The following is a 60948-nucleotide window of genomic DNA, read 5'->3' on the forward strand; positions in this document are numbered from 1 at the left end:
CCATCTGACCCTTGCAAGCCTTGTGAGCAGGCTTCTCCCTAAGGTGTGCACATGCGTGCATGCACCTGGGTTACTCTCTTCCTACATTTGAATAGGTCTTGACATCTTTAGAGATCCCTGGTAAGAGAATTCCACAAACAGAAGCAAGGACCGAAAAGGTGGTGGTCTTAACATTACTAGATTTAACTTCTCTGAAAGAGGAAATAAGGACCAGGGCCTCCTATCCAAACTGATCTTAACTGACAATTTAGATCCCCACTCATCTTGACTGAGCTCCTGTGGGCAGAGGAACCCCTTCCTTAGGCACACGCGATCCTGGGTATGTGGGGCTAAGGGTCCACAGACAGAAAGAGGCTCTACCTGTTCAGAGCAACAAGTTATTCAGAGTAAGAAACCAGGCCAGATGTATGGTCCATTGGCACCTCAGGTCACCTGATCCCTGCTAAGCTGAAAGGTGTAGGACACCTGCTGGATAGGGATGTGCAAACCTTTGGCTGGCTTGGAGCCAGTTTGGGGTTCTAACAGGTTTTTCTTAATTTATAAACTTACTGCCAAATCTGCCAGCCTCTAGAGGAGGACAGAGGAAAGAGGATGGGTGGTGGTGGCTCCCCCCTGGCAGCCCAGAGAGACTGGATGTAGGGGGCTGGGGTAAGGAGGAAGCCAGAGGTGGAAAGAGGGAGGAGGATGGGTGGTGGCTCCCCGCCTCCCTCAGCAGTCCAGAGGGACCGGAGGTAGGGCAAAAAAAGGTCACAAAATTTTCCCCAGGCCCCCAGAATTAGTTATTTCTGGGGGCCTGGGGAAATTTAAAAAAATTGATTTTTTGTGTGTGTGTGTGTGTGTGTGTGTGTGTGTGTGATGTGCGCACACTGCCTTGATAGTGCTGCCCAGAACGAAAGTCTTTCTGCTCACTGGTGATAAAAATTAGAGGGAATACTGGTTGTGAGGAGCACCACTCCTCACATTCTTTGCAAAACTTGCAGGAAGCAAAGGGAGAGGAGAGAAGAGTGCTGGCAGATTCCCTGTTTCACTTTCAAAGCTTGCAAGGGTCAGTTTGGAAAGGGGGCTGGCCTTCACCACAAGCATGGGGCAAGGTAGCCCCCTTGCTGGGGGCACTCCAATACCTTGGGCTGCCCCTGGATGGAATGTTTCTGCCCCAGCCAAATACAGACACGATATGTTCCTGAGCCAACTGACTGCCCAGAAGCCAATGTTCTGTTCTTTAAATCCATGTCCTTAAAAAAAAAGTTGTTCTAGTCAGAACTGTCTACTTTCTAGTAAGAAGCTGTCTACTTTCCTTTCACTACCCCTACAACTGGACTAAATTTGGTTCAAATCGGTTAGGCAGTTCACAAGTTAGCCCAGTTGTACTTCAAATGTTCATGTGTCTGCCATCTTGAATTGGGTTGGATTACACCATCAGATGCCATTGAGGCATCCCTATGTGTCCCTAGAGCTGCATCAAATTTGGTTCAAATCACTGAGGTGGTTCACACGTTAGCCCACTTGCGCCTCAAACATTTGTGCATCTGCCATCTTGAAATGGGGTGGATGACATCATCACAAACTACTCTGTTGAAGTGTCTGTACAACTGTACCTGATTTGGTTCATATTGGTCCAGTCATTGTGAAGTTGATGGGACACACACACGGACACACAGACAGACGGACACACAGATGGACAGACACATGGAATGCCGGGTGATCCCATAAGCCTACTGGAAGATAGGCTAAAAATGCATTTCAGTTTCAGAAACCAAGGGCAGGTTTATTTGAGAGTCATAGTTAAAGCAATCAACTTCTGAGCATGTGTTAAGAGTGGTCACTGGCTTTGCTTAACAAATTCCAAAATAGTCACCTATACTACATAATAGATCCTTAATTTTAATAACAAAAAGAGTAAGAATGTCAGGGCAAAGGAACTCTGTTGACAGTACAATCGCGATTGCAAGGTGGGGAAAATGCATGAAGCTATTTTCGAACGTTGGCAGTATCAGCAGTGATGATTTGCTTGAGAAGAAGAATTTGAACTTGCTGTGCAAAGCAGCAGGATGCAGCCCTCCCAGCCAAGATCACTTCTCTTGTCTCAGATGAATGTTTCCCTTCTACTTGACATGGCAGACTAGGGTACTTACTCACAAGATTTCACTATGGCCAACTGAATTTTCAATTCAGATTCATTGTAATACTTTGGAACCAAATCAGCTGCATTCTTATGTTATTTTCCTGCTTTCTGTTGGAGATACAGCTCCACTAGCAGCATCGACTCTTGGCACCTGCTATCCTATTGGCCACTAGGGGCATTGGGAGTAGAGATAGTAAGCCAGGGCCTTCCCCTTTGTCCCCCCCCCCCTTTGATTAGTAGACTTACTCTAAGTCCTCTTCATACCTACATGTTGCTTTTTACTCTTCCTTCCTTCCTTGTTCTGTTCCCACACTTTGAAGACATAAAGCTCAGCACCAATGGCTTTCTCTCTAAATATGTAACTTGCCCAATAAAGCTTTACAAGTATTTGGACCTTAAATGTCTGTCTCAAGATACTCTTAATGGGCTTGGTTCTTCTCACATCGGCTTGCTCTGTATACTTGGGATCATTGAAATCCCTTCCCTACAACATGCTCACATCAGTCTGTGTCCTGTAATTGCACAAAATACTGCAATACTAATAAGTGCAAACTGGAGCTATGGATTGATGTCTCTTGCCTGGGAAAAAGGAAGCAAGTTAAGACTCCATTGGTACGTATACCTGAAGTGTCTCTGGCCCACCATATTCAGATAACTAGGAGAGGAAAGCAGACAAGGATATCATCTATATGCTTGTGCCTGGATCTGCTGAAAGTTTGGCTGTTCTGTTGTTCCCTTCCCCTATGTTCAGGGAAACAAGATTCATTCTCCATCTGCAGGACATGTTCTTTTGTTGAGTTCAGTATCTTATAATGCTGTTTTTCTTCCTGCTCCCCTATGCTCCTCTTCTTTACACCATGTCTATGGTTTATTTATACTGTGAGTTGTTATAATTAGTGATTGACATCCAGATTTAACGAAGCATGTATGCAGTATGCTGTGTTCCAAACTAAAGCAGTGTGGATACTCGCACAGGGATGTGATTTTTGCTAATCTCCCCTTCCCTCTGATGTATTCTCTGCTGCACAAAAACATGTCCCTGAGAAGGCCAGAGAGACATATTTTCAGATAGTTCAGAGCGCTTTAGAAGGGAAGGTTGACACAAATCACTCACACCCCTGACACACACACAGGCACCCACATTGCTTTCATCTGGGACACAGCGCACTGCACATGCACTTCCTTTGCTGCACACAGGGGCTTAGCAAGATTGGAGTGGGCCCAGAGACAAGATTTTAACATGGACCCCCCTCTATTGTAATAGAACATCTTCCTAAATTATTTTTTAAAATGTGGACGATGCAAGTCATTTAATGGTGCTAGAGAAAGACATGCTGTTCTGGTAGCTCCAGGTCTTAACACTCACATCTGTTTCGGAAGATGAATACAACTGAAGGAAGCCCGGGCGGGTGCACAGCAGGGGGAGTGACTTGCTTCTGGGGGGCCCCCCAAGGCAGTGGGCCCCCAGACAACTGTCTCTCCTTGCCCTATTATAGTTACACCCCTGGCTGCATACATGCTTTGTTACTCTGGGTGTCAGCCTGTATGTATGTATGTTTATTTTATTTTATTTTTATTTTTTTATTTATTTGATTTCTATACTGCCCTTCCAAAAAATGGCTCAGGGTGGTTTACACAGAGAATAAATAAATAAGATGGCTCCCTGTCCCCAAAGGGCTCACATTCTAAAACAAAACAGAAGATAGACACCAGCAACAGTCACTGGAAGTACTGTGCTGGGGATGGATAGGGCCAGTTACTCTCCCCCTGCTAAATAAAGAGAATCACCACATTAAAAGGTACCTCTTTGCAAAGTTAGCAGGGGTTATGTTTGTATGTATGTTTGTTTGTTTTTTTAATTATCTGGATGGGGTCACACTCCCCTTGAAAGAGCAAGAGTGCAGCTTGGGAGTCCTGCTGGACTTGGCTCTACTTTTGGTTGTTCAGGTGGAGACAGTGGCCAGAGGTGCTTTTGCACAGCTTTGGCTAGTGTACCAGCTGCATCCCTTTCTCAAGAAGGCAGATTGGGCCGCAGATTGGGCTTCAAGGACATATTTTTGATGACACAGAGAGCTTCTGAGGGAACGGGAGATGGTTGAAATCATTCCACACACAAACTAGCACCACGGCAGCATTAATCTGGAACTCTTCTGAAGCACTAGTGCTTCTCCCATTGCACTGCTGCTTTGTTAGTCAGGATTCAGCTATCTATATATTTAATGCGCTAAGACATACCTGTGGCTAATCCCATGTGTGGCAGCTCTCGCAAGATTTCACGACTGAGGGGAGGGGGAGAGGAAGGCAAGCGGCCATTGGCTGGTGAAAGGAAACTGCAGCACCTGCCAGGAGGAAGTGCTGAGTGGCGAGAGGAAGTGATGCCTGGTGAGAGGAAGCAGTGGCCAGGCTGACTCCTGGGGAAAGCACCGCCCAGTGAGAGGAAGCAGCGGCCGGCGGGTGGCGAGAGGAAGCACCACCTGATGAGAGGAGGCGGCAGCCAAGCCGGCCACCAAAGCACCGTACAGTGAGAGGAAGCGGCCAGCCAGTTGCCGAGAGGAAGAGGCTGCTGGGGCTGAAGTGGGCGGGGGGGTGGGGGAGAGAATGGCTGAAGGGATGGGGCAGAGGAGACAGGGAGAACTAGGGGAGCAGATGCTCTGTGCCAGGTCAGCTAGTTATTATTATTTCACCTAAGAAGGGTATTATGGCAGTTCACATACAAATGAATAAAAACAAGAAGGCAATTAAAAACAATTTAGGTCAATGACAACAAGCAGAAAAATCAGCTTGCCCAGGGGCCTAGCAAGGTTAGAGTGGGCCCTGGGACAAAATATGAAGATGAGTCCCTTCTCCCACCTTATTACTATTATTTTACATCCCACTCTTCCTCCAAGGAGCCCAGAGTAGTGTACCTACCGTAGTTACATGGCTTCTTCCAAGGAGCCCAGAGCAGTGGACATGGTCAACCTCACAACAAACCTGTGATGTAGGTTAGGCAGAGAGGAAAGTGACTGTCCCAGAGTCACCAAGCATGTTCTGTGGCTGAATGGGGGATTTGAACTTGGGTCTCCCTAGTCCTAGTCCATAACCACTACACCATACTAGCTCCCTCTTCTTCAGAGAGGTGCAAGGGGGAGAGCAAAGAGCATGCTTTCACCCAGCTGGTGGACCCCCCTCCCCATTTGTACCCCCTTGTTCAATTGTTGCTTTGCCCCTGAGGTTGCCAACTGTAGAAGCAATCTGACATGGCCTTTCTAACCACTACCTGATTTGCTTCCTACCTGAGATTATGAATTATTTAGAATAATTCTTAGCAAAACATCTCATCCAGGAGGCGTCATGAAACTCTTTGTATAATCCCTTGTATAAATGAATGTCTTCTGTGTTCACGCCATTGGTGCTTTATGGAATGTGGATGCCAGTGAAGTGGCCCTTGAAATGTACAAGGTTCATTGTTGATCAGTGTGTTCAGTTCAGTCCAACCATTTCTTTCATTTCTTTTACACATCCTTGATAATTTGATTAAAGCTGGTAAACAGCATGAAGCATCTGATCTGTAAAAAGGTTAAGGAAGAGTACATGCCTAAATATGTCCTTAATTTTCATCTACGTCAGTTACTCAAGCTGTTCTAATGAAAATATTTATAATGCATTCTGTAAAAATTTAATCCTATCTCTTTCCTGATGGATGAAGAACTCATGGTTCCAAAAAGGTAGACAGCAACTTTCTCTGTTAGTTCCATTTAGCACAGGTCCATGGAAGGCACATTCACTCTGATGATATAAACGAGGCTAAATCTGGACTGTAGATCTTCCCATGTTTCTTGGCTGGTTATATTATCCTCTGTTTACCTTCAGGAACCTTTCTTAACTTTTGGCTGCTTTTGGATATCACACCATACCAGAGGTGAACTCACTGCCAGTTTGCACCAGTGGTGTCTGTGGTTCCCAGACCCAACTGCAGTTCCAATTTTGCACCCAAACCTGGGAATGAACCCTCAGTTTATAGTGAGTTCTACTCACCCAAAAGAGAGTCTGCTCCCTCCTCCATTATGCCTGGATTGGGATTTCATCCTAAACCGGAGGTAAGGGAGGAAGCTCCTCCTGCGGGCTGCCAGCCCATTGGCTGACATGGGTTGTTCCCCCTGGGTTGGAGGAAGCCCACACAGCCAGTCCCACCCACTTCGGATTCTGATAGTTGGGGGTGGGGGGCGGGATGGAGGCAAGCTGTGGTTCTGTCGGACCCGTGGTTTGCCATTCTGTCTGAAGGCGGCCATAGACTATGGTGGCTTTCCCCCAGTGAATCAGAAGATAAACTTCCATTTTTAAAAGCTGGTGGTAAACATAGCCTTTTTCTGATTTGACTAATTGTGGTCCTGATGTTGAGGACACTGAATATCCACAAGATTCTAATTTCTGATGTGGAGTATAACAAATTCAGAAGCCCACCAGGGCTAGAACCAGGAACCCTTGGCTCTGTACAGATGAGTCATTAGGCTACATCTTTTGATTGTCAGGTTCTGAGCTTGCCCCTGGGTGGCCATTGGATCCTCATAAACAGGAAGGACTAAACAAGCTTCCTGTTTGGACAGTAACCTTATCTGTGGCAATTGTCTCCCAGCTCTGGCTTCTGACTCTCACTTGTCCTATGACACCTTGCCCCATCCTGACTATAACTTAGCCTCAGTTCCAGGATCTTGACCATGAGATATGCGAGCTGTTTTGTAAATTTGTCACAAAAATGCTGAGGCTGATCTTACATGCAGCCTAACCCAGGCTAGGGACACCCGGCCCAGGTTAGGCTGTGCATGAGAACCACCAGGATTGGGCCCGATCCAGGTGAGGCAGGACCACCTAGCCCTGCTTTCAAACCCACCTGTTAGCCAAGGTTAAGGGAGCAAATGCCTATCTCCTGGGGGAATCTTCTAATGCACTGCATGTGTAGCATGGTGCATTGTGGGCTTCATGGAGGTTGGGACGAGTCTCAGCCTCAGATCAATCTGCCTTCCTCTGTGATGCACTGTCTGCTTAAAGCAGAAGTTAAGTGTGCTCACTTTATATGTTTGATATAGAGGGAAAGAAGGAATTCTTTTCTCAAGTGGCCTTCCCAAATTGTCAAAGATTCATGAAGGCACATGGTTGCCATCTTAGACAGCACTTTAACTGTTGGTGGAGGTTAGTGTTGTTTACATCAAATGCTAATTTTCATGTGAAATTAACTTCTGATTATAAATGTAGGAAATACTGGAAGAGTCATAGCAGGGGTCATAGAATAGAGACAGGTAGAACAGCTAGGGAGACCCTTACTCACAATCTTTACTCCCAATGCCCCTAGTGGTCATTAGGATATTTGGTACCGGGGCGGAGCCACCATTGGGTGAACGGGTTCAAAGAACCCGGGCTGCCATCGATCAGGGTCCGCAAGTGTGGCACTAGACACACCTCCTGCATCTGATGTCAGATGTGGGGGCATTATTTCAGTCCCAAATGGGGCCAACGCAGTGAGGCCGATCGATCTCCCTCCCAAACAGGGCTGCATGGCCCCATTTAGCAGAGACATTGGCCCGCGCTGCATCTAACTCACGCTGCCCAATGCAATGCGGGCTGATATCCCTTCCAAACGGGCCATGCGGCCTCATTTGGGAGGGAGACCACATCCCCCACATCTGATGTCAGATGCCAGCCTCCCTCTGCTCCCAGTTGGTGCAAAAGGTCTATGGACTGGGACTCTAACAGATTTCTCTATACTAATCCTTTCTTCTGGATTGTTTTATTATGGCAAGTTTGGGATCTGGCCCACCTTTATTAGATTCTTAGCTAATACAGACACAACATTCCTAATTTGATGTTTGCCATGTGTCAGGCCTGATTGGAGAGACACAATCCTGTTTCTCTCCCTTTCCTCCAGGTACTAGATAATTAGTCCATGCGATTTAATCACTTTTATAAACATTGCTGCAAACTACTAGCAGCAAAGGTAGCATGACCCCACACCAGAAGGCACAATGCAAGAAAAACAGACAATTATATTGGAGGAAAGGGCCACGACCTTATTGAAATACTAAAACTGACTAAGAATGGATGACTCCACCCCCATGCAGTACAGGCCTAACTTAGGTCTGGGGTTAGACAATCATGTCCTTCCCCATAACCTTGTGGGCAACACACCTGGCTTGGAGCATCCCATCAGTCTGCCACTAATTTTTGCTCCATTCAGCCTACCATATAGGGCTAAAAATGCTTTCATGGTCTTCATTCCCTTCCCAGATGCTCAGCCTTTGACGTTTGAAGCCCCTCAAGCAGGTAAGAGTATCAGTCGTAGCCCCTGAGCTGCAAAGCCTCTAAAGACCAATTGACTGCTTCTCCTTTTCAAAACCAGCCCAAGGTTGCTCACCAATCAAAACTTCTACACCTATTCCCAGCCTGCCCTGCACCTGCTCTCAAGCAAGCTAACTACAAACAGAAGAGCAGGTGGAAAAAAAATCTCAACTTGGCCAATATGTTGGGAAGCAAAGAATTCCTACTGGGCTCCCAAAAGGATGAAAGCTGCCACAAAAATGCCTGCCATTACAGCTATAGCATTTGCCTCTTCAGAGGAACACGGCAGGGGGTGGGGAGGTGAGTAATGAGCCCTGGTGGGGCTTTCGGCACACCTTCAGATGCTCTACTCATGCAGAAGGTGCCTTAACATAATGTTTGAATAGGGCTAGTGTTTTTCAAACATTCTACCTGCAAGACCAGTGTCCACATTCACATCTTTTTTTGGAAAACCTGTACATTACAGCGGTTTCTGAGGCATCTCTAGGGCACAAGTCATCTGTCTTTTCCTTTTCCTTTACTTTTTTGTGTCATTCATATGTTCTTCTCACTTCTAAAGAACCCATTGGTATATCATATTAATTCTGTTTGGTGTTTGACATGCAGTAGAAATTAGTATTACCTAGTATTTGATAGTTGACATGTATAGCATTTTTATACCTTTATAAAATTTATTGATATAACACGCAATACTATAATATCTAACAGCATTTTGATATTGGCCACCTTCTGATGTAGCATGAATCCTCAGGTAGATGAACCTGTGTTTAATCTGTGAGCCTGTGAATCATCCTGCAGATGATCACTGAGCTGCAGTCCTGCAGCCTCCGTCTTGTGGAAAGAGAGGCCCCTCCCTCTTCCTGGTCTGCTGCGGCCACATCCCAGGAAGCTCCATTGCACTTGCATCACCGGACTGTGGGCAAAGTGTCAGGATGTCAGTAGAGTGGCAACCACTGGCCATGATCTTCAAGGGGATGTGCCCAAAGCAATCGTGCTCCGCTAACCCAGGCTTCCTGATTGTGTATTGTGCCGTGGCAACACACGAGGAGACCCCTGGCTGGGAGGCTGCAAGCAGCCTTCTGGGCTCGGGGGTCTCTCCAGCATGCCCCCCACTCACACGGGGCACCCTGGAACTTCTGGGGGCTGCATAGCCCCCGATCCCCAAAGCCCCCGCTGGCTCCGTGATCATCTGCGCAGAATCCCCTCCAGCAGGTCTTACTGATTGTGAGACCCGCCTCAATGTCACCTTCTAACCTGAGTTGCAGCAGCGAAATGTACTACAAACTGAAGGTACAGTTTGGGGATGGAAAACTTGGGTCAGTTTGCTGACAAAACTGTGGTTTTACACATTCAGATGGCCACCAAATCTGGCTTGTTCACCTCCGGTTTGGCTTTATGTGCAAAGGCGGCCATAGTATTGGGTAGATAACAGTTTGTGAGACATCATATTTGAAGCCTGCCAAGATCAATCTAATTGAAAGATGCTATTTGCATTAAAAGTTTTGAGATAAACATTTCACATTCAAAATGCAAATTCAAATGTTGCTCTTAAATTTCTCACTCAACAATTATGAACAGCAAAACTGGAAAGCTTTGAATATTTGCAACTATTTGTTTCAGTGCTTGGTGTTATATTGTGCCAGTGTTATACTGTGGAGTCAAGCTTCAAGGCCAACTCAACTGCCTGCCTGGTGGGTTCCACATTCATAATCTGAATTGCATTAAGACCTAGCTGCCTTAGAATATTTGGGGCAAGATGTATTGAATGTTCTTTAAGCAACTATTTAGAGAATGGTCAAGCCAGAAGAAATATGTTATTGGACTTATGCTCTAAATGGGCTGCCTTTGAAAGTGGTTTGAAAACTATTGACATGTGGCGGCCACATGTGATAAAGTATCTGTACACTAGGTCCATGTGAGCCCACCAAGTCTTTCTGTGGACTCCTCCTTAGTAGTGTGGTGGAGCAGCTGTGTTGGCAGCTTCATCCTTATTTAACTATCAAGCAATTTGTCTGCCCCCAACATTGTATTACTAAAGCGAACAGGAGCTTTGCATGGTAGGTGTACAAAAATAATGGGCATCAGCAGCATGGTTGTTTAAGAGCATTCTGGTTCACCCAGGTCCAGAATGCCACCAAGGTAACCTCACCCAAATCCTTGTTGGGCTTATCTTACCTCCATGGTGGCACACACTGAAGTCATTCACACAATTGAAAACTGTGTTCTACCCAGGTTTGGGAGCTGTATGTGCTCCCAATTCTCGATTGTATGGAGGCAAGGTAAGAAGAAAACCTGGGTAAAAGTGACTGTGTGGAAGCAAAGTTGGAAGAAAAGCTACCCAGGTTTTCCTCCTGCCTTGCTTCCACACAACCAAAACCTGGGAGCACACACAGCTCCCAAACCTGGATAGAACACAGTTTTTGATTGTGTGAATTATCTCAATGGGGCTATTCCCACAATCAACAGAGAACTGGCTAAGGGAGCTTAGCCTAATTGCGGTTGATCGTGGGAACCACCGGGCTCACAGGTGATCCCGGTGATCCCAAGGTGGCTAGCCCGCCTAGAACACCCTCCCTTCAAATGAGGTTAACAGAGTGAGCACTCCATTAACCTCATTTCTTTGCTTGTGTGGCACCTTGGCGTGCGGTGACACACAAGTAGACCCCCAACTGGGAGGCTGCAAGCACCCTCCCAGGCTTGGGGGGTCTCTCCAGGATGCCCTGCGTCCTCAAGCGGGGCATCCTGGAACCTCCGGGGGCCACGTGACCCCCGATCCCCACAGCCCCTGCCGGCTTTGTGACGGAGCTGGCAGCCATGTGGGTGGCCAATTTGGCTGCCCAGCTACAAGTGGCTGCTTGTCTGAGGGGAGAGCAGGCTAAACCTGCTCTCCCCGCAGAACTCCGTCAGGCTTTCGCACGTGTTGTGTGAAGCGCCTCAATGTCTTTGAGGAGGTTCATAGTTGGGCAAAATATGTTTAAGATGTCTCTCAAACTCAAAGCAAAATCCATCCAAAGTGACGTACTTTTATTTATTTCAGTGGAAGAGTAAAGCCAGTGTTTAAATCTCTACCACTGAAAACAATGGGCCTTAGAAGTACTTAATTTTGGCTGGACCAAAATTCCTCATCTGTCAAAGTAGCTTGCACCTGACTGAGGCGTGGGGATAGGTAGTGGGATAACATTTCATGTCTGCTCGCTGATTGTCAAATAGCAGGCATATTTCCAAATGTTCATGGTCCAAATGTTCCAGGAGAACACCTGTACACTTTCACTGTTTTATGTCTGCTGTATGAAAGCAGGTCTGTTCAACATCCAAACAGGTAAAATGAAGGATTGTCTTGCTGCCTGTTTGAAAGGCAGTAGGTAGAAAGCTGACACAAAGCAGGCATCCTGCTGCACCTGATGTGTGTCTGCTTCATGTCTGTAGTCCTCATACTTTTAGTTTAGGCATGCTTTGGGATCTGCTTTCCTTTTATGGCGGGGAGGGAACTGAGAGGACTGTAAGGGCAATGTCATCATTGAAGTCGTAAGGCTATGCCAAAGAGGCATAAATACTGCTTGGGTGCACCATATACAGAGAGGCCTTGAGAGGTCAGAAGAGCCTTACAGAGATTCCAAGCCACTGCATGAGACCAAATTTATTAAGTTTCACTTGATATATTAATGACCTAGATAAAGAGGTGTGTTTTTCCACAGTGAGTTTGCTTGGTCTAGTTAGATCTGTAACATCAAATCATACTGCCAGATGTGTCACAGATGATGACGGTAAATCTTTTCCTATGGATTACACACTCTTCCTCCAAATATAGCCTGGAAAAGCTGGGAAATGAAGTGCAAGAACTTGGGGGAAATAAATGATACAGTTTTTCTAACCATGTATACCAACCTTTCTGCTTGTGCTTGCCCAAGAGTGACTGAGCCAATGTATAATGAAGTATGATTGGCCAAAGTTTAGCACTTCAATTCATTTCAATGGGAGGAAGTTAGTCCCTTGTTTATCTGTTTATCTGTCTACTTCCTTTTTATTAGCTCTGTGTATATGTAGCTTTTTGACGTTAATCTAAATCAATAAAAACACTAAACAAGCATTTCATTAACTAAACAATAAGAAGTTTGGTTAACATCTGTAGAAATGCAAAACATCTGTAGAAGATGGTATAAAACCTAGAGATTGATAGTGTATGCCTGTTATTGTTTACTCAGAAGTCCCACTGTGTTCAATGGGGTTGAAGTCCAGATAAGTGTGCATAGTTTTGCAGCCCAAAACAGGGGTGTGTGTGTGTGTGTGTGTACACTCCCATTGAAATAAATGGAACTTGAAATAAATTAAATAAATGAAACTTACTGAAACTTATTGAAACCCATTGAAATGAATGAAACTTGAAAGTGCTTATCTTTGATTCTGCATTGCTCGAATATTGTAGTTGTAGTAGTACGAGCGGCAGCATTAGTCATGGCCTAACTGTGGGATGGGAGGGAAGGGAAGGGAAGCAACACTACCCACTTCTAGAGATTCAGCAGAACTAGGGCTGCAAGCCCATTGTTATATATACAATGGAAGTGAAATGGTAGACCATGCTTGAGGATGTTTATTAAGGCTGACCTACATATCACTGCTCCACTTCTACTGCTCCATTCTCTCTGGATAAGACAGGCCATGCAAGTGAACTGAGGAATCAGTTTCAGTTGTGCAGCAGAAACCTCTGCAAGTTGTTTTGGCAGGCCAGTATGATCTCCCAAGGGGCCTGAACAGTTGTAGGCCCAGATGGATCAGTAACAAGAGACAATTCTCAATTAAGTTGTACTTATGGTTTCTCCAATCAAAATTTTTCTGCCCTGAGCCATTCCAGTAAATTGTAAGCAATCACAGCTGAGTTATTAGAAAAGTCTGGTGTGTCCTACACTAATTATAGAGAGATGATATCATTGCATGCACAGTAACTCACCAGGAAAGGTTTCAGTAGATAGAAAGCAACATACTCTATTGTCTTGTCTTGTGGTTGGCTGATGGCAATCTCTCTCTCTCTCACTCACACACACACACACGCATCCAGTGGACATCCAGCAAGCAGTGTGCATCCAGCATCAATGCATTTTTGCTGTGCTCCCACTGGCTAACTGGTGAGCCTGCCCTGACCAGTGGGCTTGGTAAGAGAACTATGCACAGGATAATAGAGCATGTTGCTACCTATGGAAACCTTTCCTGCTGAGTGACTGTTCATGTGATGCCATCATCTTTGTACAGTTAGCCAAAGTATGGTATACTGAACATTCCAGTTGTGTGTTTGTGGCATGATTGAGTGAGGCTGCTGTGACAAAAGCAATGACAGAGCCCTAGGAGAACCAATAGTCTCCAAGAGAGCTTCCACAGTATCCAATGTGATGTCACCTCTCATTGCAACTCAACAGAAGCAGCCAAGAGCCTACATCAGTCTGTGTTTGAGAGAGTGATTCCAAGCAATCAAGTTTAAAGTATGAGCCGGGTCTCACAATCCGTGAGACCCGGTTTCTTTGGGTGAGCGGGGAGGGAGCCCTGGGTGGCCGGATTGGCCGCCCACACGATTGCCAGCTCCGAGCCGGAGCCAGCGGGGGCTGGGGAGCTCGGGGGCCGCGCGGCCCCTGCAAGCCCCAGTATGCCCTGCGCAAGTGCGCAGGGCATACTGGGGAGACCCCCGAGCCGGGAGGTGGCTTTTTGCCTCCCGGCCGGGGGTCTACTCATGAGTAGGCACGGCGCAAAGGCAAGCCATGGCTACTCACGATTGTAAAAAGCAGGTTTGTTGAGCGCTCGCTCCGCAAACCTGCTTTTTACCAGGGGTTCCAGAGCGGGTTACCCGCTCTAGAACCACTGGGCTCGCAGCTGAGCCCGGTGGTTCTGACGAGAAACAAAAATCGGGCTAGGGTCTCCTAGCCCAATTTTTGTTAATCGTGAGAATAGCCCCTATGCCTTTTGCTGTGTTACAGACAACAGAAAGAATGTGTACAGTGATCTGCATAATGTCCCATCTACAATTTTTATTTACCTTGAATACTAAATAGAGAAAAACAATTCTAATGTGGTGCCACTTAAAGCTTGGCACCCCTCTGCAACCACCTGGAGGTCATTCACACAATCGAAAACTGTGTTCTACCTGGGTTTGGGAACTGTGCATACTCCCAATTCTTGAATGTGTGGAAGCAAGGTTAAAGGAAAACCTGGGTAGCTTTTTCTCCTACTTTGCTTCCACACAATCACTTCTGCCCAAGTTTTCCTCTAACCTTCCTTCCACACAATCAAAAATTGGGAGTACACACAGTTCCCAAACCCAGGTAGAATATAGTTTTCGATTGTGTGAATGACCTCCTAGTTTACCTAGATGGATGGGTGGGCCCTGCACACTGCTACCACTTCCTCGGCAGCATGGCCTGAGAATGTTGAGCACCTAGCCATAAATGGGGAAGGTGTCATATTGACCTTCACCTCTAGCAGTGACATGGACTTGGACTTCCCCTATGCTTTGTGACACGTTGTGATATTGTGGTTTGCTCTTTGTCCCATAGCACGTATTGTATTTAGGCTCTTCGTGTGATCAGATATTCTGCACAATCAGAATTCCTAGTCAGAGTAGCCTATGTATAGAGCAACTCCTTTCAGACCTGATGTTTAGGGGTGGGTTAACACCTAACATGGAACCTGATGTTCCCTCATCCCAAGATATGGAGGGAACTTGAAGTTGGTGCTGCAGATGATCACTTATCTCTTTTTGTTGGAAGTAGCTAAGTTTTGGCAGGAGTCTGCTACATCCAAGTTTCCCAGCGAGACCCTAAATGCTATCCCAGCCTTCCCTTCGACTGGCAAGCCTTCCATACATCATCCACATTGCAAAAGGGGCTGACTTTCCTGGAATGAACCAGATACTCATGAAGAATGTGGGTTTAGACACAGCGTGAACCTCAGAGAGAGCAGCACTTGGTTTGGCAAGCGAGCTTCAAATCTTGGTTGCACAACCAGGTTTGAGGCCCTGAGCAAACCTCCAGTTTCTGCCTTGGTGTGGGTTTAGACAGTTGGGGTCAAGTTGGTTACTGACTTTGCAAGTAAGTTCTGTGTTATGTCCAGCTGGTCACAAAACACTTTTCCAGTCCTCTTTCAGCAACTGCAGAGTTTATATGCTTTGGCCTGAGGAGGCAAGGGAACAGGAACAGGCTCCAGTAGATGCCAGCGGGTCATAAAACACTCCCCAGTCCTTGGGCAAACACTCCCCCATTCTGTGCTGTGTGAACCTGCTTACAGAATTGAAGGCCTGAAAGGCACTCTTTTTTTTTTTTAAATAACCCAGCTAAATTTCATGATAGTGCTGAGTATCCCATGATATCTGACCTGCTATATTTTACCTTCCCTTCGATGTCGCACAAATGGGAATGTAGGATAAATGGAGGAGGGCGGGTGAGCCTCCTTATGGCTTTGTCCCGTAAACTGCTTCAGGAAAACACATTTATTGGCCAGATAGTATTTTGGTCTCCTTTACCATGTGGTCCTCTTCAAAGTTTTCCCTGAAGGACACAGTTCAGTGTTATCTGTGGTGATGGTTCTGGTTATGTCAACCATTTGCTTTCATGTTAGACATCAAACAGTCACTTGATGCAAAGTGGGTTTGAATCTTCTATCCAGATATGTAAATCATATCCCACTCCTATCAAGACTTTAAACTCTAATTCATCATAGAACATATTTCTTTCCCCCCGATCTAGCTGTAAATGTTATAGATCCTAAAGTTCCCTATTAGAGTTCACTATTAACATCATGATTAACAAAGTTATCATTTCCAGTGTATTCTTATGCACTGTGAACTAACAGTATAATAATCATTCAATTGTTCTACCTTTTACTTTTTTAAAAAAGTGTTATGAATTCCAGGACTTGTAAAAACTTCCAAATTGAATTAATTTAATATTTGGCAAGAGTTCACTTTAGGATCATATCAGCTTTAAGAATGATTATGGCTATGACTTTCCCCCCCTCAACAGAGAATTGTGGACTGGATAACGACCTAATTATTCTGGCTGAGGTATATCAATGTAGACATAGTTTTCACTGTGTTGTCATGATCACATCAACTTTACATAATATGAATGATCTCATCCTAATCAAGTTAGCAGGGTCTTCTTTGAAAGGCTCTTTGACTGTGCTTTCAGACAATACTTCGAGTATAAAGGGAGATTGCTTTTTTCTGAAGTTGTCCCACTGGTTTCCTGGAGATTATTCCAACATAACCTATTTGAAGGGTACAGCCATTAGTATCCTAAATGCCACATTTCATGTAGCTATACTTCAGCTGAAATCACATTGCCAACGCTTCTCTGTTTAAAGGTGTGAGCTTCTACAAGATCACTTCTGTCCCCCCGTCTAGAAAGGACCCCCAAAGTGTCCCCAAAAAGTGTATGGTATGGTAAAGGATCCAAGCAGCTAGAACTGTGAGTCATGATCCTCAAGGGATCAAATCTAGGCATGCAGATTTAGGTATGCATTCCTTAACAGATGCTAAGTGCAGTTCATTTTGACAGCTCTAACAAGGGCTGGCCGTGGGATAAATAGTGCCCTGGGTAAAGAGCGGCTTTGGGGCCCCCTATGGTTCAATCGACAAACAGTTTAGCTTAGTGATCCTTTCAGACAGGCCCCAGGGGTGACCACCTAGCTCAGCCATTTCTGGCTCTAATCACCTGTTTGAAGAGATGGGAAGACTGCATACAAGGTCTGTGCCCGCTCCACAGTTAGCCCTCCAATACTGCATTTTCTCACTGGCTCTGGGCCTGCAGTCTAACACAGCAAATCACATCCAGCTATTGTGCCTGCAGGGGATGTAGAAAATGAGAAACATGTGACTGACCAGCTGCTGTTGATTGGGCAACAGCAGCCACTGGGTTTTTCACATACCTTCTGGGCTGACTCACCCCAGAACAGCAAGAGCAGTATATCTGAACAGCGCAATCTTGAGAGGTCTGTAGTGGTATGCTTTAGACATCTAACAACCATTCTTAACTCACTCCAGGTTTCACCAGTCACCTCCCCACTCACTGGAGTCATCCCATTTTTTAAATACTTACCTTTTCCAGCTGCACTTACTTACTGGGGCTATTCTTACGATCACAAAAATCGGGCTAGCCTGATTTTTGTGATCGTAAGAACCACCGGGCTCGCAGCTGAGCCCGGTGGTTCTGGAGCGGCTAAACCGTTCCTGTAGCCCACCCCTTAGCCCGGGTTTGCAGAGTGAGTGCTCCGCAAACCCAAGCTATCTGCTCGTGAGTGGGCTGCGGCGCGGCTCCTCGCTGCAGCTACTCACCATGGCTACTTGCAAGTAGACCCCCGGCCGGGAGGATTAAAAGCAGCCTCCCGGCTCGGGGATCACCCCAGTATGCCCTGCGCACTTGCACGGGGCATACTGGGGCTTCTGGGGGCTGCGTGGCCCCCAAGCTCCCCAGCCCCTGCCGGCTCCGTCTCGGGCCGACCATCATGTGGACGGCTGATCTGGCCGCCCAGGGCTCCCTCCCCGCTCGCGAGTGGGGAGAGCGGGCTTAGCCCGCTCTTCCTGCTCACTTCCCAAAACTGGGTCTCACAGATCGTGAGACCTGGTCCACTTACTTATTGAATTTGTATCCCGCCCTTCAGGGTAGAATATTTATTTTCTGCATAAGTTTGCGTAGCACTGGCTGTGTGCGTCTATGCACTTGGAGGTGGGTAATCTGCATAGGGACCTTGCACTGGGCAAAGAAAAACCTAGCTATGGCACAGGGTGTATAGGTCTCTGATAGAGCAATGCAAGAGGGTTCTCTGATGGGTCTGATTTTATGTTACCTTTTCCTTTATGATCTGGAAGGACAAAACAGCATGTTAATGAAATCACCATACAGATAAGCAGGAAGGAGTCATGGACACCAGCAGAACAGTTTAAAGAGCCAGGGTATGATCCAAGATTCCCATTGACTTCAGCAGGAGCATTTCCAGATGGGGCTTTTAGCTTGCTTGTCCTCTGGAATGGAGGGTGTGCGTTCATATATCAGCCAGATTTTCCCTGAAGTCCCTGTGAGCTATTGGGGAGCGCTCCAGACATGATTCTGGTTTTTCATTGCGCGTTAGAGCAGAGCCCAATTTATGTCCGATGTAAAAAATACCCACTTTTTGCATCAGTTTTGGGGGGCAAATTCAAACTCACAGTAAAGCTTTGCAGCAAACCTGCAGCAAAGCATGCTGTCTCGAAATGCTCCAGGCTTTGAATTGGAACCCCAGAGAACTTAAAACTACATGCATAAACTAACAAATCACGATTTGACTGAGAAATATACAAACATATGCATTGAAAGAAAGAAAAAAATACAAGGATATCTAGCATACCTAGTGAATATAGGCAGCCAGGGAAGCATCAAGGCTACATTTTGGACTGTATATTCATAGCAGCATTATGATAGGATTAGAGCTGGATAGAGATAAGAAAATATTAGAAATAAGTTTCCTATAGAGAGAAGGAAATTGGAATTAAGGACAAAATTTGAATTTATAGACACCTTGACTGCGCGCGCGCACACACGCACACACACACACACACACACACACACTTCATGGGCACTGTTATTATTATTTTTTTAATTTAATTTAATTTAATTTAATTTAATTTAATTTATTTAGAACATGTATATATTCCTTCTTTATCTTTATCTTTTCCTATGTATGATGTATAGTCTGATGTGACTATAATTGCATAATCAATCCACTGAATGGCTTGGATCAATTGACAGTTACTACTGCATCCACCTGGCTTGGTTCCAGCAGTGGTCCTTCAGTGGTCCTTCATAACTACCATCCTGACTGCTGGAGACAAGGCTACTATTCTAATGCAGGTGGCATGGCTAACGTTTCAGGCAAAATTAAGCACTCTTGATTCCTATTGATTTAATTGGGAAATATTTAGCATGTTCTTAATCCTTTCATTCAAATAAATGAATGGAAGTTGACTGGATGCTACTCCTTAAGCACGTTTTCATATCCCAGGGCCAGGGAGGGTGGGGGCGTGGGAGGCAGGAGCATTCATACCTTCCCCCATACAGCCAGCCACTGATTCTTCTCTCACTGTGTGGCCACATGATCACTGCTGTAGAGAGCAGCGCAGAGGCCAGAGAAGGATGGTACTTCCCCTGGACTCTATGATAAGGCAGGCTGCTGGCAGCCCGAATAGGGCTCCAGGCGGTCTGTGCTGCCAAATGACTGGGGAGTGGGGTAGGATGGCATATATGCCCTCTCACCTCACTTTTAGCCTGGGTAAAAAACCTGGGCTTCCCGGCTCGTGCGAACAGCCCCATTGTGTTACTTAATATACTTGAATCCCTTTCTTACAGTGGCAAGACTGAGTAAGAATCATAGATTGCCCACGATTCTGGTAGTGAAGGCTATGCAAATAGCTATTTCCCCCAGGGATTGTAGCACTAAACAGGAAATGTGAAGCACACTAGCTCACAGAAGTGTCAGGTAGCAAGGCGGTTATTAACAAGGTGCTGCGAACGCGGCGTTGGCTGATTTTTCTCACAAATGGGGCCGCGTGGTCCTGTTTGTGAGCTAAACTATGCCCCGCTTCTGATGTCAGACACACGGGGTGTGGCTGGGGCGTGAAGCACGACACCTGAAGGGTGGCAGCCCAGGTTTTTTGAACCCGTTTGCGCAATGGTTGCTCCGCCCCTGGGCCCATGGCAGCTGCCCTGTGATGCCAGCTCTGCACACAGTGGCCAACCAGAGGCCCTTGGGAAGTACACCAGCAGGTGATGAAGGCCTATTCTCCTCCTGCTGCCATTGCTCCCCTGCAACTGGTATTCAGAGGCAATGCTGCCTCTGAACCTGGAAACAGCACATAGCCATTGTCTGACATAGAGAACAAGGATGCCCCAGTGCAGCAGCAATTTTTGATGCCCTCCCATTCCCAAAATGTTCTCCATGCCACTCAAAAGCATGTCCCCAAGGGCTGAGCAGTGCATCCTTGCTCTGTATGTCAGCCGTCATGATTAGGAGCCATTGAGAGATTGGTCCTCCATGATTTTGTCTATTCCTTGTCCCCACCTTTTGTGGAAGTAAGTTCCATGAATTAATGATGTATTAAATGAAATCCTGAATCTGTGACCTGTCAAGCAGAGCACTCTTTTATTCTCCCCGCCCTGTCCTGAATTTCATGTCAAACAGTTTCATATGATGACCCTGGGTTCTAGTATTATGGGAGAGGGAGACAAACCTCTCTCTATTCAATTTTCCCACAACACACATAGAGGCGGGTCTCACGATCAGTGAGACCCACTTTTGCCAGTTTTGCCCGCTTTCCCTGCAGACGATCTGGGCGGGAGCCATAATCATAGAATCTGGCATAGAATTTGTCTTTTTCCAGCTGCCAAACACAGACGTTTTCATTGAGCTATCTACCAGAATCTATTATTTTCCACCTGGTTGGCCACTAGGCCAACCAAGTTGCGATTGTATCAGTGTATATATCAGGTTGGGGTTTTTGCCCCAACATTTTTCACTTTACACTTCCTTACACTGAACTGCATTTGCCATGTTTGCTCTCCATTCATCCATTGTAGAGAGATCCTTTTGTAGCTCTTCACAATCCATGTTGGTTTTCACCATCCTGAGTAATGGTGCAAACCCGCCACCTCACTGCTCACCCATAAGTCCAGTTCCTTTATGAATGCAACACAGATCCTTGGGGGAACCCATTTCTTATGTTCCTCCATTGTGAGAATTGCCTGTTTATCCCTGCTTCTTGTTTCTTGTTCTTTAGCCAGTTACCAATCCAAAAGATGATCCCATGGGGTTTGTACTACTGTTACTGCTTTTCTGCATTCTGGTAGCTATAGCGCCTTCTGATCTATTTAGGCTAGCCATGATCAATACAGGGATTGATACAGGTGTAGACTACATATATTGCTATATGTAGGAAATAGCAATAAAATGGGTGGCAGTCATCCACAGCTGAAATAGATTGAAGATTCTGTTGCATTGATGTAGTCGGGGGCTCTTTGCACTGCAGTGAAATTTCTGTGTGAAGGTGTAGCAGCATGGCCCATCAGTGAGAATGTTGATCTTTGGGTAGCACTGGGATCTGGTTTCCAAGATACCAGAGTTGGCACTGATCCCAGCACTGTACGGATATGTTCTGCAATAATATGGGGAAAGTTCAGTCCTTGTCTTTATAACCTCTTTAGTCATGACATTCTTAAAATCTTACCAAAGTGTTAATATCCAGGGAAGAAGGGAATAAGCTAGTACCACAAAAGCAATTACAGTGGGAATTACAGAATGGCAATAAATAGGAGGAAATGACTGCAGTAACAAATGCTGTCATGAAGTTTGAAAGGAACTTCAACAGATCCAGCAAGTATGTGTTAGTTAGATTGGATCCTATGTGCCTCAATGTCTAGAATTCCTGTAACCCTATAATTTTAGTCACATAAAAGGCTATTTCTTGTATTCATATTTTAAAAAAAATCGTGTTGGTTCTATAATGAATGCAGACCTCACTGTGGCCATCTAGAACACTTCATGGAAGGCATGGAAAGAGCTTTGGTATGTAGCCTCCTAGTCTTCATGTTTCCTGCTTCGTTGATGCGCATCCTACTCTGGCAACTATCACTTCTTGGTGCTCCACTGCATGAGGAATCTGTTTGCACAAATACTTCAGTGCATGGTGGTTGTAGGAGGAAAGGTCTTGCCTGCATTGACTTGCAGCCACTATTACCATGTGGCAAATTGGTCACATGACCATGCTAAAGCACACGTGGAGCACATGCTAAAGTCAGCTTTGGACCACCAGCAGAAATCATGCTCAATCAGACCAAGTGGTTGGATTTACTGGGCTGGCTCCTGTGAGAAAAATCAGGGTAGGAAGAGCAAGGCGGAGGGAAAGTGCTTCCTGCTCTGTCCTACCCAGATTGCAGCTAGCACATAATCATTTTCCCATCCTCCTACCTCGATTTTTGCAGGCACATGACTGGTTCTTGGGAGCACGCAAGGCTCGAGAATCCTGGCTGCTCCTCCTACCCTGATTTGGCTTGTGAGAACTGACCTCTTATGTTGTAGTAGTAGTAGTAGTAGTAGTAGTAGTAATCTTTTCATCTAAATCTTTCATACCAACAAGGATTACAGTAGCTGTCTTCAAAAATTAAGTTGTCTCTACACACATACACTTTTTTGTATGAATGATCGAAAATGCAGTCATTTAAAAAGTGAATTTGAGTACAGGGGCCCTCAGTTGCAGGGTAAAGATAGGAACAGCCAGTTCGGCCAGTACTTCCTAATTTAAACTAGTGCTTGTAGCACATGTAGAAGAGTGGTTCAGATGTATCCCCCCCCCATGGAATTAGGGAAAGGTGTCCAAGTGTTCCAGGAGTGGGGAGGGCATGCATACAGGGCTGGTGGACAAAGTATAATCTATTTGGAAAAGAATATTTGCCAGTGCATTAATTAGGATTGAAGAGAATATTTTGGAGAATTACTCTATCCAGTCTATTAAATGCATTGTAGAATATTCTTTGCCAAGCTTATAACTGTATATGCATACAGCTCTGTATATGTATACACAGTAGTCAGACTGTATGTACACTGAACATAACATGTGAATAGGGCTAATATGCCCCCCCACCGAGTTTAATGTGTGTACCTCACAATTTCCCCAGCTTCCTGAGTGGGTACCCTGATGAATGGTCAGGATCTAGCTTGCACAGATCTTGTGGAAGAGCCGGCACCCACACCACATTACAGATCTCATTTGAAACTTTCCTCTTCACTTTGAAGAGTGGTTTCCTATGTGACATAGGCAGCTAATGTTCAAGATAAACAAGGCTAAAGGCCCCCAGGCTCATGAACCTCGTTCCATGATTCATCAGAACCTGGCCCTTATCTAGAAGGCCGTATCCCTTTTGGCTAAATAATTAAGGAACAAGCTCATCTTGCCTTAAGATTTTAAAAGGGAATTAACATGCTTCTTCAGAAGCTCTCAGCCTTTACAAACACACTTTCTCTGGGCTTGTTGCATAGCTTGCCTTGAAACATACATTGTTGTATGTTGCAAACTCCTACATTGGTGCTGTATATTTGTAATGTGAACACCTTCATTCAAAATAGGTAAACTCATTATCATGGATGGCCTGACTTCTCCAACTGCCTAAGAACTGGGGAAGTTTTTTATATTTGTATTAGGAATAGCCGGAAGGAGACGAAGGGGGCGTATGAGAGCGCAGGTGTAGAAGGTGCTTGCTCTGCACTGAGGCGATCCACACACACGTACTAAACCAGGCTAAGGAAGCCCAGCCCAGTTTTGCCTGCGTGTGTGAACCGCCGGGATCGGGCCTGGTCCTGTCGACAACATGGTGGCAGACCTGCCTGTGAAGTCGCCCCCTCAAAAGCAAGTGCTCTCTGAACGCCATTTTGGCCATCATCTACCAGTCGCAGCTTCTTGCAGCCATGGCTGGCAGACTCAGGGGAGGGGGGTACCAATAATGCACCAGGCACTCGTGCCGTGCATTATTGGAGCTCCAGAGGGTGGGGCGGGGTGGCATCTCCTGGCACCCCAACTCCCGGAGCTACCGGCAGGTGCCAGTGCTCGTCTGGGTGGGTAATCCGCCCACCCAAGGAGGCAGCACTGCTCATCTGTGGGGAGGGTAAATGTAACCCACTGTCCCCACAGACTGCCCCAGAGCCCTTCTCATGGATCATGGGAAGAGGCTCCCTGTATCCTATTCGGATCCCATGCAGACCTCCGTACTCTCCTCTTGGGCCCAGAAGCAGCTGGAGAGGCAGGTCACTAGAGGGAACTGCCAGTAGCTTCTGCCTGACAATTAAGAAGGGAGTTATCACCTTTACCTTTATGTTCTAGGAGGCAATGGAAGAGGTGAGGGGTGACGCAGCCTGCACCATGGTTCTGGCTACTAATGTTGGGCTGTGAACATCAACACTGTGATGCTGCTGATATGCTGGAGCGGGCATCCACTGTTTCTTGGCACTGAAAGTAAGGATGGTGTTTTGTCTCCTCCCTCAGTCACCACACAATGATGCTAGGGGGTTCATCTAGGGAGTTATTCATTGGCCACCATTGCTGGAGTTCCCTGGCCTCTTCCTGTGGCACACAGAGACAGGGCCCACTGAATCTCAGATGGGAGGGTTCCAAACTGTAGGGATTATGAAGAATGTCCTCTCCTGCATGACTTCAGACGGTCCAGAGGGCCATGCAGGAGGGCCTATCAAGATGATCTTATTCAAAGGACAGATTAATGTGGCACAACCAGGTCCTTCAAGTACCTTGGGTCTAAACTTGTTTGGGCTTTAAAGGCCATGACCAAAACATAATTTGAATCATGCCCAGGAAACTGGCAATCAATAGGTCTGAGGCCAAATTCGCACATAACATGGAACTGCAGTTGAAGAGGCCTGTGGTTCCACAGATGTTATGTCCAAATGCAGGGAACAGCAGTCAGGCATGGCGACAAAACCGAGGGTTCAGGATTGGGACTTCAATCAGAACCCGCGGGTTGTATGAAGTTTTGTCTCCTCAGCCCGAGGTTCCAAGCAGCTTGCAGTGTGTCCCATTTGGAACTGCAAGCTACTGGCCCTGGAACCGGAATTGAGGGAGGAAGCTCCACCCTCAACTCCAGCCAAAATGGCTTTGTGTACTTTCCTTCTGTCATGAAGGAAGCTTGCACAGCCAGCTCCCTCGTCTCTCTGCAGTCTCACTGACTGCAGAAAGGCAGCTCTCCTGTACGTCTGAATTCAGACGGGAGAACGGGGGGAGGGGATGTGGAACCAGGGGTCCAATGGACCTGTGGTTCCACATTACATGCGAATGTGGCTTGAGAGTCTATTTCACATCAAGACTCTCACAGTTACATTTTGCACCAGTTATATCTTCTGAAGAGCCTTCAAGCTCCTTATAAGACTGTGGATTCTGTGCTCAGATACAATGTCTAGAGAGGTGCATTGGCAAGCCCTGCCCTCCACAGTGACAAGCTTTTAAACTACGCCCTGCCCCCCGCCCCATGGGTAGAATGTTTGTCTACAGAGACAAACACTGTACTCGGAGAGACATCCTCCCCATAAATGAGAAACCTGGACACTCAGCGTTCACATCACCAGGATGAGCTCTCCCCTAATGCAATATTTGTTCCTGTAGACAAATCTTGTATCTGTGGGGAGTGGAAGAAGATTGATTTACAAACACATGGGGGGGACAGGGGGAAGCAGAACTTGCTGGCATGCTCCCATTGGTGCTTACCAGTGACCATGCTTTTATAATGTTTCAGCAGGATATAAGTGTGCTGAGGACTGCAACCTTTGCCATGATTTCCTTTCTCCAAATGATAGCCTCACCCTACATTTATGTGCAGAACTTCTCAAATGGTGGCAGTGAGAAAATGGTGTCAGCACAGTGGAGGTAGCATCCAAGTTTAGGTTGAGGGCACTACAGGAAGGCAGCATTTGACATGGACTGGCAGATGCAACTTAACTTGTCCCAAAGGTTCATGTACACCACTAGCATCTATATATATATTTCACTAATGCCTAACAAGTAACTATTTGATGGATTAGTCAAACGTCTGCATTACACTACAAAAGCGTAAGAAACCAAATCTCACTTTCAGATAAAGAGAGACGTGGGGCATGCTTATTCATTCCTGCATCTAGATAGACAATGCTCATATAAGCAAGAGGGGGTCCTTACTTCATCCTCTTATAGCACAGGAATGTTGTTAGAAGTTGGTAACCCCACAGGAAACAAACAAAACAGCATGTCCTGTAAATGGAACTTCAAACTAACTTTGCATTAGGTCAGTTTGGGTTTTGCGAAACATGCAGCTTTTTCAGTTGTTTTTGCTTGGCTGTTCTCTTCATGAATGTAAGAGGGGTATTGCTTGAATACAAAAAGAAAGAAAGAAAAGAACTGGAGTTGCGGGGGGTGGGTGCAGAATACACTGTGTGTTAAGGAGAAACAGAGGAAATGTCTATTTGAAACACTTTTCTGTTTAAATTCTTCGCAATGTTTTGGTATTATGAGTATTTTCAGGAATTGTTCCTAGCCCTAAGAGCTAAATTCATGAAATAATTCTTTGGCCTGTTTTCACTTATGTTCATGTGTCATTTATAAATAAAGCACATTTCAACTGAAACAATAATTAAAATGTGCTTTGGACTCTCCCTTACATACAGTTTTTCTCCTCACTCAAATCGGCAAGTATTATGAAGTTCCATCAGCATAGGAAAAGAATGAATGTTAGGATTGTGGTTATAAAAGTAGTTTCAATGTCTAATGTTCTTTTTACAACAGGGCAATTTAGAAGTAGGGATTTAAGCATGCCAGAAGAGAGCTGGTCCTGTGGTAGCAAGCATGACTTATCCCATTAGCTAAGCAGGGTCTGCCCTGGTTGCATATGAAAGAGAGACTAGAAGTGTGAGCACTGGAAGATATTCCCCTTAGAGGATGGAGTCGCTCTGGGAAGAGCAGAAGGTTCCAAGTTCCCTCCATGGCATCTCAAAGATAGGGCTGAAAGAGATTCCTACCTGTAACCTTGGAGAAGCCACTGCCAGTCTGTGTAGACAATACTGAGCAAGATGGACCAATGATCTGACTCAGTATATGGCAGTTTCCTATGTTCCTAACGTAATAGTGGTTCCCATGATCCCTGGAAAGCGGGCTAAGCTCTCTTAGCCCGCTTTTCAGTGATTGTGAGAAGAGCTTCATTGTCTCCTTTCGGAGGTTGGAAGATACTCCACTGTAAAAACTGAATTTCAGGGTTCCTCTCAGATGGTTTCACCATCTGCTCTCTAAGAGCAGCAGGGTAATTGGATTGTTATGGACCTTGAATGGAGAACATTTTGTGGAGGACACTTATTGATTGGTACCCTGTAATGTGATAAATACATCTCCTTCCAATAACTGGAGCAGTTTCGCAATTGTTTTATTTATTTCTTAACCATGTTCACATGCTATGTTTAACACACACACACAATCCGCATACAGTGCACACATGTACAGTAATTCACACTGTATGTTCCATGCATGTACAATAATCTACTTCCTACTCATACCCTGCATTTGAGGAAGCATGTACCCATGTTCACTTTTTAAATGAATGCATGTACAGTCATTCACACATAAACGTGCATGTGTATGGACACCTGTACAAACGAACAACATAAGGTCTGAATAGGGCCCTTGATGTCTCCCAGTCCTAGTTGTGTACTTGCAGAAGATGGGTACAAACTAAGTCTTGGAATTAAAAGTATGAGCTAAGACTTGTAACTTCTTACCAGGGGTGGTCCTATCATGAGGATGTTGCCTCAGGAGGTAGATTACTGGACAGCAGGATGCCCCCCACTGCCCCTGGGACTGATCTGACCCTTGCAAGCTTTGCAAGGAGAGCTTCTCCTCACACTTCTAACAAAACTTGCAGGAAGTGCAAGAGGAGAAGAGGAGGCTGCTGGAAGTTGCCGTTCCTCCCCACCCCCTACACCACTTTCAAAGCTTGCAAAGGTCAGATTTGAAAGGGGGCTGGGACAAAGCAGTACCCTGCCTCAGCCGCCCACAATAACATGAGCCACTCCTGCTTCTTATTGCTATAAATAACTGGTAGATTTAGAGTTCCTAAAAAAGGGAGGAGAGCTGGTCTTGTGGTAGCGATCATGACTTGTCCCCTTAGCTAAGCAGGATCCACCCTGGTTGCATATGAATGGGAGACTAGAAGTGTGAGCACTGGAAGATATTCCCCTCAGGGGATGGAGCTGCTCTGGGAAGAGCATCTAGGTTCCAAGTTCCCTCCCTGGCTTCTCCAAGATAGGTCTGAGAGAGATTCCTGCCTGCAACCTTGGAGAAGCCGCTGCCAGTCTGTGTAGACAATACTGAGCTAAATGGACCAATGGTCTGACTTGGTATATGGCAGATTCCTATGTCCCTATGTGGTGTTATAGATAGATTCAGGCTTGCACAATGTAAGGCCTGGGGGCCAGATCTGGCCCACAGGGGCTTTTTTGCTGTCCCCCAGCTAGGAATATCTTTCAATAGCAGGAACCATGGAGAGCTCTTGACTTGTCCCACTGATAAGCAGCAATGGCAGCTCAGTGCAGTTGACTGCTCGAGACTGGATGAGATGCACCTGGCAGTGATGGACCAGCAACTGAGCAGCAGTGAAAGATGGAATGGGTTGGAGCAGTGGTGGCAGTATCAGCATCAGGTAGGCACAGGCAGAGAACATCCCGGCAAGATAAAGGGTCACTCTTTTGGTCAGTTCCCTCTTCTCAAAGGACCGCCATCCTCCATCTTCTCCAAAAACTGCCTTACAACACCATGCTATGCATGTTTACTTGAAAATACAGCCCATGGTGATAGCCAAGGAAGCATGCCCAGGAGTGTAGCCTGAAAGCAACAGCAATGTAGAGAGAAAGAGCCTGGCATTTCTTTGGGGCTAGTATGCATTCCATGCCACCGAATGGCACAGTGGGGAAATGACTTGACTAGCAAGCCAGAGGTTGCCGGTTCAAATCCCTGCTGGTATGTTTCCCAGATTATGGGAAAACGCCTATCAGGAAGCAGTGATATAAGAAGATGCTGAAAGGCATCAACTTATACTGTGTGGGAGGAGGCTATGGTAAACCCCTCCTGTATTCTACCAAAGACAGCCACAGGACTCTGTGGTCACCAGGAGTCAACATCGACTCGACGGCACACTTTACCTTTAGTATGCGTTCCAAGTGCCCCACAGGTATTATTTTCTGACCACTATCCTTGGTTAAAAATGAGTCCCTTGACAGGAGAAAAGATCCACAAGTAACTATTAATTGCTTTCATTAATTTTGTTAATTTACTTTAACGTAATAAGTAATGCACTGAAAATTAGTCTTGACCCCCACACACCACATCATGGTTGGTTCCGGCCCACCGGGGCATTGGAGCTGTTTACCCCTGGGTGCTTCCAATGTGACAGAAAAGTGGTGGACGCAACATGTCTCTGTATGCTAAATGCATAAGCATGCTTTGGAGGGATGGGGCAAATCCCCTTTAACAATGTTTTACTCCCATCATTCTGAGTTAGGTTAAAGGACTGACTAAACCACATTATATGACCTTGCATGTGTGCCTGAAGAGAGAATTAGACCCTTCCTGACATAGCCCTGGGGTATCTTGTTCCAGAGCACTAAGCCTATGAAGAACACAATGGGTAGACTTCAAATCAAAAGGATTCTGTTCTCCTCTACGATTACTTTCTGCCAGATGATCATGCATTTGCTGTGAAAATAAAAACCATGTTATGTAAATGTGATCACATGTTGGTTCATTTAATTTGCCGTTACCATCAGAATAGCACATTTAACACAAGGGAATGCAATCCGCAACAAGGGAGTGAATTAACTACCCACAAATTGTTCACTAACTATGAAGTTTTCCAAGGGAATTCTCTAAGGTCTATCTGTACCAAGAGCATGGTATTAGAACTCTAATACCACATGTTTCCATTTGAACAGATGGAAGGGAAAGGTTGGCTGCAATGTGTTATTACTTAAGTGAGGGTGGGGGGGGGGGTCTTACTGATATAGATCAAGGGTGCTGTTTAAATTTACTTAGAGGAATGATGATTTTGTAATCCATTCAAGCCTGCAAGAGTAATTACTTCATAATTAGTTGTAAGTGGCTAGAAAGCTCGAAGGTTCTTTTGCTTTTGTGGTCCAGAGAGCATAGTTCATCCGGTATTCACATCTTTTCTTTAATGTGTTAAAAGATGTAATAATCTAGATCCAGCTGCTGCTGGACCTAGATTAGTATTTCTAGATGACCGTTCAGATGATACCTGACTTATTGACTAATTGTTCCAGAACTGGACAAGCCCTTGTGCCAGGAGAAAGAGAGTTTTTTAAAAAATACATACATACATACATACATAAAAATAAAATAGTATAGTGGTTAGAGTATTGGAATAGGATTGTGGAGATCCAGGTTCAAATCCTCATTTAGCCTTGACGCTCACTGGTTGACCTTGGGCCAGTCTCTGTTGTACTATTCAGACATTACATTGTGCATGCATACATATATCTATTATTCTATTCTATTCTATTCTATTCTGTTATACCGCCAATCCTAAAGTGTCTCAGTGGCTCATACTATTTTATTTTTATTTATTTACATTAAAATAAAAAATACATAACAATTAAAATTAAAAACCAATTAAAAGCAGATTAAAATTTCAATTAGTACTAGATATCATTACAAGGTTTTGTATGAATGACTGTATATGTGTTCGTATTAAAGTGAACCTGAGTTGGGCACGCTCAAATGTAGAGCTCAGATAGGAAGTATACTATTATATTTGCACTGATGAGAATGTCTTAATTGTAGGTGCATATAAATCTGCATGTGCATACACTGTACACAGATTGTACATGAGTTAAATGTAAGGTGTGACTAGGGCTCATTTCTCAGCCTCCCAGGTTTGTTGTGAAAATAAAAGTGGGGAGACCATGTATATCACACTGAGCTCCTTGGAGGGAAGATAGACTATAAATGTAATGAAATAAAGAATATTTTGAAGGTAGCCTTCTTCTCTGAGGAAAGTGAACATTGTCTCTGAAAAGCTCTCATTTAACTAAACTCTTGAGAAAGCGGCTGATCTATGTACCTGTGTTCTAACATAATTAGCATAGCAGTTAATCCAGCCATGGCACTCACCAGCTACACAAGCACATGGATATTCCTGGCTTCAGCTGCAAATATTGCTGTCCTCAGAGAAGTATGAATTGGCTTGATCCTATATTACTTTACATTCCACACTTTAATAATTTTTGAGTAAAATGTTTTAACACTTATTGCAGAAACGTATAGTTAAGGTTCAGATTAATAACATGAATTTTTCAAAATTAACCAAAAGCAATACGTTAACAAAGTGATTGTAAAAGCAATAATAATGTTATATGAGACAGAACAGCAGATAAATGAGTGACATCTTGTCTAGTCTAAAAAGGGAGTTAATCCATCTTCCCCAGAGCTGTGTTTTTGAATGACACAACCTATCACAAAAAGCACTAGTGTGAATCACTCACACATTGTAACATACCAAAGAGTCCTCAGTATACTGAAACTGCTATCATTTAAATTAAGTTGAATCCATCTTAATTTTAAAATAATCTGAGAAAATAAACTTTGGTATATATTTGAGTCCAGATTTTAAACCTCTCCATGGTCCAAAATTCAAATACATAATGTTTCTAGTGCAAACAAATTCAAATAAACTACATTTCCCAGAGGTCCTTGCACCTTGGTTGTTGCTGTTGCAGCACTACAAATGCCTGAAAGAGGGAGGGAGGCAGACACCTGCAGAGAGGGAGGGGAAGTGTTGGCAATGCTGCCTGCCATGCCTTGACACAAGGTAAGTTAAGGAGAAGTTCATGATATCATGAACTATCATAGTATTGTCTAACAGCCGCAACGTTAAGAGATAATGTAGCTCAAACTTGTGTTAGTTGTTACCCACTAACCTGAATTAAAGCCAAACAATATGTTTAAAGTTATGTCTAGGTTGGTCCTGAGTCTTCAGATAGGTTGATGGTGCCCACAGAGAGACCTGTCCATAGGAACATAGGAAACTGCCATATACTGAGTCAGACCATTGGTCTATCTAGCTCAGTATTGTCTTCACAGACTGGCAGCGGTTTCTCCAAGGTTGCAGGCAGGAATCTCTCTCAGGCCTATCTTGGAGAAGCCAGGGAAGGAACTTGAAACCTTCTGCTCTTCCCAGAGCACCTTCATCCCCTGGGGGGAATATTTTGCAGTGCTCACACATCAAGTCTCCCATTCAGCTGCAATCAGGGCAGACCCTGCTTAGCTAAGGGGACAAGTCATGCTTGCTACCACAAGACCAGCTCTCCTCACTCCCACAGTGTCCCTCCCACTGGCAGCTCCCAGCCCATAAACCTTCCAGATTAGCTCTCTGCCTGGTATTGCAAGGTCTGGCAGGCCACAAGATGTGGCTTGTGGGCTGGGTTGAGCTTGGTGAACCTCAGGTTTTGCAGGCCTGCTTTAGATACAGGCTGCATTCACATGTAACTTGGAACCATGGGTCCAATGGACCCGCAATTCCACTTCCCAGCCCACTTCCACTCTCCTGGCTGAATTTGGACATCACAGAGAGCATTCTCTCTGCAGTCGGTGAGACTGCAGAAAAGAGAGGGAACTGGCTGTGTGGGCTTCCTTCTGGCATGAAGGACAGCCCACACAGCCAATCATGGTTGGAGGGAGGGAGATGTTTGGTCCCTGAACTCCGATCACAGTGAACGTAGCCTGCAGTTCTGAATGTGGATGAGACACAGGCTGTGTGGAACCTCAGGTTGAGGCAATGAAACTTACTACAACCTGAGGGTTCAGATTGCAGTTTGAAAATCCAAGCCTCGGGTGAGTCACCTTGCAGAACCAGAGTTGCATTCATTTGGACGTCATGGTGAGACAACCTCTGCCCCCTTAGACTCCAGTTCCATGTTATGTGTGAATGCAGCCACACTTTCTAAGTGCCAGAGCTTACAAATGTCAAGGTGGATCCATCACTCCCATCTTTATTTCCATCAGAGAGTGTATCCTACACATTCACAGGGCAAGTTTAATTAGTGGCAAAGCCCCTTTGAAATTCGGGGTTCTAGATTGTTTCCATTCTCTTTGATGAGAATGTTGTAGAGTTTAGAATGTCAGAATTTAAGTATTTAGCTTCAACCTTCTTGTTTATTTGATGTGGAAATAAATATATATATTCCCAACACCTAGAAAATCAATACAGTGCACAATTGCATAAGGCCCTTCAGGAAACTGTATAATGGTGACCATTTCAACACTTTTGATTTGATTGTTTTGTCTTCTATTCCTAAGACTTACCCAGCAGCTGTGTTTCTGAGACATGGGTTCTGCTTCTTATGTGATCTCAGTGGACACTGGCAAACAGTCGAAGAGAACGAGGTTGTCTTTCTGTTATTGTCAAAGGCACAATGGGGGAAAAAATGCAGTGCAACATTTTGTCTTGGGAAAGGAGCTGGCATTTCAATCTAAAACAGCTTTTCCAAACAGTTGCTCCTTCTTTTTGGATGGTTTGCTCCGTTGTGTGGGCCCTTCCTGTGTATGAAACTTGTTATTTTTAGCAAAGTCAAAGAAGACCCATGTAGCTGGGCAGACTAGGTGGGCTTTCCTGATGACTCACGGAGCTCAGGACAAGCATGGATCTCACTCCGCTTACACAGCTGTGACGTCCCGACGCACACTTGGTCTGCACTATCACATGTGCTACCACAAAATGTTAAAACATCAAGAACTCAAATGTTCTTTTGTTCCCTTTCCTCCTTGTGTATGTTTTACTCAGTAGCTTTGTTTATTTTTTTAAAAAATATTTCCTTTTTGTTTGCATTTCTTGGCAAAGGATCCTTGATGTTTTTCTAAATGTAGAATCTTCTTTTGGTCCCTCTGCCAGCAATATTGCTGTAGCTTAACCGCAAGTGAGTTCTGAGGGCTTCCATTTCTCTATAGCTCCAGGGGTGTTACTGCAGGACCAAAAATAGTTTTATTATTTGCATTCAGTTCTTAATCACTCTGCCTGGATGTATTCCCAAATAAGAAAATCATTTTTTCTCATTTCCTTCTTTGTTCTAGCATTAGCTATGCTACATAGTACAATTCTACTGAGGAGGATAGAACTGTATGGTTGGAAATTACCTGGAGCAAATATGAAATATGTGCATACATCTCTATCAGGTTATTTATCACATCTGTATCTAACTCTTTCAATAAAGGTGGTGTACATTGAGTTGTCTCATTTTATTCCCACAACAATGCTCTGATGTAGATTAGACTGAAAGATAAGCTTTATTCAGACATTATGTTGTATGGGTTGTCTTTACCCTCATATTTATCTTTATGTGAATAACTTTACAAAGTTAAAAGCCCTTCCAATGCAAAGTACAGATAGGAATTGTATTGGTGTACCTGTGTGCAACACAACGCGTGAATAACTGTACAGATCACTGTACGAGTGTTGAATATAGTGAGGCTCTTCTTGCACACAGCCTAACCCAGGCTAGGGAAGCCTAGCCGGGGTTAGGCTGTACATGAGAACCCCCAGGATCGGGCCTGCTCATGGCGAGGCGCCACCTGAACTGGCTTTGTAGCCTGGCTTTTAGCCAGGGTTGAAGGCGCCAGCATGCCATTAACCCTGGCTCCCTGATTTTGTGCAGGCTTGCATTGCTTCCAGTCCAGCTGCACATAGAGCTCACATCTCCTGGGGGAATCCCCCAATGCACTGAACTTGGCATGTGGTGCATTGTGGGATTCCTGGAAGCTAGGACGCGTCTTTTGGTCTCTGGAGCTGTGCACTGTTCAGCAAAGCACTGTTTGTCTGAAAGCACAGTCTGCGCTCCCAGCAATATATGCGTGCTCGTCTGGGGGGAAGGTAAGATTTACATAGCCTCCCACCAGCCTGCCTGCTTCCCTGCCCACCCGGTTGTGTGAATAGCCCTAATGTGTGAATAGGCCTGCAAAAAGACATCCAGCTCCTCATGGGAGCCATTTAAACTCAGGTCCCCCTCAGTCCTAGTCCACTTCTGTATCTATTAGATAACTTAATGAGCCCACATAGTCTACAAGACTATTTAGCTAGTTAGTTAGTTACATTGTTATTGCATCACCATTGGTCAATTCCAAAATAAAGTTACAAGAACTAAAAACAAAGTAAACATTGAACAATTAAAATAACTGCTTTAGAACTGGTGTGGACCAAAGGAATCCAACTGTTTAATTAAAATAAAGCACCACAAAGGCTTGTGGTGGGTGTTGATGCAATGTGGTTTCTGCCCAGTGTTCTAACAGCAGTTGAACATGGATCTGTTGGTCCTAAGAGATAGGAGAGCACCTTTCCAAAGGGATGGGTGATGGCCTCCATAGCCCTCGGCTGATTGAAAGGGAGCTGGGTTCAGATCCCCGAAACTGGAGTGGCAGAGAAAGGCACCATGAGGCAGCCAGGGCACAACCAATCCCAAAGAAGGTGGCAGGAGCCCTGGGGACAGTCCACCAGACTACCGTAGTCCTAAACCTTGGGCGTGAAAGATCCTGGCTCAGTGGGAAATTTTCCTCACACAGCAGTCCTGGCATCTGCTGATTATATGCACACTTACTTGAGAATAAATTCCACTGAGTAAACAATAGGACTGGGTTGAAGTAATCTAAACACTCCGCAATCCAGTTCAACAGATGAAACATTACAAGTAGTAACTGTGATTTAATTAAACCACATATATTAGAAACTTTCTTTTTATGCCTATGAGTGTATGTGTTAAGGGAGAGAATAGGGTGGGTGGAAACCCTCTGTAAGACAATTAAGATGTTGGCCCATGTCCCTTTTGCAAAGGAACATCAACCTAACCTCCTGCATTAAAAAAAAAAAAAAAAAAAACATCTACCAGTAGGCTCTAAGCTGCTGGCCTGTCAGAAGTCTCCTTCAAAGAGCTGAATACCAGCACCTCCTGAACTAACAATAAGACATGTTTTACTAGTAGTGATGAAACATCTTCTATAAACACTCCCTACCTTACCGCCGTCCTTTCCCCAGTATTGATTCACCGCTGAAATATTTGTGTCGCTGGAGTTCAAGTGCATGAAACCGAACCTTCCGTTGCTTGGGCTTGTACAGACGCCATGAAAAGCAGCATGCACTTCAGCAGTTAGTGAATTAAATAAGCAAAAGCCTCCTAATGGTCTCCATGAGACCAGCACAGCTGACCTTAGCAAAGAGAATGATAATAAAATGAAGAATACAAACAAAAGATGGAACACTGTGCCTTTTATGGTTCCTATCAATGCAGCATGCTGGGGCTTAATGTTACATGTTATAGTTGTCTGGCCCTCAAAAGGCATAGGCCTGATGTTAGCTATAATATATACTTGCTGCCAGCATATCTCCCCTCCACCCCAAAATTCATTATCCCCTATTGTTCTTCACTGCATAATGCAAAATAGATTGGGAGTACAGGCAAATGGAGATAACTATGATGTTCCTGAATGACACTGTTAAATGAGGCTGGCCATTTTTTAAAAAAAAGTTTTCTCCTTGGCATCTCTTAGAGCTTTCAGAAGAGTTACTTATAGATTTGATATCAAGCCACAGATGTGGCAAGCAAAACATTATTCATATCTGTGTATATTGTTTTATTTCCATTTCTAAGCTGCTTTCCCACTCAGGTGTCCTGGACCTCAAAAAGTAGGGGAGGCAGTGGGGTGTGTGTGTGCGCGCGCTAATGTGCCCGGAGGGGGTACAAATGTGTGGAGACAGAGAGAAAGAGGAGGGGGGGATTTTTCCTATACTTTTAATTTTTAATTTCTGCAGAAACATACAGCAGAAAACAAGCTACAAAAAACACCAGTGAGCATAGAAACAAACATATCACTTCATTTTTCTTATTATTACTCCACTTAATTTAAAATATTTGTAAATACATTTATAAAATAAAAATCATTTTCAATCTTTCAGATTTTATATACACAGATTTCTGGGGCATCAATAACACTCAAAAAGGGCAACCAATGTTTCAAAAAGATAAATGAGGTTCAGAGTAGAGAGGCAATCCTCAACAGTGAGTTTTTAGTTCTATAATATTCATGCACTGTGCCTTACTACTACAGCTTGGATCCTTTGGAATTTAACTTTTGATTCAATATTGGACCCATTTAGAGTTTGCTCTCATCTTTTGAAATAGAGCAGGTATATGTTCTTACTGCTCAAACTGATGGATGTTTACTCTGAATCAAGTTCCACTAATTTCAGTGGGTCTCTCCCAGGAAAGTGTGCACTTAAAAGTGTTGTATAACTGAATTCCATATTTACACAAGTGTCATACTTTTTACTTTGATCAGTTACTATTTCTTATAGTTTTTCTTTTAAAAATACATTTAAAACATTCTTTTAAAAAAATGATTGCAATAAACTCATTTTAACAATATTGAAAACAGATCGGTTTGGATGAATCTCCCACCAGTCCTTCTAGTCACATGAGAGAGAAGCATGGCTGCACACATCTCCTCTCTGATCTGTTGCACTGCCCACCATCATGTATTCATAGGAGGGGATGGTTCATCCAAGCCACCCCTCAATGTACAGATTAAAAACTACTATAATGTACATGTTAAGGGACCTCTGCACGCCCCCCCCCAACCACTCATGATTAGGTGATGGCACAATAATGTGCCAGATGGGGGGAGGGGATGTGTACACCCACACTCCTCCCCCACATGATTGAACTGGTCAATTGAAGTATTGTCCAAACTAGTTCTGTGATAGATTATATTGTTTTCCCATTAAATAAGCAAGTATAAACATAAGCCTGAAAAGTAGCAACATTCATCACAACTCTGTCACCCTGAGAGACTTCAAAAAGCCTCCCACCTTCTGGGATCCCTGTCAGGCAGCTTATAACAATAAGCACCCAAACTGGCTTCAGTCAATTCCAACCATTAAGGCATTAGGAATTCAAAGATCAGGAAAGTGTCAAGGAAGATGGTAAAGAAGCAGAGATCTGGGACAAAGATGGCTATAAAGAGAAACCAAGAGAAATTTAGGAAGGTACAAAGAGAAAAGAAACTCGGGAAAGAGCAAAGGGGAAGGATAAAAAACAGATGCTAGCACAAAGTCAGCAAAAATAGAGAGGGAAAGAGTGCTTGTTACATGCTAAATTGCTATTAATTTTCATTAAGTACATTTTTATGCAGCTCTAACAGACCTTGGATTTTTTCCTAGTTCTAGAGAGTATTGAATGTAGACCTCAACACTAAGGTTGACAATCTATGGACCAAAAACGTGGGATATCTGAATTTCAAAACCCTGAAATCATTTGGAGTGTGGACAAAATCCATTTGCCAAGCCTTTGAATGTGGACCAAGAATCTGGGAAACAAGTGCATTAAAAGTCCAATTATGTACCTATTTCAAACAGTGACTGGAGCTTGAGATGTTTTGTCTTGATGGAAGCAAATGTTGGCAAGGTGAACTATTTGGCAGTGGCAATGTTGTACTGATAGCTTACAGCCAATCACACAAGGAAAAGAACAAATCAACGTGGTGGTGATGCAAAGCATAACCCCACAGGGCTCCTATGGACACATGCAGCTCAGCATCAGAAAGGCTGCCCCGTTTCCCTCCAAGTTAGGGAATGTTCCACATGTGTATCTTCACTGCATCTCCAGAACATTCCCCAGATGGCACAGCCTCTTCTCCCAGAGAATTCCATGTCATATTAGGGCAGTACACATGTGTTGGAACATGTGGGTCAGGGCAAACATGTTCTTAGCAGAGATTTGAAACAGTGAGGTCCTTAATTATCTGCACTAAGGTATCTGGCTGTAGCACTATAGCAGGGGTGCACAATTCAAATGTGGGCCAGAATCAACCATGACTTGGCGTGCGGGGGCCGAGGTTATTACATTAATTCTTACACATTAATTCTTACATTAAATATAATTATTAAAAATCTTAATAAAAGTGAGAGGGCACAGGGTTGGAGTCAGGAATAAAAGTGAGGGGAATGAGGGAAGGTGCCAGCAGTAGGCTCCAGCCCAGAGGTGGGGGATATCTGGTCTCAAGTGTCCAACTGCACTGAACCTCCACTGCTCATCAGCAGGACAGACCCAAAGTGCTTCCATTCCTACACGATATTCCTCTCTGGGGGCAGCAAAAAGGTCTCTGCAGGCCAGATCCGACCTCTGGGCCTTTTGTTGTGCAGGCCTGGATTATAGCAATATTTTTGTGTGCTTGTTAAGGCAAAAGGAGGAAAGATCTCCTATGCAAGCACTGAATGAACAGAAGCTGCAGAAGTGCAAAAATACTTTTTTTGCATTGATATAGCACTTTGTGTATAAAATACTTCCTGTGTACCTCAGTAATCCTTGCAACATACTCCTATGACTGGTTGGTATTATTATATTGCAGGCAGGCTTCTGAGGCATAGTTACATATCTAAGCCTGCTTCATGGACTCTTTGCTAAGGTAAGATTTGAACCAGCTTCCTGATGCACAGTTCAGTCAGCCTCAGAACTGCCTATATGCCCCATCTCAAGCCTGTACATTTGTGACCCACATACCCATATGAATAGTGTATAGCAGAGGATTGCTAAACCTCCAGTTTTATTTTTTTATTTTTTGCTGCCTGCTTGAGACTATAAAAACAGGGTGGGAGATAGGAGCATTCAAACATCTTACAGCCCTAAAGCCCCTGGTGGCACAGTGGTAAAACTGCCGCCCTGTAACCAGAAGGTTACAAGTTTGATCCTGACCAGGGGCTCAAGGTTGACTCAGCCTTCCATCCTTCCGAGGTCGGTAAAATGAGTACCCAGAATGTTGGGGGCAATATGCTAAAAATAATTGTAAACCGCTTAGAGAGCTTCCAGCTATAGAGCGGTATATAAATGTAAGTGCTATTGCTATTGCTATTACAGGTCACCATGTTAGGCTTGGTGGATCACATGTTGTGTGAGCCAGCCCCACTCTAAGCATTTATTCCTGGGAGTATCTTGTCTTAGAAGAACACTCCAATTTAATATAAATATGCATGGGCACTCTTACTCCTGGACTTCTGGGCCAAAGTCCAGGGCCTTCACATTTGGGGTCCTCCAAATCCTCCTTAGTCTGTCCTGGGTGGTGCTGGGGGGAGTGGGGAAAGAAATATGTGGGATGGGAATATGTTAAGTTGCATGTTGAAATGTTTCTGCTAATGCATATTTGCATAAAAATACCTGTTTTATATTCTTACATTCTTGTGAGTTCAGTTGCTGTTTGTGCCCTCGAGAACGCACATGTTAAAAACACTGCGTGTGTCATGGTGTGCTTGTTTGTGTGTCCAGGCTCCAAAATTACCTAGGTGCACCTCTGTTATCCTCTCCCATTTTTGATGGGAGAAATAGTATGAATGAAGGCACTGCCTAGTCAAGTGGGCCAGGTTCACAGGTCCAGGCTCCAAAATTACCTAAGTGCACCTATGTAAATATGTGAAGAAGAAAGATGTAGAGGAAAAATGGCAGTTCAGTCCCCAAATAAAGCAAAAGCAAAACCAGTTGGTGAGAAAGTAGCAAAGCAAAAGGTCTTGAGATAGTTCTTTAGTACTGAAGAACTACAAGGATTTATTTAAAGAAAAGGTTACAAACGAATGTGAAAAAGCCTGCAGCTTAATTTCAGCTGTAGCTCATGGCTGAAGAGAGAGACTGAAACAAACAGCCCTCTCTGGAGAGAAAAAATGGAGACTAACACTGGAAGAGCAAAGAGGGGAGGAGTCCAGCACTTTTATCCATGACCCTAACACCCCCCCTCCCGTGGTCACTATGAGAGATTGCCGCTGAGAGCTGATGCTGCCAGGGTCCTAGTAGAAGAAAAATTTCCGAATTTTTAAAAAATGCAGAAGAAATACACAAGAGAATGCTTAAACCATTCCTTGCCTCATTAGATTTGGGCCCTACTACATCTCTGCCCTCTCCCCTATTAAAGCAATCACAATCTCTTAAGATCTGAAGTGACTTCCCTTTTAAGAATGATATTTATGTACCGGGTTTGAAATGCACACAGAGAAGCATTTGTGGAGGGGGAGCTGCTGCAGCCATACAACAGGGACCTTAGGAGAAGATAAAGGCTGAAGAGCTAGAAAAACATCAGTTTAATGTAATTGGTGCCTCTTTGAGCAGCATAATGAAATGATAAATGGCACCAATAATGATACTGCTGTATGAGTGCTTTAAAGAGCTGTTTGTGAAAGTAGCTAGGGTTTCCTTCTAACTACTGTTTCTTTCAAGCAATCCCACGCAACAAGGTCAGGAAGTCAGCGCAAGACCACCCTGGTTGGGGGGGATATGCTTTTGACACAGAGTTGTGCCGAATCCCTCAGCTGAGAAATGTCATCTAACACCTTTCATCTCGATGGTGACTCATAAACAGGAAGCTCAGCCCTGTCCACGACACTGTAGCTTTTCCATATCCTATATCTTGTTATGAAGGGGAGGGGGAAAGAAGGGATACTCTTGCCCTCTGCAAAATACCCCCAAACAAAGCAAAACTTCAGTGGGAGATTTCAAGCAGCTGCCCTCTGCTTTCAGTGCCAAAATAAATATTGCCAAATTAGTCAGCCCCACTGAACAACTTAAGCGCTAAGCACAAATTTATCAACTGAAATGAAACGGTAGAGTGGCCAAGCATCCAGCAATGGTTTCGTTCATATTTTGTGAGTATAGGTGTTTTTGTTGGCTAATTGCTGCCTGTGACATTGGCTTGGAACAGCAAAGAAAAAGAAAGCATGCTTGTTACACCCAAGATGAAGAGCTTGTGCCACAGGACCCAAGCAAATGCACTCCGACACATATTTACACATGCAAAATCTATCTTTCTAAGTAGAGATCCAGCAATGGATAAAATACCTCTTTTTGAAAAATCCACATTTAAATAAGGTAAAATAATAGATTGTTTGATTGTATTTTTAACTTCCTTGAGCTTCACACATAGCCACAGCATTTAGAACATACGTGGGGCTGAAAGATGACTGAGCTCAAAACTTATGTACCCTGCCTAACTTCATGTAGAATCTTTCATGTGAACCAGGGTTTATACACATACATCGCTGTATGAGAGTCCATACAGATGATCAAAGTTCCTGGGATGGATACTCTTTCTCCAGGGTAGCTTGGTTGTCTACAAGAATTTTACTGCACATCAGGTACAGATTTGTAGTCAAGTGGTCCTCTGTAACCACCAAAAGTCCCTCCTGGGCAATCAGCCCCTATGAAAATGGGATCACATAGACCACATGCATGCAACATGCTTTTAGATGTTCATTCATGCTCATGTGAAATGTTTTGTGTGCTGTGGAGGAGGGCATGTAAGCATGAGGGTCACCTGCAGATTATCACAAGTATCACCTAATGAGGTCATTCTCACAACCAGACCTACCCGGGTAGGGCAGTGCTAGCCCAGGCAGGGCTAGTCATGAGAACTGCTGGGATAGGGACTGATCTCAGCAATCCTCTGCTGAGTAGCCTGGATTTTGTACCTGGGCGAAAAGTGATGTAGAAGGGTGCCTGAGCGTGTGAAAGCTGAAGCTGCCACAGCCTGAGCTTCCACAGAGCCAAGAGGAAGAAGCAGCTCAGCAGTGGGGAATCCTCCCATTCACCATGCTCCTCATGTGATGTATTTTGGGATCCCAGAAGATGCAGGCCAGGTTTCTCCCATCCTCCTTGCTGCTCCAGCAGTCCTTGCGCTCTGGTTGTGTGGGTGCATGGCACAGCGGGGCCTAGAGCAGTGTTGATCACGTGGGGCAGGAAGCAGGTAAGCTCCTGATTCTCTAGTAGCTAAGGTTGTGTGAACAACCTTAATTATGTTTATACATTGATCCTTTGTGGGGAACCTGATTGTGCTGGCCTGCTTGACATTACTAGCTTCCATTTTGAAAGGGGAAAACTCCAAGATTAACTAAGGAACCAGCTGAATCTATAAGGTTATGGAGACTGGTAACAATTGGTACTTGACTCAAAATTTCCACAGCATTCTCATAAGAATGAACATTGAGGCTACTTATCCACACAAATACTGATGGTAAACTCCTACTTTTAGGCTTGAATTTGGATGATGGAACATGTAAGATTTGAAAAGGCTGTCAAAACACCTTGACTTATTTCCAATGCATCAAATAGAATGTGATTAAACACAGGCAGCAAAGTTTAGCGGTTCCTGAATAAAGACTTGTGATTTGGTCCATTAAAATTAATGCCTCCTATATATAGTTCAGAAGTGGGGGGAAACTCCACACAGTTTGGGGAAGGCCCAGAGGTAGTAATTTACTTCTAGAACAGACTCCACAGAAACGATACAGTTAGAGCCAAAGGTTGACGATTTTAGGCTTCTGCTTCTAAACATTGCCTCCAGTGCTAATTGCACTGATCCTAATTGATTCTTGCTGCCTGATCCTATGGATTGGTGTAACCAATGGTTTGAAATTCTACATCGGCTAAAGCATGATCCTGTGCTTGGGGAACAGAGCAAATACACCTATTTCTCTTCCATCCACCCGCTCCTCCAAATTACCATGAGTTATGACTGGTGTATGTTTTTAATCAAAATAACCGTTAAAGAGGAAACGTGCTTCTTTAGTAGACAATACAGCATACCAATAAGTGCAGCATAGTAGGATGTGGAAAGATAAAAAGTCTAGAGATGACAGCAAAGCTCACTGGAATTGGGCCTCGGAGAAGAGGTGAACATTAGGAGACCTCTGAATATCTCTCTGGCTGAGATTAAAATCTTATTCGGAGGGGAATCATCTGTTACTCAGCCAACCTCCAAATCTGCTCTCCTCCAACCCTCTCCCAGTCTTCTATGCTCCCAACTTCCATCTGTTTAAGCAACATCTGTCTGAGGCAGCAGCAATGATGCCACTCCAGCCCTGGGAAGACCTGCTCCCTGCATACTGGTAGAATGCAAGAAGAAATGCCCTCATTTAAAACACAAGAAGAAAAGCCCTGCTGGATCAGGCCAAAGGCCCATCTAGTTCAGCTTCCTGCATCACACAGGGGCTATGCAGGTGCACCTGGGAAACCCACAAGTGAAGTAAAGCAAACTTCCTTTAGGAAATGTAGTTTGTTGGCTTGGCTTTGGAAATAATTAGAGCCATTTCTGATTCATTAAGAAGTTGCTTGGCTGATTTTCTCAGCTAATCTGATGTGAGCGACAGATGTTGCCCAACACTATGAAAACACCATAATGTAGACAACTCACACAGACACACCTTTCTGAGTATTGCTCACATGCTCCTGCTGCCCTCTGTGCAATGCAAGCTGCAAATCTATCACAGTATCCACTTTGTTATGTGTAATGTGTAAGAGGTTCTTAGTTCTTTTCAGTGGCAGTGAAAAGTAGTTTCTCACAGGACATAGCATGGCTTTCCTTCCACTACACCACTGCTAAGGTCCTGCTTGCAGGGGGTGCTTCCTCTTTGTACATCTCAGACGTCTGACTTCAAGAAGTCACTAAAATTGTTTTTCTTACATTTATCCTTGTTTATCTTCTTTATTGAAGTAAATGGATCCAGCTTTCCCTTAAATAATATGAAGCATATGGGAAGGGGCTGTGTTAAGTTATAAAGTTGACAGGAATAAAAAGAACCCTTTGGTGATCCTTCCAAATCCATTTGATCTTATAGAATCTATGCCCTTGAACCTTTCCATTGGCAAAGAGAAATTCATGTTTGCAGGTAGCTCCTAATTTGCAATAAAATAAGCGAGGTCGTGGAAACCAAGCTGTGACAGAAATAATGTGTGCCCTTGAAATTTCTTTCAGATAAATTATTTTCCAAGGCATGTCATGTGAAAGGTATATTCTGCCAAGAAGCCCATCTTTGTCCAAGTCACACTCTCATATGGAACTCCAAGAACTACAATGTGGCAATAAAATCAGACGTTCAACACATCTGGATCTATGAATGAATATTCAGTACTTTGCATTACCAATTCATTTGTGCAGCGAAATAAACCTTGAAGCAAATTCTAAACTCTGTTAAGTTATTGGTAAGTGTGATGGAATATGTCTTCATCATCTTCCTTCAGAAGTCACAATCCTAAATATGTTTATGATTAAACAAATTATAGGTATTTCCATGGAACTTATTTTCCCTCAAAATATGCGGAGAATGGCAATATTATTTCTGATCCTAAGCATATTTGTCCCAAACCAGTAGCTCTGGTGTACTTAAAATCTGTGTGGTTGGGGACTATTCTATTCTGTCCAGATTTTGTGGAGGAGCAGAGTATTTCTTAGCACTAAATGGAGCAGAGGAATGCCTGCACTAGGGGTGTTCCTGAACCATGGTTTGAGCACCAGTGCAAACACTGTTTTCTGAGTGGGGAGTGGGAGCTTTAAAAAAGAGGAGAACAGGTTCTCACCTACTCTCCGCTGCCCCATGCAGCTTCTTGCTGGAGTGGCACTCGGCCTAAGTATCGCCATGTGGTGCCAGTGTGCACATTGCATCTGCACATGCATGGGCACCATTTGCATGCTGACAACACCATGCTGACAACACAAGCTGACAACACAAGCGGTGCCCATGCTGACAACACCATGCTGACAACACAAGCGGTGCCCACACGTGTGTGGATGCAATGCACATGCTCACACCGCATGGGGGTATTTGGGCCAAATCCCACCCTGGCAGGAAGCTGCATGAGGAGGCGGAGAGCAAGGAAGGACCTGCTCTCCTCTTTCTTAAAGCTCCCATTGCACCCCCAGGCCCCAATGAAGACAGGCCGCACTTAGTTGGAGTTAATCAGGGCCACTTTATTAATGTACAGCAGATAACAAACTTGCAAGGAGGTCCCTAACTAATCAGAGTGCAGGTACTCCTTCCGTGTAGTGGCCCCCTCCTAGTGAGGGCCATCCCACACCAGGGTGAAGGGCTAGGTACTGATTGGGCCGAGCTCCATGTCCTGACCTCCTCTCACCATGAGGCCTCACCCTACTAAGGGGGAAGCAGCCCGACCCACCCCAAACCCAAGCCGCCAAAGTTCTGAGCTGGTGAGTCATGCCGTGCCCTGAGTGGGGGCCATTCAAAACCCTGAAGGGCTGTTCCTTGACCTCCCCTTCACCCCAAATGGCCCTCCAACCAAACACCAGTACTGAGTTTACCTACCCCACACCCGCACTCTCCTGCCACAAAAGTGGGACAAACCTCTGTCTAGCCCCACTTACACCACCCAGCTAGGACTTCCTACAGACCTTGCTGCAAGTCCCAGAGTAATAGCTCATTTCCCCGATCAGTCAGATGTACTCCATCCTCCCTGTACAGTGCTGTGTCCTGGACCCGAATGTTAGGATGCCAGATCACACTGCCACTCAAGGCAGTGACCGCCTTCTGAATTTCCCTATTTACTTTCTTGCATGCCCTGCTAAAGCAGAACTGGTCCCCCTGGCCCCCCCAGCCCAGTCTTGGCAGCAGGTTAGACCGAACCAGACAGATATCCGGCCATCTGGTGGCCAGGCCACATAAATCTGTGATTGCCTGCAGGATCAGGGCCTATCCCTTCAGCAGACCAATGTCATTGCCTCCCAGGTGAATGACCAGGACATGCGGTGTCCCCCGTGTGGCAGCATACATACTTCCCCTCATCCTCTGAACCAGAGGAGGCTTCGGGATCTCTAGGCTGAGATGTAGGCTGCTTAGGTGTGAGGGCCTTCCCCTTCCCTTTATCCTTATCCTTGCCGGGTCCTTTCCTTGCTGGAATGGCCCAGTAAAACCCAGAAGAGTCAGTAAATGTCCTGAATAATGCAGCTGTCCTCAATAGGGCAAAGTTGCCCTCCCCCAGTGAGCTGCCTAAATGTTCCCCAACTATTGAATTTGGTGAATGCCCCAATGGATTTTAATTCAATGAGTACTAGGGGTGTGCACAGAACCGTCTCACCCGATTCGGTTCGAGGCTGGACTGGCCTCGAACAGAACCGGGCCAGTTCGTTCCGGCCCCCATCGAACCAGTCTGGTCCCGGACTGGTCCGCGAACTTTTTTTTTTTAAATGTTAAAGTAGGTACCTGTAGCCCCTTTGGGGGGCTTGCTATAGCTATGGGGGGGGGTCCTCACGAGTTCCCTCTCCCCCGCCAGCCTTCCTCATCACCACCGTGGCTGGGAAAACATAGCCTTTTTGGCCCTTTCGGGCCTCCATAAAAGCAAGCGGCTGCCATTTTGGCAGCCGCCATGCATGAACAAATGCCCTCTGTGAGGCCACGGCCTCACAGAGGGCATTTGTACATACGCAGCAGCCACCAAAACGGCAGTCGCTCGCTTTTACGGAGGCCCAAAAGGGCCAAAAAGGCTATGTTTTCTCGGCTGTGGCGGTGATGAGGAAGGCCAGCGGGGGGAAAGGGAACCTGCGTGGCCCCCCAATGGCTACAGCAAGCCCTCCGAAGGGGCTACAGGTACCTACTTTAACATTTTAATTTTTAAAAAAGTTTGCAGACCTGCCGGACCGGACCCAGTGGTCTGGTTCTGATCTGACGGAACCAGGGGGATTCGGTTCAATCACGAACCCATGAACCCCCGGAACTAACCGTTGGACTGCGGACCACTGGACCTGTCTTGCACATCTCTAATTACCCCAATGAATTCAACAAATGCCCCAGTAAATTTATTACTTGCCCCCCTGGAATTTGATAGATGCCCCAGCGAATTTAATAACTCCCCTCCGGCTCCCCAATTCCAATTCCATTCATCCAGTACAGGCTCCCCAATTCAATGTATCCAATACAGGCTCCCCCAGTCAATCAACAGGCTTAGTAAGTAAGGAGGTCGCCTATTAAACACTCCCCCCCAGTGCAAAAGAGCCAAAAAAAACCTGCTTGGATATCACCCAGGCCAGCAAAGGCCCCCGCTGCTTGCCCCCTTGCTACTCCTTTTCGGTACTATTTGCTTGTCTGTGCCGCTCACCTCCCTGATGGTCTGTGGGTCTGCTTGGCATTCTGGCCCAGCTGCTCTGTTCAGGCCAAACACTGCAGAACACTGGTTTGATTCCCCCCTACTTGCACTGGCCTGCCCACGTGGCCGCAGGACAAGCAACAGTGGTGGGGAGTGGTATTCCCTGCTTCCAAATGGTGCGCAAAGAGGTTCTCAAACTGCAGTTCAGGCACGCCCCTACCCTTCACTTGCTGAGCTCTGCCCAGAGTTTTGCTTCATGTAGCAGAAGGAAGTCCTCTTTATTTCAATGGAACTTATTTCTGCTTGGTCCCACAATTTCCAGCTCTTGCAGTCTCCAGTCCAAAATTATTGTGAGTGGGTTCAGACATAATGGCAACAAGTAAGTAGGAGAGAACCACCAATAAGCACATGCTCCTGATACCGCTGCTGCTTCTGGGTCATCTAAACCTGCAAATATCTAGTGGAGAATGATGGGTCCCCTCTGCCTCCTGACATTCACCAAACATTTGTAACCTATATTTACCCCCCAAAAAACCCCAAAACCCAACCCTATATATTTTGGAACCTATATATATTTTTTTTTAAAAAATGCAAATTTGTAAATATTGTGTAACTGATATTTAGAAAAGCATTTGTAACCTATATTTACAGAAACAATAAAAAAAATATTGTTGTAATGTTTTAAATTGTTCTGTGTTAACTTTTTGCTGTCATTTATTTTAACCAATGTTTTAATTTCTTTGTCGTCATTTCTGTTTTAACTAACGTTTTAGCTTTTCTGTTTTTGTTGTAAACCACCCAGAGACGTAAGTTTTGGGTGGCATAAAAATATGCGAAATAAATAAATAAATGTGAAGTTGCACAGAAAATGGCATTCTCCACCTGACATTAGTGAGTTTGGGTGACATGGAAGCAGTAGCAGCACTGGCAGTGGATGCTTGTTGGGAACAGGCAGTTTTTTGCCTAATCACTTGCTTCTGTTATGTCTGAATCTGCCTTGTATACTCAGTGGGACTTTTGCTTTTTTGAGCTGGAAGGATTGCAGGAATCAGAGTTATATACAGTGGCAGCGGCTACCTCTTGGGGCTAGGGGAAGGGCAGAGGGGAGGGGAGGGAGCCAAGGTGGAAGGAGCCACAGGCGGGGTTAATAGTAGGCAGGTCCAACCATAAGTTAGAAAGAAGTGAATCACCAGCCCATGGTTTTCTCCATCTGTAAAGCTGTATACTTGTCTCAACCAAAATCTCCACCATTCACACCAGCATTTGGCAGCTGGCTATTTAGTGCTAAATCCGCCCCTTGGTTGGGAAAGGAATCCTGCCCTTCGAGTAGAAAATAGCAATGCTCTCTCTCTTTCTCGAATGTCCCCATGCTTCTTCTTTCCTCTCAGGAGCGCCATCTCCTCTTCGATCAGGATTGCCTCCTTTTCTCCCCTCCCTTGCAAACTCAGCCCTCTCACTCCTCAGCCCTTAGCAGGACTAAGGAGATCAACTGAAGGGGGATTTGGAGTCTTGAGCACCTATTTGTAGCCTGCATACACACGTTTCACACCACTTGAAAATATCACAATGGGAGGCTATTCACATGCGTGTGCAAAACTGGGCTAAGGAAGCCCTGCGCGGTTTTGCACATGCGTGTGCACGGCAAATATGCACACACAGTACACACTTAATATTTTTTTAAAGCAAGCCTTATTTCTCCCTTTATATAATAAACAATATAAACAATTGTGGGATATGTCCTTGGGCTGCAGTCCTATGCACACAGAAGTTGCTTGGGAGTAGGCCCCAATGAGTTTCATTGGAGCTTCACTTGGAATACACTGTATAGAATTGGCTGCAGTTCTGTGCAACATATACTTGAGATAATCCTCTATCAGATTTGAAAATTAAACCTTATAAATAACAAACCTGTCCAAAGAACATACACTGAGGACCTCTCCTTTCAATACTACTACCACGCACCCCACCCCTACAAAAAGTAACATACAAAATAACCAACAGCAAACAAACACTGGCATAAGGACTACCGAGTGGTAGAGTGACTTGACTCTTTCAGATTGTCCTGGTTTCCAAGCTGGGCCTGTTAGGTTGCCCATGAAGAGAAGGCATTAATCTCAGAATTCAAAAATAAAGACAAAATGGAATCTCAAAATAAAAACAACATCTGCATTAAAGACACACACATTTATTTATTTATTTTATTTTATTTGTTGTTGCATTTATATACCGCCTTTTGTTAAAAGACAACCCCAAGGTGGTTTACAAAAGTTAAAACATACAATAAAAACCAATAAAAATATTATATATATATATATATATATAGAGAGAGAGAGAGAGAGAGAGAGAGAGAGAGAGAGAGAGAGAGAGACCAAATTTAAAATCTATAAAATACTAGGATAAAAACAATACAACAGGTATTTCAAACAAGGTAAGTCTGAAATGGACAAGTTAGTAATTTCAGTGAAAATGCCTTGTTTTATTTGGAAGCTATAACCCCCTCCCTCTCCTCACCCTCAAGAGTGAAGGGCCCTATCCACCCCCAGCACAGTACCTGCAGTGCTGGTGTCTATCTGATGTTTCTTTATAGACAGTGAGCCCTTTGGGGACAGGGTTCCATCTTATTTATTTGTTATTTCTTTGTGTAAACCAGTCTGAGCCATTTTTGGAAGGGTGGTATAGAAATCAAATAAATAAAATAAGAGAAGTGAGAGACAACGGCCGCATTCACATGTAACAGCAAACTGCAGGTAGACGAACTTGAGGTTAATTTTTACAACCGTGAATCGCATCGCAGACTGCAGTTCATCCAACCGTAGCCTCACAACGTCTGGTTTCAGGACAGGGGAGCCACTCCCTCTTCCTGGTCAACTGAAATGACATCCCAGCAAGCTCTGTGGTATGCCTCCAAGGCAGAAGAACATCTGCAGGGCAGCAGCCATTGGCCATGATCTTCAAGGGGGCATTCCAAGTGCGATTGTGCATTTTAGGAACGGACTGCCCACCTTCAGCAGAGAAAGGGCATTTAAATCCCTTTGAATGGCATTGAAGCCTTTCTCCGGACAGCAATTGCACTGCCACCCCCATAAGAGCCCCACAGCAAAACAGTCTCTCACAAGTACAATTACTATCACTGGGGTGTGTGTGTGCGCTGAGGGGCACAATTTCTAGTGTTATTCTTGGAAGTGATCATGATGACTTCCTAGGAGGGAATATGTATATGAGGGAGAGCAAAGGATCCTGGGGTGTGGTCCACTGTGACTGAAGATGCTCTTGCGATGGCAAAACAATCCATCCAGGAATACCCAAGCACCCAAACCCCCATGTCAGCTTGCTGCCCAAGGATTAGTCCTCTCATGAGAGTGCCAGTCCACTGGGGAGGACCAGAGGCTCCAATACCTCCAGTCCTCCATCAGACTGCACTCTCATGAGTTAAGGCACCCAAATCAAGGGCCCCCCACTTATGTGGAGCCCCCTTTCTCTCTGGTAAATAATAGAACTTTCCCTCTGTGACCCCCCTCCTCTCCAGGAAACACTTCCATACTCCCAAGGTGTAGTGGTCACTCCATGTGTCTGGGCGGTCCCGGGTGGGCATTCTAGGGAAATGCCTGGAGCAGGAATAGATCTTTACTCTCTTTTTTTCATGTTTAAATTTTTATTGATTGTAACAATATCTTAACATTCACATCACATTAAACAAATACCGACTTCCCGCTCACACCTCCTCGTGAATCACCAACTATAGAATTAACCCTTGCTATAATTAGTAATTCAAAACATATATCTTAAACCTTACAAACTCGATTTTGATCTACCCAACCTGCTTTTATTACTAAATTTCAAACCCTGTTGTAAAATCAATATTAGGGAAATAGTTCTTTAAGTATAATAAAAATGGTTTCCAATCTTCTTTAAAACATTCCAAATTTTGATCTCTTATCAGTGCTGTGAGTTTTGCCATCTCCCCATATTCCAAATTTTTTATCAGCCAATCTTCTTTTGAAGGCAGTTCATTACTCTTCCATTTCTGCACATATATTATTCTGGCCGCCGGAATAGATCTTTACTCTCATTCAGATTTTGCACGTTTGGACTGGCGTTGAACAGTATGCAGATCAGCCGCCATGGAGAATCATGGGTGAGGCCCCCCCCCCCCCCCCATTATCAGCAGTCCCAGGAAGGTAGGGTGGCTGTGCCAGGCAAAAACAAACATCCATACAGTATGTGCTAATGGAGGTCTGGAGTGGCAGAGGCTGCTTGACTACTTCTTCATGGCAGTTGCCAGGACAGGGAAAGGTGTTGCTGGGATATCCACCTGCACAGCTTGCTTGTGTTGAGCAACCAGGCTGGGTGGCAGCTGCTGTCCAGCCCACATGCATGTCTCCATGGCCTTTCACTCTCATGAGAGAGCAGTCCTTGGGGGAAGGGGCATCGTTACACATTATTAATGATCCAGCCACATCCCTGTTTACCCCCAGGACAGTTTTTCCTCATGAGAGGTGCATGGGTCTCTCCATGGCCTTTCACTCTCACAGAGATGGTCTGCTTCAGAGCAGCATCTGTCATCATCTCTCCTGTGACTGGAGGCAATACTGTTCCCACTGAATGGTTCTTTTCCTGAGTAATGCCAGAGACCGCATGCTTTTGCCCAAGGGGAAGGGACTGGGCCCCCCTTCCCCAACTTTATAGTAAAAATAAATAAATAAATAGAGCAGAGCCAGTCAAGAACTTCTGGGTGGGGCTGCCTTTTAAACCCAACCCTATGTATTTCTATCCTGCTGTATGTTATCTTTGCAGTGATCTAATTGGATTGCCCCGTTTATGGTGCCATCGCAACTACATGTGTTTCCGAATATATTTCTTTATCTATTCAGTTTTGGAGACCAAAACATATAGTGCCTGTCTTGCCATCCCATCCCCTTTCTCTCCTGATTCCCGGGGGGGGGGGGACAAGAAAGTGGGCATCCCCCATCTGACTTTTCCTTTTGATAGACTTAGAAACTTGGGATGGGACAAGGCAGCATCTCTGTTGCTGGGCGTTGGCTTGAGGAGCACAGAGACAGGGGGTGGAGCAAGTGCTCAGAGAGACACCATGAGAAGGCCAGCGAGAAGCACAACTGGTATGGAGCAGGCATGTTCCTGGGCAGTTCTGGGCCTCCCTCTCTATGATTTCAGTTCCAGAAACAGCACAAAACCCTGCTTATGGTGGCATCTGCATTTGGACAATGGTGTCTGCCTTCAGACATAACACTGCCACTTTCAAACCTCAGGTTGGAGCAGTAAAATTCACTACAAACTGAAGGTTCTAACTGGAGTTTGGCAAGGGAAACCGCAGGTCACATTTGTTTGTTTGTTTATTTATTTATAACAAATTTATATACCACCCAAAACTTATGTCTCTGGGCTTTTGCCACAAAACCACGGTTTCACACATTTGGATTTACACGAATTCCAACCTCTGCCCCATACAATTCCGGTTTGGCATTATGTGCGAATAAGAGAAACATAATGGAACTTTGTGCGAATAAGAGAAACATAATGGAACTTTGCTTAAAGTCTCAGAACAAGAAGGAAGGTGGGGGCTGCTTGCATGTTTACTTGTTAGTAAAAGAACTACCCAGAGGAAGTGCCAGACCACCATTATTTCTCACTTGCCCCCACATTCTCTAGATCTCTGAATGTTGCCAAGATTTGGTAGTGGCATTTTTAAAAAGAAAAGCTCTTCATGCAAATGCTGGAGAAATCCAATGCCTCCTGAGGGCTTCGTCGGGGTGCTGAGTGAAAAGAAAAGGGCTGGCTTCCCTCTGGAAAAGGGGAGAATGGAGAAAGGTAGTCAGGGCTCCTTCTGAACTCAATTTATTTGCAGACTGGGCAAGCTTTGTTTGCTGACTATTGGTCAGAATAGGTTCTTGTAAGCTATTCTGACTTCTGATTGGTTATGAGCAGGGATAGCCCTTCCCCACCCTTGTGGGGGTGGGGGAGAAAAGAAAAGTAGATCCTGATTGGTGTTGGGGCACTAAAATTGTGATTTGGCTAGTGACTAAGTATGGCCATTATTTCATTTGGGGGCAATGGATTTCACTGAACACCATAAGAGGGAGGAGATGGCTTTACAAAGTAATTTTAAAAAGGGACCAACAGCCAGGGCCATCTACTGGCAAGCAGTGGAAATGCAAGAGCAACATTCAAGCAAGAGAGAGACAGAGAAAGTCAGAGAGGAAGAGATGGTAGGCTTGGTGAGAGAATGTGGGGCTGGCAAGAATGTGGGGGTGGCAAGGAGGAGGGCAACGCCCCCTCTGCCCCAAATGAGGAGCCTCCATATGTACAGATGTATGCCTCACACCTTTGTCATATGCATATACGTTTGTCATATGCATAGGATAATGGTTTAGATTCACATGTCCTCAAAATGGGCTTAAATGGGTTGTGGATCTAGTAATTTGATTCACACTTGTTGAAATATAGCATACAGATTACTGTTGATATTCTAGTCAGCTACTTCATTTTAACATCTTTGGATACTTTCAGTAACGGGCTTTTAACTAAAATTAATTTTAAACTGTTTAATTTGGTTTTATCTTATGAGATGCTTTTAGTTTTGTGAAATTTTAACTGTTTTTTCTCTGTTCTATATTTGTTGTGTTTTAAATTCCCTAGAGATGCACATATAAGGTAGTATAAAAATATAATAAATTCATAAATAAATAACATTAGTGAGAATTCCTAGGTTGCTTCATACTTGCATCTACACCACTTGATTTCCTTTCATTTGATAACTCATGACTTAAGCTCTATGCACATGTTCTCCCCTTCCAATCATAGTTCTCCATCATTCTAAGGCTGCCTTCAAAGATAACGGCATAGGTCCAACCGACCCACAGTTTGCCTCCATCCTGCCCATCCCTATTTGTAGTCTGGGAAACTCCAAGGGGAGAGGAACTGGCTGTGTGAGATTCCTTCTTTCCATGAAGGCAAGCCACAGCAGCAAATCTAGACGGAGAGAACGAGGAGTTTCCTGCCCTTAACTCCAGTTTGTGCAGCTTACACAACAGCAGGATTTGGATGACACGATGCCACTTTTAGACCTGATGTTTTGGTGGTGAAACCAAGATCAGACCGAAGGTTCAGATTCAAGTTTGGGAGCTGAACTGACCTGCGGTTCTGTGACAAAACTACGGGTTGATGCATTTGGAGGAGCAAAATCTTGAACCTCTGGCATGGTTGCCTCCAGTTCCACATTATGTCTGAAGGTGACCTAATATTTAAAGAACACCCTTTCCCCAGCCTGTACTTCTTGTCTCGGTGTCTTACTTTCTCTTTCTGGTGGCAGTCAAGAGTACAGATATATTCTGCCTTTTGCTTTCATACAGCAATCATTGCAGTCAGTTGCAAATATAGACACAATGCATATTTTGGAAAGATGTGGGCAGAAAAGGTCAGCAATTCTGCCACGAAGATAGAAATGGAGGCTTGAAATTTCTTTGGGGGGAAAATAACCAAGTGTCATCAGGCTCCACCCCTAAGTCGGGACAACACATCACCACATCGGCATTGGCCCTCTTGGGAGATTAGTCATGACTGGCATGGGAAGAATCTCCATGTGACCTTCTCCCATGTAATCTTGGGGTTTGAACATTGCTGGAACTGTGTACTCTTCTGTTAAGGCATGGCTTTTCTATTGTGCTTTTGGTGGAGGGCTTTGTCTGATAGCTGATATTTGGAGTTTTCTGTGCTGGGATGGTTTAAGTGCTTTCTGTTTGCCATTTTTTGTTTAATTTCATTTTAAAAAATATTATTATTGCTTCTTTTTCTTTCTGTCGATTATTTTTTATCCTGTTATATCACACTCTTGCAGGACAGAAATGTTTTAAAATAACATGAATCTGTTGCTGTGGCTCTCTCATATCATTGAGGTACCGCAGGCCTGCTCAACCTTGGCCCAGCTGTGTTTGGACTACAGTTCCTATAATCCTCAGCTACAGTGGCCAATAGCCAGGGATTATGGGAGTTGTAGGCCAATATCTGCAGGAGGGCCAAGGTTGAGCAGGCCTGAGGTATTAGCATGAAGGAGCTCTCCCAACAGTGTTATAAATAATTTAGGAGCTCTTTGAAAAGATCTGGTCCATTCCTGACAGCTATGAAATCAGAGGGAATCTAACTGCTCATCCTGGATTGTGTGTGTGTGTGCATTATCTCCTGCACATCAGAGGTTTAGCTCATAAACAGGAAACAGCGGTGGGTGTGGAAGGATACAAAGCTGGAAGTAGTTAGGCTTCTACCATTACGACTAGCTTGAGCAGAGTTGGAGCATAAACTCGGCGGAGGCAATTATGTTTTATGGACCTCATACTGCTGTATCTTATGTCTTCTCGTCCATTTTTGGACATGAACATCTTAGAACTGCTACATATAGAGACGTCTTTTTTCCAAAAAGGAATAATATTTTCAAAGCGCCCCTTCCCATCAATAATAGCATATGGTTCTGTTTTATTTAATTGTTCCTCTCAGTAAGGAGACAGGAGATAAAAGTGAGTTTCTGCGATGTCACAGCTGCATTGCCAGCTGCAATGCTGGCCAAAGCAGTCATTTCGCTCTGACAGTTCCTTTTTATATGCATGATGTATAGCCCTGAACCCTACAGTGCCGATTCATTTGTCGGAGCTGCTGCAACAGTTGAATGTCAGCCCTGCTCTTCAGACTCCATTCATGAAAGGATATTCCAGTCTTGCTAAAGACTAAGGAGAAACTTGCTACAGACTAAGGTTGGAAAAGAAAACCATACTTCCATCTACACCAGTGCAATCCCCCAAGATAATCAGGAGCAATAATCAGAGCAGAATTGGCTTATGGCCTACTTTTCTTCAAAGCACATTTAGACTATAGTTTGCTGTAAGCCAGCTTTCTAACAATGTATAATTGTATTAGGTACAATCTGAAGAATAGCTTATCCACTTGACAATATTTCAGGATTAGTGTCCTCAGCAACCCGGGACAATCTTGCTATTGTCTGCATAGCTCCCGGTCTTGTTGGTTTACCTTAGAGTAAGATTATTCCTAGATTGCAATCTCCATAACATGGAATCGAGAATGGAGACACTGACAGCCACTGTATGGAAGTCAGAGCTTGTTCTTTAAAGAGGAGCACTGTTTAACCGAGGCGGCTCTTTGAGTCAGCAAAGGCTGGCTCTCTCCTAGTTGCCGAAGGACTACATTTGTGTTTGTTTATAGTGAATGGAGGCTTCTTCTTCTTTTCACCTTTTTGAGAGGAGAAGTAATACATCTTTAGACAGTTGTCAGCCTTTACACATGGGCCATAAATCTGTTGGGTTGTGGCCATGATGCCTAACAGATTCCTCACCTAAAACATAACTTTTAGAATTCTGCTACGCACAGATAACAGTTCCATATCACAAAGATCTGCCAGTTGTAGAAAGAGATTGGAGACAATGGTATATTTCCATTTTCTGTTGGTGTCTATGAAAATCACAACAATTCTATAGCTGTATTTAGACAAAACAGCTAAGTGAGTGGACCGTGTAAAGAGGGAAGTGAGCTGACAGCAGCAGCCTCTCCCTCCTTGCCCCAGTGTAGGGATGTGCAAACAAGTTAGAACCTGAACCAGTTCAAAGTTGAACTGGTTTGGTTTGAAGGCTCAGGTTTGGGCCAAACCACCCCTGCTTTGGCTTGACCCTGGACAGAAACACAAACACACCCCTGTGACCCAGGCCATGCAGAGGCCTATTGTGCAGGCATGGAGGCCTCCAAAATGGCACACTGGGGAAAAGGGATGAAGAATAGTCAAACAGGGCCATTTTTGAAGGCAGGCCAGCCGGCGGAGGAGATGGAACCTCTGCAGATCACCCCATCCACTGCCACCTTGGAGAACGCCCCCAGAGAGGGTAAGTTTAATTAAAAAAAAAAAAACAAACCACTCGCAAACCCTCCTGGACCGGAGCAGAGCAGAGGGATTCAAGGGGGTGCTTGGCCCAACTGGCCCAGTTTGATTTGTGTCCGGTTTGAGCTGAACTGGACCAGCCGGTTCCATGCATACCCCTAGCCCAGTGCATTTCATGGAGTCCGATTTTGTAGAAATGTGCACACATAGAGCTTTCTCTGCCCAATCAGGAACCCTAAAAAAGCAGGATCCCCAGTCACAGGGAAAGAATCCTCAGGATATATAGTTGTAAAGGTGTAGGCTCCATGCCAATGCTCAGCTGAATGTGCACAGGTCTCTACCACATGTGCATTCACTCATCTGGGAAATGTTGTCTGAACAGGAACAGAAGAAAGAGTTTTCAGAAATGAAGCACTCTGGCATGCCGCTGTTCCGTTAAGGGTCTTCTGTGCAGAAATGCAGTTTATTCTCTCATAATCTGTATAACTATACCTATCTAATGTGCTATACAAATAAGTGCAACTTTTTCATTATGAAATGTTCATCCGGAAACAGAAACAAATTAGAGCGTTCATTTTCTGGATATGGGAATCTTTTAAAAAAGGAAAAGAGAGAATGACCATATTTGCGTTCACCCACTTAGTGTGATTTTCTTCCTTTTTGAGGAGAAGAAATCACATCGACTTCCATGTGGAGTGCTTACTTCGCATATGACGTAGGCATTGTGAATGGGAGGCTCCTGCACCTGCTGCTTCACAACATGAAGGGCATCGCTGGCCTGGCCAGTATATTAATTAGGCCTCCATGCATTGTAATGTGCTGGAGAGCAACAAGAAAGAGCTCTTTCTTAAGAATTGTCAGAGGGATATAAACATTCAGATACTGCTCTAGACAGAATACTTATCTGGACAGATTACCTAGAGAAAAGTAGCTGTGAATACTAAAAATGCTGAGATATTACATGAAATCATATTAGAAAATGAGACAATGAACATTTTCTCTGTGCAGGCTAGGTCCAGTTTAAGTCGTCCATGACTCGGAGTCATGACACACCCTCTCCCCCTCCAAATACATCTTTTGGTTTAGGACCAAGTCAAGCTGAAGACTTTGCTCAGTCTCATTTTTCCTGTTACACATTATCAAACCTGTTCATTCAAGTATGTGTTTGAACCCAACACTTGGGCAGTGTGAAAGAAAACAACCTCTCCTATGTTTATTGTTTTAAGAATTTACCAGTAGTGTCTTCAAACATCTTCCTGATTCTGCTGTCAAAATACATACCACATAACTTCATGACAAGGTCCCCCTATCCTAGAAATGTTATTCTCCAGTTATCCCTAAGGCAACGGGACCACATTCCAGGACCTCAGTCAGCCAGATGAATGAAAACTATTTTTGTTTTATCGTTAGTTGGCTCTGAGAAATGTTCAGCAGTAGGTTACGCTTCACCCTGAAATGGCGTTGTTTGGATTTTAACATTCAGCAGCTTGATCAGAATAGTCTACACTGGAAATTCAATATCTTCTCTAATTAAAAAGCAATTGAAGAGGGTGCAGCCTGTACTGTGGTCATGTTGATGCAATGCTCTTCATTCAAAGCATTTTCTGTAAATCTTAAATATGCAATACAATAACATCTGTTCTAACACAATAGCTCTCTATGCTGTTTCCAGCACTGTTACTGTAACCTGGCATTGCATAATTTTTCACACAGAACAATGGACGTGTTTGCTTAGCCTGTAAAAAGACTCAGTGGCCTCCAGCAGTACATACCTCTCAAAGACCCTCTTCCAAAATTTAATGGTTTCTGTGAAGAGCATTGTTAGAATAGTCATATTGTGCTTCAGTCCAACGTGCAGGGGACATTGTTGGCATTAGAACAGTAAAACTGGCATGAATCTTTGGAAGAAAAATTCAAAGAATGGACTAGGCAGAACAGTCCCCTCACTATACTAAGCAACAGGTGTGGCCTAATTAATTGCCAGATACCACAGAAATATCTGTTATAAACTCACTAACATATGGTACAGAGGTGCAGACAGAAGAATGGGGCTGTAGCTCAGTGGTAGAGCATCTGCTTTGCATGTGGCAAGTCCCAGGTTCAATCCCTGCCATCTCCAGGTAGGGCTTGGAGAATCTTCTGCCCAAAACTTAAGCGAGCTGCTGCTAGTCAGTACAGACAAAACTGAGCTAGATAGACCAATGTTCTGATATGATATAAGGCAGCTTCCTATATTCCTATGAAAGCTTCAGGAGTAAAACTTTTGTGGAGGGAGATATGGGTTATTAGTCTTGGTGGGAGGGGAGTTCACTAAGTGAGGGGAGGAGTCCTCAAATGCTTGGGTGTGTGTGTGTGTTCTGCACCTTGATATGACATGATTGCACCCACCATGTCTGATAAAGCAGAAAATCATGATTAAATCTGCTGTTCATATGGGGAGATGCTGCTGTGGCTCAATGGTCGAGCACATTCATGAAGGCTCAAATTCATTCTCGGTATCTTCAGGAATGGTTTTTTGCCTGTAGAATGGTTTTCATATCTTTGTACAAAAGTGCCAACAATGACCATCATTTGGGAGCAGTGTTCCCTCTAAGAGGGATTTCCAGAACTTGTTGACTACAACTCCCAGAATCCCCAGCTGCAATGGCTTTTGCTTGGGGAGTCTGGGAGTTGTAGTCAACATCTGGAAATCTCTCCTAGAGGGAACAATGTTTGGGAGGGGTTTTCAGAGTGAAACTTCATAAAGTCTCAGAATTATGCAGACCATGTAGTTCAGTGCTTGGATTTGAAAGAGGTTTTTATACCTATATACACTATGTCTCGCTACATTCTCTACAGTGGCTGTAGACGAGAGAGGATGTTCTAAGCTGTCTTGAAAAACTAAAAATTAACAAACCGCCAGGGCCAGATGGCATCCGCTCAAGAGTTCTGAAAGAACACAAATGTGAAATTGCCGCTCTCTTGTCCCTACAGTCAGACTCTGTACCGGAGGACTGGAAAGTAGCTAATGTAACTGCAGTTTTCAAAAAGGGATCCAGGGGGATCCAGGAAATTACAGGCTGGGTAAATTGATGGAAAGCATACTTAAGGACAAAACTGTTAAACTTATAGAAGAACAGGCCTTGCTGAAGGAGAACCA

The 60948-nt window shown here is 44.6% G+C and overlaps 1 long non-coding RNA gene across 1 annotated transcript; it reads left to right on the forward strand.

Annotated features, from left to right (window-relative positions):
- The first annotated feature begins 31803 nt into the window (after window positions 1-31803).
- LOC128340454 (uncharacterized) lies at window positions 31804-44865 on the forward strand. Its single transcript, XR_008313728.1, has 3 exons — window positions 31804-31842; window positions 39420-39476; window positions 44799-44865. It is a non-coding gene; the product is annotated as an uncharacterized LOC128340454 (long non-coding RNA).
- The last annotated feature ends 16083 nt before the right edge of the window (window positions 44866-60948 follow it).

Source organism: Hemicordylus capensis, chromosome 1, assembly GCF_027244095.1.
Source record: "Hemicordylus capensis ecotype Gifberg chromosome 1, rHemCap1.1.pri, whole genome shotgun sequence".
In the NCBI taxonomy this organism is placed as follows: domain Eukaryota; kingdom Metazoa; phylum Chordata; class Lepidosauria; order Squamata; family Cordylidae; genus Hemicordylus; species Hemicordylus capensis.